Below are 66,321 nucleotides of genomic sequence, written 5' to 3' on the forward strand. Positions count from 1 at the left end.
AGATTAAAAAGGCAGATATTATAGAAGTCTATAAAATCACAGTGGGTTTGGAGACAGTAAATAAGTGTTATTTACTCCCTCTCATAACAGGAACTAAGGGTCACCCAGTGAAATTAATAGGCAGCGGGTTTAAAACACACAAAAGGAAGTATTTCTTCACCCAATGCAGTGTCAACCTGTGGAACTCCTTGCCCCAGGATGTTGCAAAGGCCAAGACTATAACAGGGTTCAAAGAAGAACTAGGTAAGTTCCTGGAGGACAGGTCCACGAACAGCTATTAGCCAGGATGGCCATGGCTGCAACCTCCTGTTTTGCATGTCCCCAGCCTCTGACTGCAGGAAGCTGGGAGTGGACAACAGGGATCACTTGGTACCTGCCTGCTCTGTTCATGCCCCAAGGCTCTGGCATTGACCACGCTCAGTGGACCTGACCCTGTTCGGCTGTAGAAGTCATCCAGGGGGAGGTAGGACCAAGCAAACCTGGACCAGCCCTGACAGGTGGTGTTTGGCCAACCTGCCCCTACCAACCTCCCTTGGAAGCCTGTTCTGCAGCTGAACTCCCCTTAGAGATGGAGAGTGGCTGCCAACACAGTGCGCGTGTGTGTCTCCACCCTATTTGTACCCCCTTGTGTACTTATCCTCACCCCACCGGCCCATGCCATTCCCCCCACGGTAGAGCAGAGCATGGAGAAGTGAGGTGCCTACGCTCACCCCCAGCTCTCAGTCCCAGGCGAACATCCTACACCCAGGCCCATCCTTCCGCTCCTTGGTTCTAGCCCCCAGTCTAGGGCTTTCACCCAGTGGGGCTGGGAGCCAGGGTGCCTGGGGTCTAGGACCTGAGGGGGGATGCAGGGAGCTACAGCCAATTCCCTCAGTGTAAACAGAGCCGCCACCGGGCCCCTTCAGACCAGAACCCAGCAGTATTGGGTCTGGCCCAGGGGTTCAGGCCTGCAGGCGGGGCAGAGCTCCTTTGCCCCACAGAGCAGAGAGGCTGGGCTCAGCCCTGCCCTTCAGGGAGATGGGGGGAGGTGCTCGCCCGCCAGCCTGGACAGGAGCTGCCTGGTGAGATGGGCCCCCATCTCTGCCCCCAGTTTCACAGCCCCTGCTGGGAGGCCATGCTCACACCACCCCCTGCTGCCCCCCAACCCTGCTAGCAGCTCCTCACCCGCCGTCCAGCTGCAGCGCTGTAACATACAAACACTAGTTTATTGGTAAGAGAAAAAGCTGAACAAATCGCCTTTGCAATGACAGGGAGCCCCGGGCAGGAGTCCCCACGACACAGGCCTGGCCTCCCCCACCCCTTCGGCACAGAACAGGGGTCCATGGGGCACTGCCCAGCTCCGTGGGGGGCTCTGGGACCAACTGTACCCCAGGACCTGGCATGGGATGTGCACCCCACGGAGGCTATGCATCTCCCCCCCACTGCAGGGGGCTGAAGCCAGCTACCACATGAAGGGGGCCTCCCCGCTCGGGTACAGCCCAGCCCCCGGGGATGCAGAGCGAGCTGGGCTCAGCCGGGGACAGGGATCTCCCCTCCTGTGCCCCACAGGCTCAGATGAAGGTGATGCGGGTCCGGGCCTGGTTCACCTGCCACACATTCAGCTCCTCGTACTCGTCCAGCGCAGCCTGGAACTGGGCGGGGGTGAAGCCCTTGGAGATGCAGCGCTGCTCGGCCTCGGCATAGCGCACTGAGCGCCCGCCCGCCCCGCCCGCCAGCTCCCGCACAGCTGCAAAGATCACATCAGCCGCCCGCTGCGTCCTGGGGAAAGGGGGAAATTGTCAGCGCTGCCCCAGTCCCGGCGCCAGCCTCCGGGCGCACCCCCCCTCCACTGCCAGCCTCCATGAACCCCTTCCTGCACTGCCCCCAGTCCCAGCCTCGGGGAACGCCCCCCAAAAGATCCCATCTGCTGCTTCCTTCGGACTAGGGGGGTGGGGGGAAGGGAGAGAAAAATGGAGCCATGGGAACACCCCACTCCCTGAGCAGGAACGCACCCCTATTCCAGAGCACCCTGCCCCTAGCAGGACCCCTGGATGTGTGTGTGTGGGGAGGAGTCTTCGGGGACGGGAGCCCTGCCTCAGCGGGTCAGCATTAGGGGGCATGAACCCCGTGTCTCACCTGGTTTGCTGACCCTTGTCCCCCAGTAGCGAGTCCTTGGACATCTCCATGAGCCGCATGGCCTCATTCACATCCTCCTTCTCCACCACATCCACCAGCCGCAGCCGGGCCTGGAGGGGAGGCGGCACGGGGAGGGCGTCAGCGTGGGGCGCCGGCTCTGCCCCAGCACCCAGGAAATGCTTGACTGCCAGCGCCCGTCCATCCCCAGCGCACTGCGCCCGCCCCGGCAGACTGAGATGAGGGGCAATGCCCCGGGCTGTTTCCAGCTACTGACCAAACCCCTGCCAATCCCGAGCCGCTCAGCCTGGCGGGGGCTCCACCCCCCCGGGGGAGGGGGGCCTGGCCGCTGCAGGACCCGAAGCGCAGCCCCAGGGCCTCTGGGTCCCTCCCTGCAGCCGAGAGGGGTCCCCCCGATGGGGCATCCGGGGGGGGCTCACGAAGCGCTGACTCGGCAGTAGACGGCTGCCCACGGTACCTGCACGAACAGCACTTTGGAGCCTCTGGGACTGTCTGGGGGGCGGGACGAGCGGTTCCTGCTCCAGGTGGCCAAGCCCCAGCGCCGGGCACCTCCCCCTCTGCCCTGCCCCTGGCTGCAGGCCGGCCGGGGGGGGAGCCTGCTGACGCCAGTGGCCCCCAGAGCTGCAAGCCCCCACACTGCAGTAGCACACAGACGCCAGCCACCTGCATGTCAGCACTTTAGCCCTGTGAAGCCGGGAACGACACTGCCCCCCTCCCCGCCCCACTCCCTGCCCCGAGCTGGGGCTCACCAGGGCGCTGGCCAGGCGCAGGATGCCCAGCAGGGTGCGGGCCGAGGTGAAAGTCGTGTCCTTGCTGGCCCAGGCCTCCTTGCGCATCTCCACATAGGCGGCTGTGATGTAATCGGCCAGCGCCTCCGGCACGGCCGGCTGCTTCCGCTTACACAGGTTGATGTAGCGCCTGGGGGAGGGGGAAGACGGGTTATATGCGGGGGGAGAATCTGCCCTCCCCAGCAGGATGCACGGGGCAGACCTGGGCATAGAACCCTGGCTCCCAGCCCCCCCTTTCCCTGATATAACCCACTCCCCTCCCAGAGCTGGCGAACTTAAGAACGGCCCGACTGGGTCAGAGCAAAGGTCCATCCAGCCTAGTGCCCCGTGGCAGAGGCCCCAAAGGTAAGAACAGAACAGGGAATCAAGTGACCCATCCCCTGTCGCCCATTCCCAACTCCTGGCAAACAGGGGCTAGGGACACCATCCCTGCCCATCCTGGCTAATAGCCAATTGCTGGACTGTCCTCCAGGAACGTATCTAGTTCTTCTTTGAACCCTGTTATAGTCTTGGCCTTCACAATATCCTCTGGCAAGGAGTTCCACAGGTGAAAAAATACTTCCTTTTGTTAGTTTTAAACTTGCTTCCTATTAATTTCATTGAGTGTCCCTAGTTCTTTTGTTATGAGTAAACAACACTTCCTTATTTACTTTCTTCACACCCATCATGATCATACCCCCCTTAATCGTCTCTTCCAAGCTGAAAAGTCCCAGTCTTATTAACCTCTCCTCATACGGCAGCCGTTCTACACCCCTAATCATTTCGGTTGCCCTTTTCTGAACCTTTTCCAGTCCCACTAGATGATTTTTGCGATGGGGCGACCACATCAGCACAGTATTCAAGCCCTGGGCGTACCATAGATTTATAGAGAGGCAACATGATATTTTCTGTCTGATTATCTCTCCCCTTCTTAATGATTCCCCACATTCTGTTCGCTTTTTTGACGGCTGCTGCACACTGAGTGGATGTTTGCAGAGAACTATCCACAGTGACTCCAAGATCTCTTCCTTGAGTGTTAACAGGCAATTTAGACCCCATCCTTTTATAGATATAGCTAGGATTATATTTTACAGTGTGCACTACTTTCAATTCATCAACATCCCCTCCCAGAGCGGGGGAATATCTCAGGTGTCCTGGCTCCCAGCCCCCCCCCCCCCCCGCTCCTCTCCCAGAGCGGAGGAGAGAACCCAGGAGTCCTGGCTCCCAGCCCCCACTCCCCTCCCAGGCCAGGCCAAGCTCTCACCTCATGAGCTTCATGTCAAGCTGCTGGAAGGTGCAGGGTGGCTGCCGGCTGTGCTGATGGACGTAGGTGATGTGCTGGGCCAACCTGCGGGGGCGACACACGTTAGCACTGCTGCCCGGACGCCCCACCCCGGCCCTGAGTGGAGAGGGGGCCCCCCGGGCTCTCACCGCAGGTCGTTGTCCCGGTCAGGCCGGTCCTGGATCAGCCAGAGCAGGTCGAAGCGGGAGAGCAGGGCCGCCGGCAGCTGCACGTTCTGCTCCAGGCTGCGCGTGGGGTTGTAACGCCCGAAGGCGGGGTTGGCGGCCGCCAGGATGGCGCAGCGGGCGTTGAGGGTGGCCAGCACGCCCGCCTTGGCGATGGAGATGGTCTGCTGCTCCATCACCTCATGGATGGCCGTGCGGTCGCTCTCCAGCATCTTGTCGAACTCGTCGATGCAGCAGATACCCTGGTCGGCCAGGACCAGCGCCCCACCCTCCAGGGCCAGTTCCCCCGTCACCGGGTCCCGCAGCACAGCGGCTGTCAGCCCCACGCCCGACGAGCCGCGCCCCGTCGTGTACTGACCTGGGGAAGGGGGGAGAGATGGGAGTCGGAGGGACACAGCCTTAGGGTCCCCATCCCCACCACTGCTGGGAAGCGCCTGGAGGATGCACCTGTGGGGTCCTGAATGCCCCACCCAGCTGGGCCCCAGTGCCCCCTAACCCCTGGGGTGGGGTGTTACTCACTGCGAGGGGCCAGGCGGTCGATGTACGAAAGCAGCTGGGACTTGGCCACGCCCGGGTCACCCATCAAGCAGATGTTGATGTTCCCTGGAGGAAGACCGCGAGGAGCTGGGTTAGCATCAGAGCAGGCCCCCCCACACCCACCCCAGACACCCCCCCCTCCCTGCAGCGCTCCTCCCCTGCAGCCTCCCTGAATTTCCTCACCCCAGGGATCCATCCCCGCCACCTCAGACTCACCCCGAATCTTCATGCCCCGGGGATTGCGGTCCACACCCCCAACCAGCAGCAGGAGCAGGGCCTTCTTCACGTCCTCGTGCCCATAGATCTCAGGGGCGATGGAGGCTGCCAGCTTGTCGTAGAAATCCTCCTCTGCACACAGCGGGGGTGGGGGAGTCATCAGGGCTGGGGTCCTTGATCCATGATTCCCCCCTGCCCCCCAACCAGGCCAGGGTGTGGGGGCTGCTAGCAGGAGGGGCAAACAGCGCTATACAGGGGAGATCTCACCCACGAGCAGGCCCTGCTCCTCCTCCATAAGCTGCCCCGCACTCAGTACGCCCAGTGGCTGGCAGGAGGTGCCGCAGGGCTGTGGAGTTGGCGTGGCTCCCCGGGGGCAGGCGGAGGGAGAGGGCAGGGGATGAACAGGGCTATGGGCGGGGAGAGGGGTCACCTGTGATCTGGCGCAGCTCGTCCTCCGTTAGCTCCCCTGACCCCAGCTCGTCCTCCTCGCTCTTGTTCATCTTCACAATGCGATGCGCCTCTAGGTAGGTCTCGGAGATCAGCCCCTGGGGGGAGCAGGGGGTGCGTCACTCCAGGCGACTCGCCCAGCCAGGCCCAACCCAGGCGACCCGCCCAGCACCCACCCATGGGGTGAAAGGTTCCCCTCCCCTCCATCCCCCCAGAACTACCCTCAGCAACTGGCAGGGACACCTGGCCCAACCACCTCCCTTCCACTCAAGCCCAGCCCCCTGCTCCAGCCCCTCTGATCTGGCCCTGCCCCCCACCCTCCTCTCCCGCTCTCACCTGGGCCATCTGCCGGAAGCCAGCTCTCAGCAGGGGCAGGAAGACGCCGGTGATGCTGACGTGGTCCCCAGGCTGGGCCAGCCTCGTGTTCTCGCCGTGCACAGCCACGCTGATGGAGCGCGGGAGGTGCCCCACCGGCACCTGGTCGCTCTGCATGGGGGAAAGAGTAGAAAAAAGCCCCGATCCAGCTGCACCCCCCATCAGGGGACCAGCCCCCCAACTCTGGCAAAAACCCCATAACCAAATGGGGGGGCACATCGGGGAGCCCATATCAATCTTTGGGGCCCCCAGTCACATGCCCCAACTCCCCTCCCCAGCCTGGAAACCCCCCTCACCCCCGACTCACATGCTCCTGCATCTTCAGCTCCTGAAACTTGATGAACTTGGAGCCGCGGCTCTGCAAGTAGAGACGCCCCCCAGAGCGGTTGGTCTGGCACTCCTGGCTTGGGCACATGATCAGCGGCATGAAAGTCGGGGACTGGATCTGGGGGTGGGAGGGGGGAAGAGGAAGAGGGTCAGCCACACACACCCCCACCCGGTGTCTGAACAGGGGACTCGGATGCTCCCCCACGCCCAGGTGGGGGGACACGACAAACTGGGAATGTTTGTAGTTATTTAATGAGGCCTATACGTGCCTCAGTTTCCCCTGGGGGTTACCTGGCTACCCACTGAGGGAAAGGGGGTTAAGTTTACTCTGAGGGCAGACTGAAAGACACAGGTGTGCGTGTCACCTCCTGGTCTTGGGAGAGGAAACAGCCTTGTTAAGGAACCGGATGAAACAGACCCAAACCCACAAGAGGGCCAGAGACACAGTGACTGAGCAGAGACCCCAGCTGAAGAACAAAGGCCGGGAAGGTGGGAGGTGAGGGAGAAGTGCTGGCGTCTGGCCAGGAAGGAAGTCAGAGAGACTCTGAAAACGGGGATCTCCTAAAGCCTGGCTTGGGGAATTGTCCTGGGCTGAGCAGATCGCACGACGCTTCACCCTTCCATTCTCTGTGCTAAACCCTGGACCTCCCGTGCTGGGTCCGTTGCCTTAAGCGTCGCTGTCAGCACTGGCTGGGGTGCGCTGGTCCCTGCGGAACAGGCATCTCTCCCAAGGCTCAGTCTCCGTCTGACTCACTGACCAGAGCTCATGGAGGCGGTGAGGCCGGGTGGCTTTCCCTGGAGGCCCCTGAGGGGTCTGGCACATCAAAGAGGTTCCCCCAAGAGACCGCACTGGTCCCGTAGCTCCGTGACAGGACGCTCGGCCCCATCAGCTTCCCCCAAGCTGACAGACAGGCGGCAGCTCCACTCCCCGCCCGCTCACCGGCTGGTAGGTCTCTGCTCCGCACTGGTCACAGCTGTAAGTGGCCACCACCATCATGGGCTTGACCTCGGTGACCCGGGTGACGATGCCACGGACGGTGACCAGCTTCCCGATGCAGTCGGCCTTCACGTCCCGGATCACGCGGGCCTTGGAGCCCGACGGGGCCTTGAAGTACAGCTCGCTGGGGCAGGAGGGAGAGGCAGGGAGTTAGGGACAGGGTATTTAAGGGACCCAGAGCCCAGCTCCCTGCGTGGGGAGGGCTGGGAGATCCAGGGGCCTAGAGGTGGGGGGAGGGAGCCAGAGATGTCAGAGCCCCCCTGGCTCCAGGCACTCACAAGCGGCGCAGCAGCTCCTGGGGGTACTGGTTCTGGGGCCTGTGCGTCTCCCCTGTGTCCCGGCCACGCTGCTCCAGCATCAGCCGGTGCTCGATGTACACATCTAGGACGTCCTTGTTTACCACCTGGGGGGCGGACAAGGGCTCTGTGAAGCGGGGGCATGGCCCCGGCCTCCCACTCCCGCCCCGGCCTCTCTCCCTAGTGCCCCTCACCTCCCGCTCCTTGTGCTGGGGCAGCAGCTCGTGCACAGCGTCGGCGAAGAGGCGGCCATAGCGCTTGGCGTTCTCACACACGGCGTCCACCAGCTCGGGGTCCTCCTCGGCCACCTCGTCCAGGTCAACGTACAGGGCCACCTGCTCCCGGTGAGCCAGAGACACCTGGGGGTGGGGGGCAGGAGGGGTGCTGGGCTGAGCTGCGGGAGACCCACAGCTGCCTGCAGCACCCCCTGCTGGGAGGGACGATGGGGAAGCCGGGAGCTTTGGGGCAGGTGGGGGGTGTTGTGGGGTGGAGGGAGGAAGGGGGGTTTCCTCACCAGCTGGTCCCGATACGGGAACACTTTCTTGGCGAGCTCGCCATCCCGGAAGAATTCCTGCAAAAAGCGCTTCACCTTCTCTGAGGGGGGAGAGAGAGAGAGAAAGTCAAGCCGGGAAACCCCCCCCATGCACCGATTTGCCCCCCCACTTCCTCCCACCAACCCCCACGATGGCACCAACCCCCCCAAACCTCCCAGCAACAACCTACTCCACACCCAGCCCCCCAACGCCCCTCCCTACACCAGCCTCCCCCCACGGCACCCGCCCACCCTCCCCGTACCAACCCAATGTGCCACCCATCCCCCCTCCTGCTGCAGCCCCCACCCCCCAACACCCCTCCCTACACCAGCCTCCCCCCACGGCACCCCCCACCCTCCCCGTACCAACCCCAATGTGCCACCCATCCCCCCTCCAGCCCCCCAACCCCGCCTCCTGCTGCAGCCCCCAGCCCCCCAACACCCCTCCCTACACCAGCCTCCCCCCACGGCACCCCCCACCCTCCCCGTACCGACCCAATGTGCCACCCATCCCCCCTCCAGCCCCCCAACCCCGCCTCCTGCTGCAGCCCCCGCCCCCCAACACCCCTCCCTACACCAGCCTCCCCCCACGGCACCCCCCACCCTCCCCGTACCGACCCCAATGTGCCACCCATCCCCCCTCCAGCCCCCCAACCCCCCCTCCTGCTGCAGCCCCCACCCCCCCAACACCCCTCCCTACACCAGCCTCCCCCCACGGCACCCCCCACCCTCCCCGTACCGACCCCAATGTGCCACCCATCCCCCCTCCAGCCCCCCAACCCCCCCTCCTGCTGCAGCCCCCGCCCCCCAACACCCCTCCCTACACCAGCCTCCCCCCACGGCACCCCCCACCCTCCCCGTACCGACCCCAATGTGCCACCCATCCCCCCTCCAGCCCCCCAACCCCGCCTCCTGCTGCAGCCCCCGCCCCCCAACATCCCTCCCTACACCAGCCTCCCCCCACGGCACCCCCCACCCTCCCCGTACCGACCCCAATGTGCCACCCATCCCCCCTCCAGCCCCCCAACCCCGCCTCCTGCTGCAGCCCCCGCCCCCCAACATCCCTCCCTACACCAGCCTCCCCCCACGGCACCCCCCACCCTCCCCGTACCGACCCCAATGTGCCACCCATCCCCCCTCCAGCCCCCCAACCCCGCCTCCTGCTGCAGCCCCCAGCCCCCCAACACCCCTCCCTACACCAGCCTCCCCCCACGGCACCCCCCACCCTCCCCGTACCGACCCCAATGTGCCACCCATCCCCCCTCCAGCCCCCCAAACCCCCTCCTGCTGCAGCCCCCGCCCCCCAACACCCCTCCCTACACCAGCCTCCCCCCACGGCACCCCCCACCCTCCCCGTACCGACCCCAATGTGCCACCCATCCCCCCTCCAGCCCCCCAACCCCGCCTCCTGCTGCAGCCCCCGCCCCCCAACATCCCTCCCTACACCAGCCTCCCCCCACGGCACCCCCCACCCTCCCCGTACCGACCCCAATGTGCCACCCATCCCCCCTCCAGCCCCCCAACCCCGCCTCCTGCTGCAGCCCCCAGCCCCCCAACACCCCTCCCTACACCAGCCTCCCCCCACGGCACCCCCCACCCTCCCCGTACCGACCCCAATGTGCCACCCATCCCCCCTCCAGCCCCCCAACCCCGCCTCCTGCTGCAGCCCCCGCCCCCCAACATCCCTCCCTACACCAGCCTCCCCCCACGGCACCCCCCACCCTCCCCGTACCGACCCCAATGTGCCACCCATCCCCCCTCCAGCCCCCTCCCCCGTAACCTCCCTGGCCCAGCCTCTCCCATGGGTACCCCCGCCCCCCCGTGTAAACACAGCGTCACGGCGGAGCCGGCGCGCTCCCGGATCCCTCCGCGGACGGACACAGTTAAGCCGGCCGCGGAGGCTCCGCCGTGACGTCACTTCCGGGGCGATGCCGCGTCCCGCCGCGCGGGAACCGGATCCCCCGGCCGCCAATGGCAGCCCGAGGCCCGCCCCCTCCTCCGGCTCGCGGCCAATGGGATCTTGCCGGGGCCCCGGGCCGGCCGCGTGGGCACCACCCACCTTTCTCCGCGGCGTAGTCTCTGGGCGCCATAGCGCGGGGGGAGGGTCCCTCAGGCCTAGGCACTGTCGGCCCGTCGGCTACGGGTCCCCGCTAGGGTCCGTCCTGGCCGTTCGCGGCGCGCTAGCTACGGGTCCCCGTCGGGGTCCGTCCCGGCCGTTCGCGGCGCGCTAGCTACGGGTCCCCGTCGGGGTCCGTCCCGGCCGTTCGCGGCCCGTCGGCTACGGGTCCCCGTCGGGGTCCGTCCCGGCCGCTGCCGCCCAGCACCGCTCCGGACTTTCGCCGCTGCCGCCGCCGCAACCAAAAGTGGCGCGAAACTAGAGACCCGCCTCCTGCCACGTGCCCGCCCCGGGCCAACCAGTGCCCGGCACGTGACCCGCCCAGCCCGCCAATCGCAGCTCGGGCAGAGCGTCGTGCGGAGGCCCCGCCCACGCGTCGCCGTCACGTGACTGCGCAGCGGCCCGCGCCGGACCCAGGTTCGAGCGGACCCAGCGGGACCCCCCCGCAAGCCCCGCCCCCACTTAAAGGGGCCGCGACCCCGGGGCGGGCCTGGGGGGCCCCTGCAGCAGGGGGCGGGGCCCAGGGAGGGTTCCTGCGGGCGGGAGCTCGGGGGGCAGGGGCGGAGCCGGGGCAGGTTGGAGCAGGGGGCGGGGCCCCGGGGCAGGGGGCGGGGTCTAGGGGTGGGGGCGGGTCGCCCGGGGAAGGGGCGGGGTCAAGGGGTGCGGTTCCGGGGTTGGGGGAAAGGGGCGGGGTCCCAGACGTTGGGGGCGGGGCTACAGGTTGTGGGCGGGGTCTTGGGGCAGGGGCGGGGCCCCAGGGGTGGGGGGCAGGGTTGCAGGGGCGGGGCTACAGGTTGGGGGCGGGGTCTTGGGGCAGGGGCGGGGCCCCAGAGGTGGGGGCAGGGTTGCAGGGGCGGGGCTACAGGTTGGGGGCGGGGTCTTGGGGCAGGGGCGGGGCCCCAGCGGTGGGGGGCAGGGCTGCAGGGGCGGGGCTACAGGTTGGGGGCGGGGTCTTGGGGCAGGGGCGGGGCCCCAGAGGTGGGGGCAGGGTTGCAGGGGCGGGGCTACAGGTTGGGGGCGGGGTCTTGGGGCAGGGGCGGGGCCCCAGCGGTGGGGGGCAGGGCTGCAGGGGCGGGGCTACAGGTTGGGGGCTGGGTATCAGGGAAAGGGGGGCCCAGAGGTTGGGGCAGGGGCAGGGCTCCGGGGTTGGAGGCGGGTCCCGCTCACACTCTCTCCTTCCCCCCATCCCGGCAGGCTCTGTGATGTTGTCTCAGATTTTCATTCTCTCCTCCAAGGGAGACAGACTCGTCCACAAGGACTGTATCCTGCCCCCTAGGCCGCCCCACGTGTCCCCCCTGGAGCCCCCGACTGCCCCCCACATGGCTCCTGAAATAACCCCCCTCAGCGCCCCCAAGATCAGCTCCTCCCCAAGGGCTGTATCGTGCCCCCCTCCAAGTTCCACCTAAACCACCCCCACAGGCCCCATGCCAGGGGTCATATCCCCCCTCTCCTCACCACGGGTCCCCTTCTTCCGGATACTGTCCCCCCCACCCCCCGGGAACCTCCTCCCCCAGAGACGTCCCGCAGATCACCCTGCCCTGGGAAGGCCACTGCTGGGGGGCCGCCCAGACTCAGGGGCTCCAGCTGGGCACTGCTGGGGGGAAGCTCACAGCCACCTGCACCCTGATGGGGTCATTTCTCCTTAACCCACTCCTCGAGTCCGCGGCGAGGCCAGCGGGGGCAGCACGGATCTGGTGGACACTTTCTATAGGAAGATCACAGCCCTGCCCAGGGACCAGGCCCCCGTCTTCATGGTACTGGGGCGGGGCGGGGCGGGGGGTGGCCAGTGAATGGCACCACAATGGGGCAGGTTAAGTGTCTCTGTGGTAACAGGGGAGGGGGTACCGCTATGGGGATGAAGTAAGCGTCTCTATGGTAACAGAAGCGGGGAACATCTCTAGTATCGCTATGGGAACAGGGGACATGTCCGAGGGGTAACGGGGGGCGAGGCATTGCCCTGGTGGGGGAGGGGGTCTGTCTAACTCTGCTTGTGTTTCCCCCGCCTGCTCCCCTCCCTGCAGGCGCACGAGGGGCTGCACTTCGTCCACGTGCGTCACGCCGGCCTCTACTTCGTGGCCACGACGGGGCACGACGTTTCCCCTTTCACCATCATCGAGTTCCTGAACCGGTGAGGCGGGCATGTCGGGGGGGTGGGTGGGAGTGACCCCGGGTTGGGGAGGGGGCAGACGGGGGGACAAGCCACAGCCCCAGGTGTGGGTGCCGGCAGGGGGACCTGGGGCAGTGACTGGGGGCAGCAGCCGTCCGCGTCCTCACCCCCGTCTCCCTCCCTTCCCGCAGGCTGGTGACGCTGGTCCGCGATTACTGTGGCTCCCTCAGCGAGAAAACCGTCAGCCTCAACTTCGCTCTCATCTACGAGCTGCTGGACGAGATGCTGGTGTGTGTGGGGGGGTGGGGGGGCGCTGCCGCCGCAGGGAAGGTCCCTGGGTCAGACCCCCGAGCTGGGGCACTGCTGCGGGGAAGCACGCAGCACTGGCCTCCCTTGCCGGGGGCGGGGGCGTAGCCAGCCCCTCCGCTTCACGCTGTGCCCCCCCTCCCCCCCAGGACTACGGCTACGTGCAGACCACGGCGCCGGATGTGCTGTGCAACTTCATCCAGACAGAGCCTGTGCACAGCAAGGGCTTCAGCCTGCTGGCCCTGGGCAGCGTCGGCCTGGTGAGAACAGCCCCCCCAAATTCCCCCCCCGTGTCTCCGACCCCCCAGCACCCCCTGGGCTTGGGGAGCCCAGTCCTTGAGTCCTCCCCCCGTCCCCTCTCCCTCCTCAGCACCCCTCTTGGCTTGGTGAGCACAGCCTCCGAACCCCCTGGGCAGCGTCGGCTTGGTGAGAACAGCCCCCGAATTCCCCCCCCCAGACCCCCTGGGCTTGGGGAACCCAGTCCCCGAGTCCTCCCCCCTGTCCCCTCTCCCCCCTTAGCACCCCCTGGGCAGTGTTGCCTTGTGAGCCCGGGCCCCAAATCCCCCCAGACAGTGACTGCCTGATCCCACCCCCCCTCCCCAGACTGGGGGTCTCTCCCCCGCATGGCTGAGCTCAGGGCAGTGGCTCCTCTAGGGAAAATGTTACCCTGAGAGGGGTCAGGCCATGGGGTACCTGGTGCCCCTGAGCACTCCCCAGGGCCCCTCCTGCCCCAGGGCTCCATCCTGGGGCCCTGCTCTGACCCTGGCCCCTTTGGTTTCAGTTTGGAGCAGAGACGCAGCAAAGCAAAGTGGCTCCGAGCTCGGCCGCCAGCCGCCCTGTGCTGCCCCCCCACGGGGACCAGGTGAGACACCCCCCAAACCCCCCAACAGTGAGCACTACCCCTTCCTCCGGCACGGAACAGGCCAGTTGTCGTGGGGTCCCCGGGCGATGCTCTGGAGCTGCTCCCTACGAAGCCAGGCAGGACTCTGGGGGAGTCTCCCCTCGGGGAGCAGCCTGTCTGCAGGACACACAGCTCCCCCGGCCTCCCCCTTCCTGGGTCTGACCTCGGAGCCTCCAGCCTCCTCTGCCCCTCCGTGCGCCTCCCCCAGCGAGTCTACCCAGGCAGGGTCCTGGGGAAGCCAGAGGGTCCTGCCCCCCAACTCCGCAGTCAGACGGGACTCTCAGCCAGCCAGTAACACAGAAGGTTTATTAGACGACAGGGACACAGCGTAGGGCAGAGCTCGTTAGCACAGAAATCGGGGACTTTCAGCCAAGTCCGCCTTGGGGTGAAGGGAGCCCAAAGCCAGGCCTCTGCCCTCCCGCCGCGCCCCAAGCCAGCCGAGACCGACTCCTTCCAGCTGCCTGGCCCCTGCCCGGCCCGCTGCTCCTCCTCCGGCCTTTGTCTCCCTTTCCTGGGCCAAGAGTCACCTGGTTGCATCCCCCTCCTGGGTCTCAGGTGACGAAGAGGCAGCCACAGCATCCCTCCCTGCAGGCAGCTGGAGGAGCCCCCACAGAAGTCACACCCCCTTATTCCCACTCTCTAGACATTGGTGCAATACACAGGGAAACCGAGGCGCACACAGCATTCATGCGAAACAGTAAGATTCACATAGGCTCACATACAACATAAGGGAAAATCCCCCCTACGTCACACCAGCCCCTCCGTGGGGGGCAGGGGAAGGGTGCACGGATCCACCTTCCCCATGGTGGGGGGGCAGGGCCCCACCCACAGCGGTCGCTCAATGCCCAGCCATCTCTCCCCCCAGGGCGCGAGGAACGAGGTGTTTCTGGACGTGGTGGAGAGGCTGACGGTCATCATCGCGGCCAACGTGAGTCAGGGGCAGGAGGGGGAGGTGTCCAGCGGAGTCCTGGGCCCCAGTCCGCAGCCCCACATCATGGATCCACAGGGTCTTAGTAATGCCCCAGCCCCCCACCCCCCAGCTGGGGCCTTGTCCCCACCACGCTGGTTCACTGTCTGGGACTCACCCCCGTCCCCTGCTTCCTGCCCAGGGCACCCCCATGAAGGCTGACATCCAGGGAGAAATCCGCCTCAAGAGCTACTTGCCCAGCTGCTCCGGTGAGTAACGCCTGCCGCCCCGTGAGCCTGCGTTGGCGGACGCGGGCCAGCCGTGGGGGTTTAACGTCAGTGTAGACATACCCCCTGCGCGGCGGGAGCAGGGCGTGGGGCAGCTCTCCCCTGACGCTCGCCCCTCTCCCCGCAGAGCTGCGCATCGGGCTGACGGAGGAGTTCTGTGTGGGGAAGTCGGAGCTGCGAGGTGAGTGGCCGGACGCAGGTCTCTGCTCCGCCTGGTGTGGGGGCCCTGGCTCTGACACCCCCCCCGCCGGCTCTGACCCCCCCTCCCCCCGCAGGCTACGGCACCGCCGTCCGCGCCGACCAATGCGCCTTCCACAGCTCCGTGAAGCTGGACGAGTTTGAGAGCAGCCGCATCCTGAAGGTCAATCCCAGCCAGGGGGAGGTGAGCCCCAGAGCCTGGCCTGACCCCTCCCTGCAGCCCCACGGCCTGCAGCTGGGGGCCCGGCCCCCGGTGTGGCCCTGGGGGGCCCGGCCTGACCCTGCTCTGCTCTCCCCAGCTCCCACTGATGCAGTACCAGCTGTCAGACGACATCCCCTCGGCCCTACCCTTCCAGCTCTTCCCCACCCTGGAGCGGGACCCCACGGGCAGGTGAGTGAGGCTGCAGCCGGGAGCACAATGCCCCTCGGCCTAGCCCCTCGGCACTCACCGTTCCCATCTCCCCACAGGCTCCGTGTTTACCTCAAGCTCCGCTGTGATCTGGCGCCCAGAAGGTAAGAGCCCGGTGAGCTGGGGGGCTCCCTGGGGTGGGGATGGCCCCTGCCATCCATGCCCCCAGCCTCTGAGCTGGCTCCCAGGCTGCGGGGAGCCGCTGCCCTCCTGGCCCCAGTTCACCGCTTTCCCTTCCCTCCAGCCAGGCCCTGAACGTGCGAGTCCAGCTGCCGGTGCCGAAGGGGGTCGTCAGGTGGGTGACATGGGCTCCCGGTGGGTCTCCCCTCTAGTATGGGGAGCTGCATGCGGGGCGGGGCGGGGCGGGGGGTGGGTGGGCAGCCCTTCTCCAGCGGCTGGCGGGCCTGGGCCCAGAGACACCTCACTGGGGCCTGGCTCCGGCAGGGTCAGTCCCCACCCCTGGCTCTGTCCTCTCCCCCAGCCTGTCCCAGGAGCTGAGCAGCCCCGAGCAGACCGTGGAGCTGCAGCCCACCCTCAAGGCCATTCGCTGGGTGATCCCGCGCGTCCAGGGGGGCTCCCAGCTCTCCGCCCTCTTCAAGGTAAAGCCTGGCCTGGGGCGGGGAGGGGGGACGGCCCCTGGCCAGAATGGGGAGGGGTGGGGCAGGGGGGCACACCCCGGTGCTGGGGAGAGAGTGGATAGCCCCTGCCCTCTGCAAAGAGGATGAGGGGCAGGGGCAAGGGGGTGAAGGAGCAGGCTGGGGCTCCCCGTCGATGATGGGGTTTGAGGGGTCCCAACCCCACCCTTCAGAAGGGGGGGGGCGGGCCCTGCTCTGCCCTGGGCAATAACGCCCCGACTCTCTCTGCAGCTGGAGGTCCCAGGACTGAGCAGCTCCTCGCTGCTGGAAGTGGGGCCGGCGAACATGTCCTTCGAGCTGCCCATGCACACCTGCTCTGGCTTGCAGATCCGCTTCCTGCGTTTCACGGCCCCCCCAGCTGGGCTGCCCCACCGCTGGGTGCGCTACGTGACCCACAGCGACTCCTACGTCATCCGCCTCTGAGCCCAGCCTACCGCTGGCTGCGCTACGTGACCCACAGCGACTCCTCCGTCATCCGCCTCTGAGCGCAGCCCCACCGCTGAGTGTGCTAGGTCATCCTCAGCAACGGCTCTCTCATCCACCTCCCTGGCCTGCATCCCCTGCCCCACGGCATTGTGCAGTAACTCCTAGGGCGTCCCCTCGGCGCTGCGCTCTTCCAGGCTAGTCACCTCCCCGCACGCAGGACTCTGGCAATAAACAACTTTATTTATGAGTAGAACCAACCCCCTAACATCTGGAACAGCAGCCCGGTCAGGGCACCGACAGAGCCTGGCCTAGACCCGTCGACCCAGACTCCCCAGGGTGCTCACCCCCACTGGGAGGCCGGTCCTGGAGCCGGGCCACAGAGAAAGGACCTGGTGTGTAATTCCCTGAGAGAGGCCCCGTTCCCGGACGGGTGGTCTCCCGCCTGCTCCAGCCACATCAGGGATCCTGCGGGGGAAGAGATTCCCAGTAAGACTTGGCTCCCCCCACTGCAACACGGCAGGTGCCCCCACTCCCCCGGCTCTCACACTTCCGTGCGCTCACCTCGATGCCGAGGATGGTGGAGTCGAAGAGGTCCCGGAGCTGCTCGCCCTGGGAGCTGTGCGAGCGGATCAGCGGCTGGAGAGGCAAACGCCAGTACCTTAGTGCCCTCTGTGCCCCCCAGCCCAGCCCCTCCTGCCACCAGCAAGCCAGCCAGAGTCCTGGCTGCAAGGTAGAGAGCGCCCCAGGGGAAGGGGCTGTGGGGAGCCAGGCCCCGGACGCCCCGCTGGACGCAGCTCATGTTAGGGTCATCCCCAGCCAGGCTGTGTGGAAGGGGCCTGCCCCAGTCAGGCCGGGGCTCACAGGCCCTCAACACATCACCAATAGCCCTTCCCGCCAGGGCTCCCCTCACCATGTCCAGTCCCTGGGGATCCTCCTCATCACTGCTCTCCTCCTGGATCACCATCTCCTCCTCCTCCTCCATCAGGCTGAGCCTAGGGGACACAGGGCAGGGTCAAGGGGGCTCTGGTCCAGAGAGGGAGAGCCGCCCCCCAGGACAGCGACTACTCCTCACCGGTCCATCCTGCTGCCCAGCCCAGGTCTCGAGGCACTCCGGGGGACCAGGAGCTGCTGCCGGCCGGGCGATTCTCGGGAGCGCTGGGAGCTGAACCAGGGCTGGCTGCAAGGGACAGGAGGGCAGCAGGGTCAGAGCAGGTTAATCCGTCCCCCATCCCCGCTGGCTCTGCCCTGCCCCCCATGGGTCTCACCTCTGCACGAAGTCCGACTCGGACCCCTCCTCCTCCTGCAGCTGCGCCGGGCTGCCCGGCTGGCGCCCCCTTTTCAGCACCGTTGATGTGAGCATCGGGGTCTCCAGGCGGCTGCTCAGCTGGAGGCTGGAATGCCCTCGCTGAGACGAGTCTGGAACAGGAGAGAGACATATGCCAGGTGATCCAGTCCTGGCCCCGGAGTCACCCCACTGTCCCCCCCGCTCTGCTGGTGCCCCCCAATCCTGACCCACATCCCCTGCTATCCCAGCCTTGGGCTCTCCACCCCCCACTCGGTCTGCCAGTGCACCTCAATCCTGACCCGCAGCCCCCCACTGTGGTGCCAGCAGACCAACGTGCCCATGTCTCAGTCAAACACTGACAGCTACACAGCTGGAAGCTGTCCGGCTCACCTGTGCGTTAGTACTGGTGAAACTGGTATTAGAATGGTAAGAATATGTTTAGACTATGCTTGTGAGCGGCTGCCTGTATTAATCTCACATGTACCATCCATGTCCCACGTTGCATGGTAGCATTTGGGCCTGTGACTGTAAACCACCAGACAGGAGAGACACATTAACTAGCGCTAGGGGCTGGGACGGTGCAACTGGAACTTCCCTAGGGACTGTCAGCAAGAGGACACGAGACTTCTACTGTTCTGCACTCTTCCCCAGGAAGGAGAGTCATGCAAGCGGACTCCCAGCAGGTGAGCTTGCAGCTCAGAACATGGCCCGAGGGGAATAAAGCCCCTGACAAGAAGGAACTGATTACGCTGGAGGCGAAGAGTGTGTTTGTAGGCATGACTGGCTTACAGAGCTTGCAGACTATAGCAGCTTTCATTACCTTTTGAAATTTAAGATTGTAACTCATCTGTGTGGCTCTCTGTGGACTTGCTTTAGCCTTGTAAATAACTCCCTGGTTTCCTTTCCCAGTTTCACACACAGTTTATCATGGCTACAGGCCTTATCCTTGGTGCAAGCCCTCAGGTGGAACTGACCTGGGGTAAGGGACTGGCCCTTCAGGAGTGGCAGTAACCTGAACATTGCTGTGATTCTGTGACATAGCTAAGCCCACCTGTCCCTGAGGGGCCTTTCTGTGACTGTTACCCTGCCTGAGGAGCTGCCCTGAGACTGGAGCTTACGCTTCGGACTAGTCACTGCAAGCAGTGTTACACCTGCCATTTCCTAGCAGGGACAGCAGCGTGTGGCATTTGCCCCTCACCATCCAGATGCCTCCTCTTGGCTGCGGTGCTGGGTCTCCTCCGGGATCGGGGAGCTGCAATCCGGCTGGCATCAGAGCCCATGTCATCCAGGGATCTCAGGGAGCGGCGATATGTCAGGAGTGGATTCCAGGCCTTCCCTCTCTGCTGTGGGGAGAGCCTGGCCTGGCAGGTCTGCTCCAGGTAGGACAGGCTGTGCGAGGGAAGGCATAAGAGCGGCCATACTGAGTCAGACCAAAAGTCCATCTAGCCCAGTATCCTGTCTTCCAACAGTGGCCAATGCCAGGTGCCCCACAGGGAATGAACAGAACAGGGAATCATCAAGTGATCCATCCCCTATCGCTCATTCCCAGCTTCTGGCAAACAGAGGTTAGGGACACCATCCCTGCCCATCCTGGCTCATAGCCATTGCTGGACCATCCTCCAGGAACGTATCTAGTTCTTCTTTGAATGCTGTTATAGTCTTGGCCTTCACAACGTCCTCTGGCAAGGAGTTCCATAGACTGACTGTGCGTTGTGTGAAGAAATACTTCCTTTGGTTTGTTTAAACCCTCTGCCTGTTCGTTTCATTGGGTGGCCCCTAGTTCGTGTGCTATGAGAAGGAGTCAGTAACACTTCCTTCTTTGCTTTCTCCACACCCGTCATGATTTTATAGACCTCAATCATACCCCCCCTTAGTTGTCTCTTTTCCAAGCTGAAAAGTTCCTCTCCTCATACGGCAGCCATTCTGTACCCCTAATAATTTTTGTTGCCCTTTTCTGAACCTTTTCCAATTCCAATATGTCTTTTTTGAGATGGGGCGACCACATCTGCACATTCAAGAGGTGGGGGTACCACCGATTTATATAGAGGCAATATGATATTTTCTGTCTTATTATCTCTCCCTTTCTCCATGATTCCCAACATTCTGTTTGCTTTTTTGACTGCCACTGCATGCTGAGTGGATGTTGGCAGAGAACTATCCCTAGTGACTCCAGGATCTCTTTCTTTAGTGGTCACAGCTAATTTAGACTCCTTCATTTTATACATGTAGTTGGGATTATGTTTTCCAATGTGCATCACTTTGCATTTATCAACACTGAATTTCATCTGCCATTTTGTTGCCCATACACCCAGTTTTGAGAGATCGCTTTGTAACTCTTCCCAGTCTGCCTGGGACTTAACTATCCTGAGTAGTTTTGTATCATCTGCAAATTTTGCCACCTCACTGTTTACCCCTTTTTCCAGATAATTTATGAATATGTTGAATAGGACTGGGCCCAGTACAGACCCCTGGGGGACACCACTATTCACCACTCTCCACTCTGAAAACTGACCATTTATACCTCCCCTTTGTTTCCTGTCTTTTACCCAGTCACTGATCGAGGAGGGGACCTTCCCTCTTATCCCATAACAGCTGAGTCTGCGTAAGAGCCTTTGGTGCGGGACCTTGTCAAAGGCTTTCTGAAAATCTAAGTATGCTATATCCACTGGATCCCCTTGTCCACGTGGTTGTTGACCCCCTCAAAGGCAGGTTAACCCTTACAGCATGGGGGCCACTGCAATCACCCCCCCCAAGCACTCCTGAAAGCCCAGTTGTCCCCCCTCCCCAAGGAACTCCCACCCCCACTGGCCCACCACCCTGGGCACTCACAGCAGTTTCTTGTCCGGGCGCAGCAGGCGGGGAGAGAATTCGCTCAACACCTCCAGGAAGGGCAAGTTGAGGGGCCCCAACTCTGAGCCTGAGGGTGCTGGCTCCTGGAAGGCAAACTTGATCCCAGCCCTGGGCAAGAGAGAGAAAGAGAGACGGGGAGCAGGATGGTGGGGAGACACACATCAAACCCTGCAAGTCCAAGTGCCAGCCATCCCACCCCCACGTGAAGTGCGGACCCCAGCATGCCCCTCCCCAATTCCTAGAGGCTCCCGGATCCCAGCATGCCCCACAGCTCTGCTCTGCTCCCCGCCCAGCCCCCGTCTCACTTGTGCAGGGCGACCAGCGCCCGGCGATTGTGCAGCTGGTGCAGGCTGAAGAACAGGGAGAAGCGCCGTGCCAGGTCCCGGATCTCCAGGAAGGCCTTGCTGTAAACTGCGTCTGGGCCCTGCTGCAGCAGCAGCTCTGTCAGCAGCTGCGCAGGGGACAGAGAGTCAGACATGGGGCCGCATGGCAGCCCGAACCCCATCCCCCAGCCACCTCCCTACACAGACACACAGGGATGGGCCAACCTAAGGGCCTCCCCAGCCTCCCCACAGCATACACACGGATATGGATCAGTGACAGGGGCTCCCCTCTTCCCCAGGCAGCACTGGGCACAACCCCCTCCCTGGTACCTGCTGCAGGCTGAGGAGAAGGGTGCGGGCCCACTCATCCCGGTCAATCTGCCGCGCCCGGCTCAGCGTCTCCTTGATGATGTCCCCGTAATCCTTGTAGAACTGGAAGGGAGAGCAGGGTGGTGGGGGCCCCGACTGCCCAGCCCCGCCGGTGGCTGCGGGCTTGTCACGGCTGCTGTGACTTTCCTTTGGGGCCAGGATTTTAAGAAAAACTCGCCTGCAGTAGCGGCGCCTGCCTGCAGGGCTGGGTTCAGCTTCCCACTCTGGGCACTGCAACCTGGCACAAGGGGTCGGGCGCAGGCCAGGCCAAACCTCAGCAATGCTGCGGCCCCGTGTGCCGGGTGAGTCACAACACCTGCAGCAGGGAGCCGGGCGCAGTCCCAGACATTTGAGAGTCCACCCCCCGATCCGTACCCCAAGCTCTAGCTGCCCACCCCTTAGTATGGTAGGAGCACCCCCGCCCTGTGCCGTGGGGTCCCTCCCGTGTCTCCCCCACCTTGGCGTAGTGCTTGAAGACGTCGGAGGCAGCGCTCAGCTCCAGCACGTTGTAGAGGATGAGTTTGCAGAACCCGGCCAGCAGGTTGCGCTGTTGGTGTAGCCTCTCGATCCTCCCCTCACTGTCCTCCTCATCTGCAGAGGAGGGGTGGGGGGTGAGGCTTTTGCCCCACAGATCCCTCTCCCCATTTCTCTGTTCCTCCCTCCCTACTCAGCCCCCTTCCCCCAGCCTGCCTGTCCACTCTCCCGCCACTGCCCCCCGGCCCCATGGAGCGAGTGCGCACCACTGCCCACGAGCTCGGCGTGGTTGAAGACGTGATCCATGAGGAATCCGGCCAGCTGGGACTGCAGGGCCACCTCGGGCCGGTACACCAGCAACTCCAGCGCCTCCCGCTCGCCTCGAGCCAGCTGCGGGCTGAATACCAGCAGCAGGTCACTCAGCAGCACAAAGGCCTGGACAGACAAGAGGCAGAATGATCACCCACAAACAGCACTGCTGGCGGGGGCTCCCAGCCCCCCTCCCCCAGCATGCCTGAGCTGCAGCCTGTCCAGCCCTCGGCTCCCAGCCCTTGTCCACCTCTCACCTGCTCTTGGACACTGGAGTCCATGTCGGTCAGGCAGCTCTGGCAGAGGGAGCAGAAGGAGGCGACTTTGCGCTTCAGGGCCAGCAGCTCCTTCTGGGGTAAGAGCAGAGGAGGCTGTGAGGGGCAGGAACCCGCAGGCCCCAGAGGCAGGGCCAGGGCTGCCCCCCACGCTGCCCTTCTTGGCAGGGACCTCCCCATCGGCCTCACCTGTGCAGGGACGGTGCCGGAGACATGAGCCAGGTCCCAGAGGATGCTGAAGTGGAGACAGGTCATGGTGGGGATGACCACCTGCAATGGAAGCCCAGAGTGAGCATGTGGGGTAGCAGTCCCCCTCAGTCCCAAGCTGCCCCACTGCATCGCTGCTTCCTCTGCCTCCCCTCCCCTGGGTCCAGACAAGGGCATCCTCCGCCCACAGTCCCCCACACTGCCCGACAGGGCAAGGCCCCACCTGGGTTCCCGGCTGTGAGGAGGTGGCCAGGCTCCTGGCTCCCCGAGAGGCCCCCCAGTACCTGCTTGGGGACCTCGCCTGTGTCCACAGCTCGCTGGAGGAGGAGGCTGCAGGGCTCATAGAGCTGCCATGGGGTCAGGTCGTGAGCACTGCAGAGAGAGAGAGAGAGAGAGAGAGCGCGCCTCGCTCACAGGAGTGTCCTGGCCCCCGACCCCCTCCCACCGCAGGGCAAGGACGAAGGGACCCATGTGAACAGGGAGCAGGGGAGGCTGCTCCCCACTCTGCGCTCCCTGGGCAGGCAGGGACACCCTCCAGGAGATGGGACGGGAAGGGCAGAGCTGTGTGACCGGGCCCTGCTGTCCGGACGGAGCTTGGGGGGGGGACGGGGAGACGCAGTCTGGCACTCACTTGTGGAGGACGGAAATGCGCTTCAGAGTGGCAGCCATGCTGTAAACCTCGTCTTCGTCCAGGTATGAGGCCTGAGGGGGGACCGAGACATCTCAGCAGGGCAGGCCCCTAGGTACCAGTCTTACAGCACCCCCAGCACTGTCCCTGAGTGCCTGGCGCCCCCCATGCTCCCAGTTACACACTATGTACACCCCACTCCCTGAGCACCTGGTGCCCCCACTGCCCCCAGTCACACGCCCCACTCCCTGAGCACCTGGTGTCCCCAATGTCTGCAGTAACATGCCCCATACACCCCAATCCCTGAGTGCCTGGTACCCGCTCCCACACCCCCAGTAACACGCCCCATTCCCTGACGGCCTGGCACCCCCGGCTCCCAGTTACACACTACATACACCATACTCCCTGAGAACCTGGTGCCCCCAAACCCCAGTAACATGCTATATACACCCCACTCCCTGAATGCCTGGCCCCCCTAACCCCCAGTGCCTGCAGTAACATGCCCATATACCCCACTCCCTGAACGCCCGGCTGTGATAAAGTGGGAATATTTTGTAATATTTTTGTAGTCCTGTTTGGACTTGTTTCCCCATATGCGGCAGTGTTACCCCGTGGGTGGAAAAGGAGTGTTTGTTCTCAGAGACAGAAAGGTGGGTGTCCATATCTGCCTGGGCCTTAGTCTCCATGTCAATGGAGCATCTGAGAACACAATGGCAGATCACAGAATCATAGAATAGCAGGGTTAGAAGGGACCTCGGGAGGTATCTAGTCCAACCCCCTGCTCAAAGCAGGACCAATCCCCAATTAAATCAGATCCAATCGCCAGGACCTAGCCAGCCAGGATCCAGAGGGAGATGGACTTCCCCTCTCAGCAGGCAGGCTAAAAACGGTTAATTACCTTCTCGTAATTGTTGTTCTTCGAGATGTGTTGCTCATATCCATTCCAATTAGGTGTGTGTCTGCTGTGTGCAGTCGTTGGAAAGTTTTTCCTCCAGCAGCACCCATCAGGTGCTCAGGGGGTTCTCACAGCAGAGCAGGGTCAGGCTGGCTCCCAGAGTCAAGGATTGGAGTGGCCTAGCAGATCACCAGTCCAGATACCACCAGCAGGGAACGTCACACTGTCTCTGTGGACCTTGAGCAGGACCTTGTGCACGAGAGGGCTCAGGGGAAAGGCGCAGAGCAGGCGGCCTCCCCAGGGTAGCGGGAATGTGGCCGCAATTGAGCCCAGGCTGCTTTTCTGGAAGGAGCAAAACGCTGGGCACTTCCTGTTGCTCTGAGCGGTGAACAGGTCGACCTGGGGAAACCCCACCTCTGGAAAATGGAGTGAACGATGTCTGGCTGGCTGGACCATGCGTGGTTGTGGAAGGACCTGCTGAGGCAGTCCACCAGTATATTCTGGACTCCTGGCAGATATGATGCTTCCAGGTGGAGTGGGCTATACAGAATTCCCAGAGCCCGAGGGCCTCCTGGCAGAGGGGTGGGGACCGGGTTCCACCCTGCTTTTTGATGTAAAACATTGCAGCGGTGTCCATCATGACTGCCACGTATTGGCCTTGCAGTTGAGACTGAAAAGCCTGGCATGCGAGTCGCACCGCTCTGAGCTCCTTGATATTGACATGGAGAGAGAGCTCGTCCTGTGCCCAGAGGCCCTGCATTTGGAGATCTCCCAGATGTGCGCCCCACCCTAGAGCTGACGTGTCCGCAACTAGAGAAAGAGAGTTGAGGGCTGCTGAAGGGGACTCTCTCGCAGACTATCTGAGCATTGAGCCACCACTGGAGTGACTCATACCTTCTGTGGCACCATGACCACTAAATTCAGGCTGCTGCACCCCAGGGCGTATGTCAAGGTGAGCCACGTCTGTTGAGGCCTGAGCCGCAGCCTGGCATGCCGGACCATGTACATGCAGGTGGCCTTCTGACTGAGGCAATTCCTTGCTGTAGCGGTTGGGTACTCTCTCACACATCAAATGATGTATGACATGGCTTGGAATCAGGACTCTGGCAAACGTGCTCTTGCCTGGACTGAGTCCAACACTGCCCCCAATAAATTCTATTCTCTGGGTCGGTAACAAGGTTGACTTGTTCACACTGAAGAGGAGACAGTCTCTCAAACGTGGATGTGACCAGACTGATCTGCAACTCCACCTGCTCTCTGGTGTGCCCCCTGAGTAGCCAGTTGTTGAGGTAGGGGTATACCTACACCTGCCTCCTTCGGAGGAAAGCTGCTACCACCGACATGCACTTTGTTACCGCAGTTTCACTAGAAACCAACTCAGGGTTACACTTATATTGGTTTTATTAAATGCCGCTATTGGATCAAACAGAAAAGGGATAGAGCTTATTCATGCATGCACACATTCAACGCATTCATACCCTCATGCACCCCCACATTCATGCAGGTAGAGAGTTACGGGAAACAGCTGAGGAAGCCGAGAAGCCAAAGCATAGCAGATCTGGTGTGTCTGCCTGTGGTCATGGATCCGGGCCGGCAAGCAGGCCAAGAAGAAGAGACAGCTGTGAGCGTGCGGTCTTCCTTTTATTGGAACTGGACGGCTTCTGTCACGTACACTGAGTTTTCCTTCTGTGTCCATCACAGCATTTGCAGACATTCTTTTCATGCATAGCAGGTTATTATTTTCTTTACAGCACCCTGTGATTGCCTTCTCAGGGCAGATTACATCAGACACACCTGTCTCCTGGCTCTTTTCCCCTTGCAATTCCTCTCCACCCAGTCCCAACATCAACTCCCTTGTTCACACTCCCTTCTCTCCCACACACATTCCCTTGTTCACACTCTCCCTGATGGAATATTGCAAAGCTTGGAGGTTATACAAGGTTACAAAAGCTTGCAAAAATTACAAAATTTAAAAGGCTATGCTAACAATGACTACATGTTACAAAGTTTGCAAAAGGTTACAGAACTTAATGATCATACTAGCAATGACTGAAAGACTACAAATCTTACAATCACATTCTACTGGATTGAGCGGAGGCTTTACACAACACGCTTGGTGAACACTCGTGGAGCTGTCGACAGGCCGAAGGGAAGGACCGTGAACTGATGTTTTTGGTCGATCACACACCTTAAAAAGCGTCTGTGAGCAGGGCAAATCACTATGTGAAAGTATGCATCTTTCATGTCAAGAGCAGCGAACCAGTCTCCTGGATCCCAGGAAGGGATGATTGTATTGAGAAAGACTGTGCAGAACTTCAACTTTACCAGGAACTTCTTGAGTCCTCGCAGGTCTAGAATGGGCCTGAGACCCCCTCGCCCCCTTTGGCTTGGGGATTAGGAAATAACGGGAGTAGAATCCCTTGCCCCTTAGCTGCTGAGGAACCTCCTCCATCGCTCCTATGGCGAGGAGCGCCTGCACCTCCTGGATAAGGAGTTGCTCATGAGAAGGGTCCCTGAAGAGGGACGGGAAGAGGGTAGGAGCAGAATTGGAGAAAATATCCCACTCCCACCATGTGAAGAACCCAGTGGTCCGGTGTTATTTGAGACCATGCATGGTAGAAGTGGGATAGACAGTTCAAAAAACACGGGGAAGGATCCGGCGTTGAGACAGGTGCTCCGTCCTTGGGCACACCTTCAAAATGTTTGTTTTGAGCCTGACGAAGGCTTAGTCGGGCCCTGGCCCTGCCCGGATGGGGAATGGGAAGGCTTACGCCTGCCGTTCCTACCCCTGCACCTGTAAAAATCCTGCCTTGGCTGAGGAGGACACTAGTGGGGAAACTGGGTCCTTCTGACCCTCTCGGTCCTCGGGGACCTCCTGTCCCGCCTCTATCTCCGTGCCAGCCACTCCAGGGTCTGGCTCAGGAACTGGGGTGGGTTCCGGAGGAGGTGGTGCGCCCGCCGGCTCCTCTGCTCCCCTAGGGGTGGGGTGAGTGGCCGCTGCCTCTGGCCCCCTAGGCTCAGACGCCACTGAGCATGAGGCCTTGGACTGGGCACCCTGGGCCTGGTGGTACGCCCATGGGGTCCAAAATGCTCACTGCTCTGGCCCATGCTCCTGTGGTAGCATGTCCAAAATGCTCACTGCCATTGCCCTGCACCGATGTCAGGTCTGTCCCGTGCCAACTTCTGCCGGGGCTGCTGCCAATATTTGGACCCCATCTCCGAGTCCGAAAATGGGGACCGGGACCACGATGGCCGTGGCGGTGCCAAACGCAGCTGAGCCAGGGAGCAGTGCCGCAAGGCTGGGGAGTGGTGCCATGAGTGGGGTCTGCGCAGAGTCGGACTGGTGCCGATACAAACGGTGCCAAGATCAGGACCTACTGCACAAAGGTGATCTGCGCCTGAGCGGGAGTGCTGGCGGGACCTGGATCGGTGCCGCGAGTCAGACCTGGCCACAAGTGCAACTGGTGCCATGAGACTGATCAGCACCGGGACTCCGAGTGGTACCTCCCCTCTGCAGGCCGAGTCGAAGGGCCGATCATCACCGGCTTTCCCCGGGACTGCGCTGCCCATGGCGGAATCGAAGGCTTAATGCGAAGGGCCAGGGACCTTGGTGCCGTCTTCGCTGCTAGGGGAAAAGCCTTCCGATGACGGTGCATGTGGCACGCGCACACCTAACTGGAATCGATAGGAGCAACCACTCCAAGAAGAGCCGAATTTCCCCAGCTGGAGAACAAAGGACTGGAGGCATATGAGGTGGGGGGACAAGTGTTGGCTGCTGGAAGGCGTTTGGGCTCAGACCTGCAGTCTGACCCAGGAGGTCGGATGGACAGACTGACGGGGTTCCCCACAGAGTGGCTGGGCTCTGGGCTACCCACAATGGACGATGCTTTAACCATTTCTCTAGACTCCCCTAAGCTTCCTGTGCTGTGCGCCACTCAATGAACAAACCCGGCTGTTCTGACAGTGCTGTGCGGGTGTCACTGCAAGCATTAGGCGAGGGGTGTGAATCCCTGTAGAGCGGGCAAGTCTCCCCGGGACTTGTTAAACGGAGCTCACGGTGGGGGGGGGGAGAACAGGGGGGCTGCAGGCCCAGAAGTCCAGCCTCAGGAGGCGGTGAAGCCACATAGCTTCCCCTGGAGGAAGAGGGAGACCCTTTGGGGGTGTGGCCCACTGAAGGATCCCTCCTAGAGACCATTCTGCAGCTGTGAATCCATGATACTGGTGGCCCCCCACCCTCACAGAGAGATGCTCTCTCCACTCCCCTGCCTGGCTGCCATTCCAGACCCTAGCAATCCCCCCTCTCCCTGCAGTGACATCCCCTTCCCACAGGGTCCCAACCCTAGCCCCCGGCCGCAGCCCCGGGAGGTACCTGGAGGAGCTCCGCCACCTCCTGCTGGAACTTGTCAGTCAGTGTGTCCACAAGGCGGCTGCGGGCCAAGTCCACGCGGCTGTAGAAAGTGAACTCTGGGTTGCAGAGCACGTACAGCGCCTGGGAGGCAGCCTCCAGCACCTCCTGGCAAGTGTGCTTCTCCACCACCTCCCGCAGCTGGGCCAGCAGCTGCTCTAGGTACTGTGGGGAGAGAGGGTATGGTGGGGCTGGGCAGAGGGGGGAGAGCTCCTGGGAAGGTGGTGGAGGGGAACAGGCAGACTCTGGAGAAGGAAAAGGGGGATCCCCAGCTCCTGCAGAGGGAGGAGAAGGGCTCACAGGCTGTGACTCACTGTACCCCTGTCCAAGGGGACCCCCAGCACTAGTTGCATCACTTGGATGGGAGGGGTCCCCAGACAGCACAGTGCAACTCAGCCAGCACCTCAAAGGAAGCAGCTAATGGGGTCCCCTCCTCCCCACCCCAGATGCTCCTGTTCCCATGGCACTACAGGCCCCAGAGCACCTGGGTCTCCCCTGCTCCTGGACTGGCAGCTCTGGAGCCAGGACTCCTGGGTTCTCTCCCTGGCTCTGGGAGGGACGTGGGGGGCTGGGAGCCAGGATTGCTAAGACCCACCCTCAGTACCTTCTCCAGCCGCCCACTGCTGTAGAGGCTGAGGTTGAAGCAGCGCGGCGCCGTCAGCAGGAGCGCCACCTTCTCCGCATCAGCTGAGAACTGCGGGAACAGAGCAGGTGTCACTCAAGCAGGGAGGCAGCAGGATGGGGCAGACACTCCCCCCTTGTACCCCCCACTACGTATGACCTAGCTGGGAACGGCCTCACAGCAAGATCATCCAGATTATGGCACGTGAGGCCCTGGGGTGCCCAGGGAAGGGCAAAGGCCAGACCCAGGGTTCCTGCTTCATCATGGCCCCCTCCCTCCCCAGCTGCAGGTGAAGAGCAGAGGCAGGAAGGGGCATTTTACTTCCCCCCGGGACCCACCTCTGGGAGGTCCCCCCCCTGCACCTCCCCTCCATTTACCTTGGCCAGCAGCTGGGGCAGCAGCGGGATGAGGTACTGAGTGAGTTTCTCCCTGTCGTCCTCCAGGGCCTTCCGCTCCCGCGCTGAGAGCACCTGGCGCAGGGGATGGTGCTGTGAGAGCTGGCTCCCCTGCCCGGTGGCTGCAGATGGTGCAGCGTGCACACCTCCGGCCAGCAGCACAGGGACCCAGCTTGCCTACCCCCTTGGGGGAGTGCGGAGGGTGAGTGTTGAAGTCTCCGGGCCCATGGGGACATGTCACCCAGAGCCACTGAACCCCCCGGGGGAGCTGATGGACAGCGCTCCCCTCCCTTCTCTCGGGCACTTTTACCTTCTTGCCAGGGCCCCTGCCGACGGGCGACTTCCCCTCCGTGGCCTGGCGCATGCTGGACACCAGGATCTCAATCAGGGCGTTTTCCTGCTGGTCGCCCCAGCCTGCTGGGGGGAGAGGGAATAGGACCAGGACCAGGACCAGGACCAGCCCCAAAGGCTGCCAGGCAGCTGTGACTCTCACCCCGTGCATCACAGCCTCCCCTCCCTCACTCACCCTCCTCTGGGGACTCCTCCAGCAGCAGGTGGGTCAGCCCATCCCAGTCCTTCAGCAGGGGGGCAGCACAGTCCCACAAGCTGTCCACCAGGTACGCCGCATGCTCATGGAGCTGGGGGAGGAGAGGGGAGACTTGGTGAAACTAGCCCTCACACAGACCCCCCACGCTGCTCCCGACCCCACTGCGCCCCTCACCTCGCTCTCGATGAAGAAAGCCAGCAGCAGCCTAAAGAAGTCCCTGCTCCCCCCACGGCGCCCCTTCTCCTTCACGGCTTCCCAATCCAAGTCAAACTGCCTGCAAACCACACACACATTAGAGAGGGGAGAGCCAGGATGCCTGGGTTCTCTCCCCGACTCCGTGAGGGGAGTGGGGGCTGGTGGGTTAGAACAGTTGGGGCTGGGAGCCAGGATGCCTGGGTTCTCTCCCCAGCTCGGGGAAAAGAGTGGGGGCTGGTGGGTTGGAGCAGAGGAGAGGGAATGTTGTATCTCAGCCACCTGTGAAAAGCACAGGCTGAGACTGCAGGTTAAGGCCTGAAGGGAAGAGGGAGGTGAAACTCCTCTGTGTGGAGTGGCTGTTGGGGGAGCCCTATACCCCAGGGGGAGGAAGGTGTATATTTGTTGGCAGTCCCATGCCCCCTGCTGGCGGTGCTGTGACCGCGCTCGCTCACTCACTTCCTGTAAAGAAACTCCCCGGCCGCAGCAGCCAGCGCCCGGTTGGAAGCATACACCACGGGGTAAACGGCCTCGCAGTCCTCATCTGTCAGCATCTCCTCCATGTTCCTGCCCACAGAGCAGGAGAGGTTCAGCCTGAGCAGGGAGAGGGGTCTCCAGCTGCCCCACACCATGGGGCTCACTACGTGCCCCTCCCAGCTTCCTGAAATGCCCTGCATGTGCCTGGCCTCCCCTATGTCCCTGCTTGGCTCCTAGCGCCATACTCACTGCAGGATCAGGGTCAGCAGCTTGACCGCCTCCACACCCACGTCGGGCTCTTTGTCCAGGACCATGGACACCATGCGACCCTGAGAGCCACAGAACGGAGAGTCAATCACGGGAGGGGGTGTCGCAGGACGGGTAAGTGGGCAACAGGGCCCCACAGGAGGGAGGCCTCCCAGGGTGGGCTGCAGGGGGACAGGCGGGCGGCAGCGCAGGCTCCCCAGGAGGGGGGCATCCCAGGGGCAGGCGGGCGGCAGGGCGGGGCTCCCCGGGGGGGGGTCCCAGCAGCAGAGCGGGCGGCAGGGCAGGCTCCCCAGGAGTGGGGGCGTCCCAGGGACAGGCGGGCAGCAGGGTGGGGCATTCACCTTGAAGCGGCTGGTGAAGAGCTCCATGCGGGCAGCCATCTCCCGGCTGCGGTACAGCCCCTGCAGGGCCTTCAGGCACTTGAGCCGCACCTCCCGCTGCTGTGGGGATGGAGAAGCTGAGAGCCAGGCCAGCACCAGCCTCCGTCCCTTCCCTGTGTCACAGGTCAGAGCCCCGCCTCTGGATCTCCCTGCTCCCCTCCAACACCAAGGCCCCAGCCCTCGCCGAGCCCCTGCTCCCCACCTTGTCATGCAGGGTCCAGCCGATGTATTTGAGGTAGCTGTCTGTCAGGAAGGAGGCGCTGTAGCTCTGCATCCAGTTCCCCATCTCTTCTATGCAGATGGCCCGGATCTCAGACACCACGTCCCTGCCAGACAAGACACGCAGCATGCCCTTGCGACGCCTGCCCCTTGTCCCCCCAGCATGTGTGAGCCCTGGCCCGCCCCCAGCCTCAAGTGCAGGTCCCAGGGAAAGACAGGGACTCCCTGCAGAGCCACACCCAGCTGGCGGGGGCCCCTCCCAGCCTGACCTCCCCTCCCCGCACTCACCTGTAGCGATGCACAAAGACCCCTTTGAAGATGGCGTTCATCATGTTCTCGATCTCCTCCTGCTGTTCCTGGAGCTGAGACAGACACAGGTGCCACCCACAGCACTCCTGCAGGCCCTGCTCCTACCAGCCCAGCACCCGTCCCCACCAGCACCATCCCAACACTCCCATCCCATCCCCACCAGTCCAGCCCTCCCTGGCACCATGCCCCACCCCACCAACCCAGTGTCCCCTAGCACTGCCCCTGCCAGTCCAGGGTCTAGCCTTTGCTCACCTCCCTGCGCTTCTCCAGCAGTGCCTCTAGCTTGTCCGTGGCCCTGCGGCTTGGCCCCTTGTTCCTCTCAGCCTCATACTGCCGCTGGTTGTTGTCTTTGTGCAGGCTCACGCCCAGCGCCACCCTCACCAGCGCCGTCATCAGCTTCATGGCTGGCAAAGAGCATGGAGTGAGCAAAGTGGGGAGCTCTGCATGTAACCCGGTTATGGATCCCCAGGATCGGGGCTACGGCCCCTGCTTTGGAACAGTCTCTAGGAGGAACCCATCAGTGTGCCAGACCCCCGAGGGGTCTCCCTCTTCTTTCAGGGGAAGCCACACGGTTTCACCACCTCCTTAGACTGGGGTTCTAAGAGCTCTGTTCAGCGAGTCCCAGAGACAGACCCTGGGGGAGACTCGCCCGCTCTGCAGGGATTAACACACCCCTCGCCTGGCATTCGCTGTGACACTCACACAGCACTGTCAGAACAGCTGGGTTTATTCGTTAAGTGGCACATAGCACACAGGAAGCTCAGGGGAGTCTAGAGAAATGAAGGTTAAAGCATCCTCCATTCTGGGTAGCCCAGAGCCCAGCCACGTTGTAGGGAACTCCTTGGTTCAAGCTGTCTGCCCGTCTATCCGACCTCTTGGGCCAGACTCCAGCTGAGAGCCCTGACACCTTCCAGCAGCCAATATTTGTCCCCCCACCTCATCTAACTGTTCTGGAGCTGGTGAAATGCCATTTGTCACGGAGTGTGGGGGAGTCCAGGCCCTGCACCCCTCTTCCTGGGATCCACTGAGACTCTCAGCCAGCCAGTAACACAGAAGGTTTATTGGACAACAGGAACAGTCCCAAACAGAGCTTGTGGGTACAACCAGGACCCCTCAATCACGTCCTTCTGGGGGAGCAGGGAGCTTAGACCCCAGCCCTGGGGTTCCCTGTGTTCCTCCACCCAGCCCCAAACTGAAACTAAACCCACCCAGCAGGTTCCCTGCTGCAGCCTCTGTTCACATTCCTGGGCGGAGGTGTCACCTCCCCCTCCCCCTCCTGGCTCAGGTGACAGGCTCTCAGGTCTCCCCTCCCCAGGGCACATTCCCAGGTCAACACTCCCCCCTCCCTGCTGAGTCACATCGTCACATCTCTCCCCCCTTCGAGACTGAACTGAGCGGGGTCACGCTGACCAGTGACCTGGGGAAGTTCGGGGCCCCCTCTCCGGGACAGCGCATCCGCTATCAGGTTGGCACTTCCCTTCACGTGGACCACGTCCATGTCGTAATCCTGCAGGAGCAGGCTCCATCTCAGGAGCTTGGCGTTGGCTCCTTTCATCTGGTGCAGCCAGGTCAGGGGAGAGTGGTCGGTGTAGACAGTGAAGTGTCGCCCGAAGAGATAGGGCTCTAGTTTCTTGAGGGCCCACACCATGGCCAGGCACTCCTTCTCGATGGCCGCGTAGTGTTGCTCCCGGGGTAGCAACTTCTTGCTCAGGTACACGATGGGGTGTCTCTCCCCCTTTTCATCCTCCTGCATTAACACCGCCCCCAGTCCCGTGTCTGAGGCGTCGGTGAACACCACAAAGGGCTTGTCAAAGTCTGGGTTTGCCAGAACTGGGCCACTGACCAGAGCCTCCTTCAGCGCCCGGAAAGCCTCCTGGCACTGCTCGGTCCAGACCACCTTGTCTGGCTTTCCCTTCTTGCATAGCTCAGTGATGGGGGTGGCTATGGCGCTAAAGTGGGGCACAAATCTTCGGTAGTATCCTGCCATCCCAATAAAGGCTTGGACCTGCTTTTTGGTGTGGGGAGCGGGCCAGTCTCTGATCACCTCCACCTTGGCTGGTTCCGGCTTTAGGCGGCCGCTCCCCACCCGATGGCCCAGGTAAGATACTTCCGCCATCCCCACCTTGCACTTCTCCGCTTTTACAGTCAGCCCAGCCCCCTGGAGTCGGTCCAGCACTTGTCTAACCTGGGACACGTGGTCCTCCCAGGTCTGGCTAAAGACACAGATGTCATCAATATACGCCACGGCAAAACTCTCCATCCCCCTCAGGAGCTGGTCCACTAGGCGCTGGAAGGTGGCCGGCGCTCCCTTGAGGCCGAAAGGCAGGGTCAGGAACTCATAGAGCCCCAGAGGGGTGATAAAGGCCGATTTCAGTCGGGCATCTGCATCCAGCGGCACTTGCCAGTAGCCCTTTGTAAGGTCCATGGTGGTGAGGTACCGAGCTCCTCCCAGCTTGTCTAGGAGCTCGTCCGGCCTGGGCATGGGGTAGGCATCAGATACAGTGATGGCATTGAGCTTCCGATAGTCCACACAGAACCGGACCGACCCATCCTTTTTGGGGACCAGCACCACCGGCGAGGCCCAAGGGCTGGCAGATGGCTGGATCACCCCCAAAGCCAGCATGTCCCGGACCTCTCTTTCCAGGTCCTGAGCAGTTTTCCCTGTGACTCGGAAGGGGGAGCATCTTATCGGCGGGTGTGACCCTGTCTGCACCCGGTGGACAGTCAGATTAGTGCGTCCAGGCTGGTTGGAAAACAGCTGTCGGTACGGATGCAGCACCTCCCTGACCTCAGCTTGCTGGGCAGGGGTTAGCTGATCCGAGAGGGGAATTGTTTCCAGGGGGAAACCAGCTCTGGTCCCAGGGAATAGATCTACTAAAGGGTCATCTCCCTGCTCTTCCCACTGTCCACACACGGCCAACACCACATTCCCCCTGGCATAATATGGCTTCATCATATTCACATGGTACACCCGGCGGTGGTGCGCCCGGTTTGACAGCTCCACCACATAGTTTACCTCATTGAGCTGCTTGACGACCTTGAAAGGGCCCTCCCAGGCGGCCTGTAGTTTGTTCTTTCTCACTGGGATGAGAACCATCACCTGATCCCCGGTGGCGTAGGCACGGGCCCGTGCCGTGCGGTCATACCAGACCTTCTGCTTCCTCTGGGCTCTGGCCAGATTCTCCCTGGCCAGGCCCATGAGTTCAGCCAGTCTCTCTCGGAAGATCAGGACATACTCCACCACTGACTCTCCATCGGGAGTGGCCTTCCCCTCCCATTCGTCTCTCATCAGGTCCAGGGGGCCCCTCACCCTCCTGCCATATAACAGTTCGAAAGGCGAAAATCCGGTAGACTCCTGGGGCACCTCCCTATACGCGAACAGCAGGTGAGGTAAGTACTTGTCCCAGTCCTGCGGGTGCTGGTTCATAAAGGTTTTCAGCATCATCTTTAGCGTCCCGTTAAACCTCTCCACCAGCCCATTGGACTGGGGGTGATACGCTGAGGCCCAGTCGTGCCGGACCCCACATTTCTCCCACAAGCACCGGAGCAGGGCCGACATGAAGTTGGAGCCTTGGTCTGTCAAGACTTCCTTGGGGAACCCCACTCGGCTGAAAATGGTCAGGAGCGCATCGGCCACGGTGTCGGCTTCAATGGAAGCTAGGGGCACTGCCTCGGGGTAGCGGGTGGCAAAATCTACCACCACCAGAATGTATTTCTTCCCCGACCGGGTCGTCTTGCTGAGAGGCCCCACGATGTCCATGGCCACCTTCTGGAAAGGCTCCTCTATGATGGGCAAAGGTCTCAAAGCCGCTTTCCCCTTGTCCCGGGCCTTCCCCACCCTCTGACAGGGGTCACAGGATCGGCAATACTGCCGGACCGTGGTAAAGACCCCGGGCCAGTAAAAGTTCTGTAGCAACCTCTGCCGGGTGCGCCGGATTCCCTGGTGCCCTGCGAGGGGGATGTCATAGGCCAGGTGCAGGAGCCTGCGGCGATACTTCTGGGGGACCACCAGCTGCCTCCTGATCCCACAGGACTCTACTTCCCTTGTGGGAGCCCATTCTCGGTACAGGAACCCCTTCTCCCACAGGAACCTCTCCTGGCAGCCTCTCCTCATGGTCCGTCCCACCCTGAGGTCGGCCAGGTCCCTGAGCTTCCGCAAGGAGGGATCTTTCCTCAACTCGGCCTGGAACTCAGCAGCTGGGGCAGGGACGGGGCCCGGTTCCCTCTCGCTGGCCAGGTCTGAGGCCTCCGCCTCTCTAAGCCGTGCCCCTCGGCCCTCCCTCCCCACCAGGGTAGGGTCCTGCGCCTCCGGTGTGATACCCTCCCCGAGGTCAGGGAGCAGTGCCCCTCGCCGGCTCTGGCTACGCGTCACAACCAGGGCGGCCTGGGGCTTGCTTGGCCAGTCCTCTAGGTCTCCCCCCATCAAAACTTCAGTGGGCAAATGGTGGTGTACCCCCACATCCTTGGGGCCCTCCTTGGCCCCCCATTTCAGGTGTACCCTTGCCACGGGCACCTTAAATGGGGTCCCGCCCACCCCTGTCAGGGTCAGATAGGTGTTGGGCACCACCCGATCTGGGGCCACCACCTCGGGCCGGGCCAGCGTCACCTCCGCGCCCGTATCCCAGTATCCATTGACCTTCCTCCCATCCACCTCCAGGGGAACAAGGCACTCTCTCCGGAGGGACAGCCCCGCGCCCACCCTGTAAACTGAGCACCCTGAGTCCAGAGCCTCCAGCCCTCTGGTGGAGCTGGCCTGGGGTACTCTTCCCTCCGGGGCAGGTGGTAAACTGGTAGCCCCCCTTGCCTGGGCCGTCTGCCCCTCGTCCAGCTGGGTCCCTACCCAGTTAACCCTGGGTAGGTTGGGTCTGCTCAGTCTGTCCCTGAGCCCGGGGCACTGGGACCGTACGTGGCCTCTCTGGCCACAGTGATAGCAGCTCAGGTCACGTTGGTCCCCTCGAGCAGGTCGGAGGGGCCCGACGCCAGGCGTTCCCCTTGGGAGGGGGTTCTCCCTATTTCCCCGCTGGGAGGCCCCCTGGTGACTCTCTCTCTGCATCGGGGGGGGCCTGTTCTTTTGGGGCTCCTCCCGGCTACCCCCTGACCGACTGTTCACAAACTCGTCGGCCAGCTGCCCTGCGCGCTGGGGGTTCTCTAGCTTTTTGTCCACCAACCACAGCCTCAGGTCGGACGGGCACTGATCATACAGCTGCTCCAGTACGATTAGGTCCAGCAGGTCCTCTTTAGCTCGGGCCCCAGCTGTCCACTTGCGGGCATACCCCTGCATCCGGTTGGCCTGGTGTAGGTAGGTGACCTCAGGCGTTTTACGCTGACTCCGGAACCTTCTCCGGTACATCTCGGGGGTCAGCCCAAACTCACGGAGCAGGGCCTGCTTGAACAGTTCATAGTCCCCTGCCTCCGGCCCTGTCATCCGGCTGTACACCTCCACGGCTTTGGGGTCCAGTAAGGGGGTGAGGAACTGGAGCCTGTCTGCAGGGTCAACCCTGTGCAGCTCACAGGCATTCTCAAAGGCCGTCAGGAAGCTATCTATGTCCTCCCCCTCCTTCCGCTGGGCCAGGAAGCACTTATCAAAGTTCCTTGCAGTCTTGGGTCCCCCCGCACTCACCGCAGCCGGGGCCCCACTGCTCCTCAGCCTGGCCAGCTCCAGTTCATGCTGCCTTTGTTTCTCCTTCTCCTGACGTTCCCTCTCCTTCTCCTCCTGCTCATGTTGACGTTGTTTCTCCTTCTCCTCCTGCTCATGTTGACGTTGTTTCTCCTTCTCCTCCTGCTCATGTTGACGTTGTTTCTCCTCATGTTGACGTTGTTTTTCATGATCCTCCAGCTCCCTCATTTTCATCTCCCTCTCCCATTCCAGCCGCCTCCGCTCCAGGGATGGGGAGCTCCGCTGGGAGGATCCCCTGCTGGGTGCCGGGGTCAGGGTGCCCTCGGTATTCGCTGGGCTTCCCCCAACCCCTCCCCCGGACATAGGTAGGAAGGGTCTCGGGATGTCCTCAGCAGCAGTCTGACCCCTCCCAGCCCGGTCAGGCCCCAGGGCCCACGCTGCGTCCCCCGGGCAGCTTCCCTCAGGGACAGGGATCGGGTCATCCAAGCGATCCCTCTCCTCCAGCTGGGCAATCAGCTGTTCCTTGGTGGACCTCCCGATGCGCAGCCCCCTCTGCCTGCACAGCTCCACCAGGTCGCTCTTCAGGCGTTTAGCGTACATCTCCCTGCTGGCCACTCGCAGGCCGGGCAGCTTCCCACGGTTTCCAGGAAAAGCCCCTCGTGTGCCCGTCCTTCTTGAGGTCACCGACTCTTTGCCAGGGTCGAGCTGCAGACTCCTCCGCCCCTGGGACCGCTCGCTGCAATCCCCTGGGGGACCCTGTTACTGCAAAAGTCTTTCTCTCTGGTCACACATTCCCAGGGGTTAACCGCCCCCCGAAACCGTCTCTCTCTGAATCTTCAGCACGCCTGGTCCCCGTCAATTCCCCTTCGTTTTACTGCTCCCCAGTCACTTACTGCAGGAAGCGCCGTTCACGGGGTGCAGTACATCCCACCGCTGCCACCAGTTGTCACGGAGTGTGGGGGAGTCCAGGCCCTGCACCCCTCTTCCTGGGATCCACTGAGACTCTCAGCCAGCCAGTAACACAGAAGGTTTATTGGACAACAGGAACAGTCCCAAACAGAGCTTGTGGGTACAACCAGGACCCCTCAATCACGTCCTTCTGGGGGAGCAGGGAGCTTAGACCCCAGCCCTGGGGTTCCCTGTGTTCCTCCACCCAGCCCCAAACTGAAACTAAACCCACCCAGCAGGTTCCCTGCTGCAGCCTCTGTTCACATTCCTGGGCGGAGGTGTCACCTCCCCCTCCCCCTCCTGGCTCAGGTGACAGGCTCTCAGGTCTCCCCTCCCCAGGGCACATTCCCAGGTCAACACTCCCCCCTCCCTGCTGAGTCACATCGTCACACCATTCCCCACCTCTCAGCAGGGAGGCTAAGTCCATCTCCCTCTGGGTCCTGGCTTGCTAGGTCTTGGTGACTGGATCTGCCATTGTGTTCTCAAGACCGCCACTGATATGGGACCTAAGGCCCAGACAGCGAGCACCTACCCCTCTGTCTCCTCGCCTGCCCCGAGAGCAAACAGCCACCACCAATGTTTCCTCTAATTTTTGACAGGCCAGGTGCGCAAAAAATTTCTTCTGTGCAAATTGTTGTGCTTCTGTGCAAATTTTTCTATGCGCGGTGTTGCACTGTGTGCGCAGGGTTTAGGACTCGCACAGCTTAGAGGGAACAGTGGTCACCACCCCCCTACCAGCCTGGGTAACAATGCAGCAATAGGGGAAACTGAGATACAAACAGGACAACAATATTACAAGTTACCCTCCCACTCTCCCCTACAGAGAGGCCATCCGTGGGCTCCCAGCCCTCTGAGCCCATACAGGAAAGCACTGCAGCCCAGCAGAAAGCCAGGATTCCCCAGATACCCCTGACCCAGGCACACTGCTCTAACTGCTACCTTGCGGTTGCAATGCTAAGGCAGATGCCATTCGCGTCCCTGAGGCGGGACTCACCTGCGAGGGTGCTGGTGTGGCGGAAGGCGCGCACCTGGGAGTCGGAGAGGCCAGTGAGCAGGGAGATGAGTGTGTCCATGAGGTACTCGTCGTAGATGATGCTGTACTGACAGCGTCGCACCAGCACTGTCACCAGCTCACAGAATCCCGCCTGGAACTTTCGCCAGGGCTGGGTGGTCAGGACCAGCGGGTACTCAGCAGAGTCCTGCAGAGGGGAGGAGAGGGAAGGCACGAGGGGTGAGACAGGCGTGACGTAGACGTGCCCAGTTACACCTATGTCTGACCATTTTCTCGATACTCCACCAAAGGCTGGGGGTCATGTGTGGTCTCCACTGAAAGCTAAGGATTAGTGGATGGCCATGGTTACTGAGAGATGTTTGGTTTCAGAGTAGCAGCCGTATTAGTCTGTATTCACAAAAAGAAAAGATGTTTGTACAGGAACTATTTTAAGTGAGATGTATAATATAGACTCATTCTGTTCCAAAACCGTTGGAGCTGAAGCACATCATCTTGAGCAGGGTGCGCCTCAGAGCTAACTCAGCTAAGAGAGAGAATAATTAACCACTTTCAACACAGCCCCACCCTGTGTTTACTGTCTGAGCAATATGCAGGCCCGAGCATTTAGACAGAAGAACCCCAAGAAAACCCTCTGAGTAGGGAACCCTCAGGGCTAAGCTGAGGTTAATGAAATGCCCTCATTATGAAAAGAGACAGAAAGTCTGGGAGAAGGATGGGCACAAGAGGTGATCCACTCTGCAGGCAACACTCCATCAGCATGAGTGTCTGATGAAAAGCTTTCAGAGTAGCAGCCGTGTTAGTCTGTATTCGCAAAAAGAAAAGGAGTACTTGTGGCACCTTAGAGACTAACAAATTTATTTGAACATAAGCTTTCCTGAGCTACAGCTCACTTCATCGGATGCATTCAGTGAAAAGCAGATCCCAGCTTTCTGGACTGGACAAATGCTGTAGGGACGGATCATTGGGTTAGAAACACTTTATGAGACGGTCAGTAAATACAGGCTACAGATTGCATCCGATGAAGTGAGCTGTAGCTCACGAAAGCTCATGCTCAAATAAATTGGTTAGTCTCTAAGGTGCCACAAGTACTCCTTTTCTTTTTGTGAATACAGACTAACACGGCTGCTACTCTAAAGGCTACAGATTGCAAGTCAAGCGTTTCTTTTCCCTGTACCCTGATGTGACGCAGTAGGGAGGGGGGAGTGTTGACCTGGGAATGTGGCAGGGGAGTTGCGAATACAGACTAACATGGCTGCTACTCTGAAACCTGTCACTGGGGATGGGATACCTGAGAGCCTGTAACCTGAGCCAGGAGGGGGGTGGGGTGGGGGGAAGGTAACACCTCCGCCCAGGGAAACTAGACAAAGGCTGCAGGAGAGAGCCTACTGGAGGGGCTTTGGTTTCAGTTTTGAGCTGGGTGGTGGAACGCTGGGAACCCCAGGGCTGGGGTCTAAGCTCCCTGCCCCCCAGAATGACTTGACTGAGGGGTCCTGGTTGTACCCACAAGCTCTGTTTTAGACTGTGTTCCTATTGTCCAATAAATCTTCTGTTTTACTGGCTGGCTGAGAGTCACAGTGAATCCCAGGAAGAGGGGTGCAGGGCCTGGACTCCCCCACACTCCGTGACACCATATGTTTCCAAATCCATTTCCTGGCTTTTGTTTGAATCTTTAGCTTGAGCTTTGTTAAATCAACTTCACTCCGGTTTTACTAGACACCTGCCTAAGAGCCTTGTGCTCAGGAGTGCTGAACAGAGGAGAGGCTGGTGGAGTGGGGCGTGGTGCTCCATGGGGCAGCAGACCCGTGTGCATTGCAGGTGTCCAGAAGATAAGGGGCTGGGCACTCGAGTGTAATGAAGTGGGGCATGTGGATTGCTAGCCCGCACTGGGAAAGAGGGGACTTGTGACAGCCCAGAGTGGAACCCTTGTGCTACCAGCAGTTTTGTGAGAGTGTACCCCCACTGGGCACAGACGAGGCTCTCTCATACACCATAAGCAGGGGGTAGCGATTTACCAACAGGTATGGGGGGGCACCGCCCACTGCCCCCTATGCCAGACCCCATGCTCCTCTGTCTCCTCCCAGCCACCCTTACAGGGGATGAGCTGGGCCTATATGCACTACCCCTACCCTCCTGGGAGCCCTGCCTGGACAGCTCCTCCCTCCCCTGCCCCACACACTGGGCACCTCATCAAACTGCTCCGTCAGCAGCTGGATGATCTCCGAGTTTTGCTGCTTCCTGAACATCTCCGGGGTCACGACACCTGCCATGGGGAGAGAGGTGAGAACGGGTGGCAAGGGGACAACCAGCCAGGACTCCTGCCCTGGGCTCCCCACAGACTACCCAGGGATCTCTCAGTGGTTCCTCCCCCGGAAAAGGCAGGAAATGGGGCTTGGAGCTCACCCTAAAAAGAGGTGTTGGGGACAAATCCAGAGGTGGGGACCAGCGCCTGGAGCTGAGCTGTGCCACACAGACACAGATGGGTACAGAGCTGGGCCAGGGATCTCAGGATGCAGGCCCAGGGCCTCTCACCTTTGCAGCCACAGGAGTGGATGAAGAAGTTGACGAGCTCCAGGAACCCAGCTTCCTTGTTCTGCTTGTAGCTCTCCAGCCAGTCGTCCACCACAGACTTAAGGTACAGGAGACGTGAGGAAAGAGACAGAAGGAGAAGTAGGGGTTACGCAGGGCATGGGATACAGAGATAGGGCCTGAGCACCCAAAGTCAAGCAGTGAGTCAGCAGAGCCGGGGACAGAACCCAGGAGTCCTGACTCCCTGCACCCTCTGACCACTAGATCCCACTCCCCTCCCAGAGCCAGGGACAGAACCTAGGAGTCCTGGCTCCCAGCCCCCTCGCTCTCACCCACCAGCCCCCACTCCCCTCCCAGAGCTGGGGAGAGAACCCAGGAGTCCCAGTGATACTCCCGTGCAGTGACATGGGGAGGGTGGAAACAGGGGGATGAAGAGGGTGTGATTACCTCCATGGCACTCTTAGCCAGCCTCACTACCTCAAAGAGGTTGCTGGGCTCCTGGTTTCTCTCAGCCAGGCTACCCCCATCTCTGCTGGCATCTTTCCGGGGTCGCTTGGCTGTCTGGGGGAGGAGTGGGAGGAGAAAAGACACAGCCTGAGCCCTGTGTTCGAGTATATCACAGCTTCATGAGAAGTGTGCCTGAGAGACAACACTGAACCCATGCTGCAGGGACCCGAAAGCCAGGTGAGGCTGGGGTTCCTGCCCTGGCTGGCCACAACAGGGGGAAGGGGGAGGCTGGGACCAGAGTCAGAAGTTCCTGGGCTCTGCTGCACCTGCATCCCATCAGCTCCATGGCACAAAGCTGGCTGAAGCAGAAGAGCTGGGATCAGACTGAGTGGGGGCAAAGAGAGGCTAGGGGGGCACAGAGGACCAGGCTGAAGCTCAAGGGGGGTTGAGGGTGTCCACATGAGGGGACGCTGGGGAGCCTGGAGGTGTACCAGTGTGCGGCTCAGGGGGCTGGGAGACTGGAGAGGAGACAGGCAAGGGCCATGCATACCAGGGTGTGGCTAAGAGGGGTCCTAGTGCCCCGCTTGCCGCCCTTCCAGAGCGTGTCCTCAAAGTCACTGCCTGAGTCGGAGCCACCTCCATCCTCACTGCTGCTCAGGTCCCTGTGGGCAGAGCACACGTCCTGAGCAGACAGCCCCCATGGCCTCACTGCCCTCCCCCAGCTGCCCTCCTCACAGCCCCAGGGCTCCCACCATGCCATCTGGCACGCCCACACCACCCCAGCAACCTCTGTGGTCTGAGGACTCCCCGGTGACAGACATGTAGGACTGGAAGGGACCTCGAGACTAGTCCAGACCCCTGCAGTGAGGCAGAACTAAGTATTATCTAAACCAGTGGTTTTCAAACTGGGGTACACGAGCTCTCGTCAGGGGGTACATGAGAAAAATCCTGTGGTGGCAGACAATGCACCGTGTTATTCCTTACCAACCTTTGTTTCTGCTTTCACAGGTATATTATAACCCTCTCTCAGATGGGGGTACGCGGTACACTCGATTATTTGGAAAGGGGTATGCAGCCTAAAAAGTTTGAAAACCACTCAACTAAACGATCCCTGACAAGTGTCTGTCTAACCTGACCTTAAAAACCTCCCGTGCCGGAGATACCACAGCCTCCCTGGGCAATTTGTTCCAAGGCTTAACCACCTGGACAGCTAGGAAGGGTTTCCTCATGTTTTACCTAACCCTCCCTTGCTGCAGTTTAAGCCCTTTGCTTGTTGTCCCGTCCTCAGGACTGAAGGAGAACAATTCATAACCCTCCTCTTTATAACCCCCTTTTATGCATTTGAAAACTGTTTTCACATCCCCCCCTCAGTCTTCCCTTCTCCAGACTAAACAAACCCCATATTTTCAATCTTTCCTTATAGCTTGTGCTTTCTAGATCATTCATCGTTTTTGTTGCCCTCCTCGGGACTTTCTCCAATCTGTCCACCTCTTTCCTGAAGCGTGGCGCCCAGACCTGGACACAGTACTCCAGTTTAGGCCTCATCAGTGCTGAGTGGAGCGTGTCATGCTTAGATCACTCCTGCTAACACAACCCAGAATGATGTTCACTTTTTGGGCACATTTTTGCTCATTTATTTTGGGATCCACCTCAACCCCCAGACGCCTGCCTCAAGTGCTCCTCTCTCGGCACTCACACTTCCATTTTGTATTTGTGCATTGTGTATTTGTCCCTCGGGGTAGAAATTTGCATTTGTCCTGAGTGAATTTCACCCTGTTTGTTTCAGACCATTTCTCCTGTTTGTTCATTTGGAATTCTAACCCTTGCAACCTGCTTGGTACCATCCGCAAGCTGTGTAAGTGTGCAGTCTATGTCATTACCCAGTGCTAACGCCTGACCCATCACCCTCCAGCCTTCCCCAACTCTGTCCCCACACCAGCAGTCCTCCAGTGCTGCCCCCCCGCCTGCTCCCAGACAGCCTGCACCGTGCTCTGCACCCCACTCACGGGACATCTGGCACCCCGGAGGCTGGCAGGGAGCCCATCTCCGCATCCCCCTGTGCCACGGAGGAGCTGGAGCTGGCCCACATGCCCTGCGGCTGCACCAGGGAGGAACTGGAGCTGCCTGGGGAGTCAAGAACGCGGGAGGATTTCCGCAGTAACATGGCGGGAGGGAGCGAGGCCTGGATCCGGGAGCAGCCTGTGGGAAGAGCACAGCACATGTGACGGGATAACGGGGATGGAGAGCGTGGCCCCCCCAAAGCCCAACAAGGGGAAACCACCTGCAGAGTCACCTACCCCTGCTCTACAGACACCCCCCGGAGACTGGCCCTGAGCCAGGCCAGCCACCCCCACAGGGACCCGCCATGGGGCAGTCACCCTCCCCCCCGGGACACACTGAGGGGACCCGCCCCGCACAGGGACCCGCCATGGGGCAGTCACCCTCCCACCCCGGACACACTGAGGGGACCCGCCCCCCACAGGGACCCACCAGGGGGCAGTCACCCCCCCCAGGACACACTGAGGGGAGTCACCCCCTCCCCCCACAGGGTCCCGCCAGGGGGCAGTCACCCCCCCCCAGGACACACTGAGGGGAGTCACCCCCTCCCCCCACAGGGTCCCGCCAGGGGGCAGTCACCCCCCCCAGGACACACTGAGGGGAGTCACCCCCTCCCCCCACAGGGACCCGCCAGGGGGCAGTCACCCTCCCCCCCCCAGGACACACTGAGGGGAGTCACCCCCTCCCCCCACAGGGCCCCGCCAGGGGGCAGTCACCCTCCCCCCCGGGACACACTGAGGGGAGTCACCCCCTCCCCCCAAAGGGACCCGCCAGGGGGCAGTCACCCTCCCCCCCCCAGGACACACTGAGGGGAGTCACCCCCTCCCCCCACAGGGCCCCGCCAGGGGGCAGTCACCCTCCCCCCCGGGACACACTGAGGGGACCCACCCCCCACAGGGACCCACCAGGGGGCAGTCACCCCCCCCAGGACACACTGAGGGGAGTCACCCCCTCCCCCCACAGGGTTCCGCCAGGGGGCAGTCACCCCCCCCCAGACACACTGAGGGGAGTCACCCCCTCCCCCCACAGGGTCCCGCCAGGGGGCAGTCACCCCCCCCCAGACACACTGAGGGGAGTCACCCCCTCCCCCCACAGGGTCCCGCCAGGGGGCAGTCACCCCCCCCCAGGACACACTGAGGGGAGTCACCCCCTCCCCCCACAGGGCCCCGCCAGGGGGCAGTCACCCTCCCCCCCGGGACACACTGAGGGGACCCACCCCCCACAGGGACCCACCAGGGGGCAGTCACCCCCCCCCAGGACACACTGAGGGGAGTCACCCCCTCCCCCCACAGGGTCCCGCCAGGGGGCAGTCACCCCCCCCCAGGACACACTGAGGGGAGTCACCCCCTCCCCCCACAGGGTCCCGCCAGGGGGCAGTCACCCCCCCCAGGACACACTGAGGGGAGTCACCCCCTCCCCCCACAGGGACCCGCCAGGGGGCAGTCACCCTCCCCCCCCCAGGACACACTGAGGGGAGTCACCCCCTCCCCCCACAGGGCCCCGCCAGGGGGCAGTCACCCTCCCCCCCGGGACACACTGAGGGGACCCACCCCCCACAGGGACCCACCAGGGGGCAGTCACCCCCCCCCAGGACACACTGAGGGGAGTCACCCCCCCCCGGACACACTGAGGGGAGTCACCCCCTCCCCCCACAGGGTCCCGCCAGGGGGCAGTCACCCCCCCCAGGACACACTGAGGGGAGTCACCCCCTCCCCCCACAGGGCCCCGCCAGGGGGCAGTCACCCTCCCCCCCGGGACACACTGAGGGGACCCACCCCCCACAGGGACCCACCAGGGGGCAGTCACCCCCCCCCAGGACACACTGAGGGGAGTCACCCCCTCCCCCCACAGGGTCCCGCCAGGGGGCAGTCACCCCCCCCAGGATACACTGAGGGGAGTCACCCCCCACAGAACACAGGGTCCCGCCAGGGGGCAGTCACCCCCCCCAGGACACACTGAGGGGACCCACCCCCCACAGGGACCCACCAGGGGGCAGTCACCCCCCCCCAGGACACACTGAGGGGAGTCACCCCCTCCCCCCACAGGGTCCCGCCAGGGGGCAGTCACCCCCCCCAGGACACACTGAGGGGAGTCACCCCCTCCCCCCACAGGGTCCCGCCAGGGGGCAGTCACCCCCCCCAGGACACACTGAGGGGAGTCACCCCCTCCCCCCACAGGGCCCCGCCAGGGGGCAGTCACCCTCCCCCCCAGGACACACTGAGGGGAGTCACCCCCTCCCCCCACAGGGTCCCGCCAGGGGGCAGTCACCCCCCCCAGGACACACTGAGGGGAGTCACCCCCTCCCCCCACAGGGCCCCGCCAGGGGGCAGTCACCCTCCCCCCCGGGACACACTGAGGGGACCCACCCCCCACAGGGTCCCGCCAGGGGGCAGTCACCCTCCCCACCCAGGACACACTGAGGGGAGTCACCCCCTCCCCCCACAGGGTCCCGCCAGGGGGCAGTCACCCCCCCCAGGACACACTGAGGGGAGTCACCCCCCACAGAACACAGGGTCCCGCCAGGGGGCAGTCACCCCCCTCCAGGACACACTGAGGGGAGTCACCCCCTCCCCCCACAGGGTCCCGCCAGGGGGCAGTCACCCTCCCCCCCGGGACACACTGAGGGGACCCACCCCCCACAGGGACCCACCAGGGGGCAGTCACCCCCCCCCAGGACACACTGAGGGGAGTCACCCCCTCCCCCCACAGGGTCCCGCCAGGGGGCAGTCACCCCCCCCAGGACACACTGAGGGGAGTCACCCCCCACAGAACACAGGGTCCCGCCAGGGGGCAGTCACCCCCCCCCCGGGACACACTGAGGGGACCCGCCCCCCACAGAACACAGGGGCGGGGCTGCTCCTCACTGAGACCCCCGCCCTGCACCTCACGGCCGTTGGGGGGGCGTCACGCGAGGGGAAGGGTCTCGAGCCCCCAACGGCAGCTGGGTGGGCGGGGCTCGCGCCCTTCTATCGCCCACTTAGAATAAGGGGAGGGGAGTCACGTGGGGTGGAGTCTCGCGCTCCCTTCACCCGCCTGGCCGCTGTCGCGCGCGCCGCTCTACCGGCCGCGTTCTCCTCAGCCTCGGCCCAGCGCGGGAAACGCTCAGGCCACGCCCAGCACGAGGAGCCCGCGCGCCAACACTGCGCAGGCGCGGAACCGCTCTCCCTCCGCCCCCTCCTTCCCTGTGGCCTAGCCCCGCCTCCTCCCGCCGCTCCCGCCCATCGCGCCCCGCCCCCTGAGCGGAGACCACGCCCCCGCCGGCCTCTGAGACGCCCCCCACCCTCGGGGGAGAAGCTCCCCCTCTCCAGCCAGCCCTGCCCCCAGAAGCCCCACCCTCTCCCCTGGTTCCACCCCTTGCAGATTAGACCCCGCCCCTGCCGGGGTTCTGTGTCAGCTAAGCCCCGCCCCCTCCCCTGGCTCCACCCCTTGCAGATTAGACCCCGCCCCTGCCGGGGTTCTGTGTCAGGTAAGCCCCGCCCCCTCCCCTGGCCCCACCCCTTGCAGATTAGACCCGCCCCTGCCAGGGCTCTAAATCAGAAGCCACGCCCCTTCCCTGACTGCTATCCTCCCCCCCATCTCCCAGGAGCTTCCCCCACCCCAGAGATGGCTGCATCTCAGTGTTGGGCAAGGGGTGCCCCTGTACCCCATCCCCACACCCCACCCCAGAGGGGCCACGTCCCAGCAGTGGGCGAGGGGCTCCCCCGTACCCTGCCTCCGCACCCCACCCCAGAGGGGCCACGTCCCAGCGCTGCGGCCCCATGAAAACAGCCCCCTGCGCCCCACCCCTGCATAAGATCCTACCAGAATGAGAGTCAATAAATTAAATGTTTTATTGTGTGATTAAAAAAAAAGACAAAACCAACACGGAGAAGTCGTCCAAACTCGTTAAAAAAAGGTTCGTTCCCTTAAAAAGCCAGATCGGCATCTACTGTACATTGTGCTACAAAACCCCTTGTGCCAGGCCCGGGAAAGTCGCCCCACGCCCAGCAGCCCTGGGGACGCTGCCCCCCTGCTGGAGGGGAGTGCCCGGCTTCTCCAGACCCGGCCTCCCCCAGCAGGGGCACTGCGGGGAGTGGGGCAGGACCACTCCTTGCTGCGGGAAGCCAGGAGCTCCCGCCCCATTCCCTGCCCTGCTGTAGGGTGGATACTGGGGCGGGGGGAGAGAGACCGAGACTCGCTGGGGCTGCTCAGAGCTGGGCCACCGGGGCAGGGCGAGCTGGGGGGGGGAAATGTGTGTTCTGGAAAGAGACTAGGAAATAAATCAGTCCTGCCCCCACCACCCACCCTATAAAAAATTAACCTGGCCGTTGCCTCATTAAAAAACAACCCCCCAAATAAATACACCCTGTAAAAAAAACCAAAGTAAAAAAATAAAAGCTCTGTGTGGGGCCCACACCCTGCCCCCCCAGTACATTCGTCCATGCTCAGCCCCGGCTCAGGGCCTAACTAACCTAGCCCCCCTTCCCTCCCCTTGGCAATTCCCCCTGGGGGGCTAGATAAACCTCACCTGCTACCCCCCACCATCCCTCCTCCCCTAATGCTACTTCCCATCTCGCTCTCCACCCCCAACGCCCCCCCCCCAGTTCCCCCGGCTGGCGGGGGAGCCCCTGGAAGATGCAAGTCCCCCCCAGCTGCACCCCAAGTGAGGGATCCCCCCTACATTCAAGGCGCCTGGGGAGTTACCGCCCCAGCAGAGGCAGCATCAGGACGGGGAGCAGCAGGAGGGGGAGGGCAGGGCCCCCCCAGGAGGCGGCACGGCTGCTGCTGCCCCCCACGCGGTGGTTCTGCCTGGAGCCCTTGCCAGGCCGGTCCTTGCGGGGCGAACGGGAGTCCGGGGGGCGGGACCCCGAATTGCTGACGCTGCCCCCTCCAGCCGGCCAGTCCTCGCTGTACCGCTCGCCCCCTCCTGAGCCACTGCCGTCCTCGTCTGCATCCAGAGCAAAGGGGGGGGGTGTCAGAGACATGGGGGGCCCCTCCAGCCACGCCTCCCTGGGGGGGCTGCAAGGGCCTGGAGAGGGTGTTTGTGGGGGACACATGGGGATCAACCCCCCCAGCCCTGGACCCCAGGAGAACAGGTGACGAGGCACTCGCCGCCCGGGTCCCATCCCCATCACCCACATGGGCAGGGGGCCAGAGCCCCTCCAAGGAACGCACAGCCTTGTAGTAGGGGAGCGGTCCCCCCCACCCCCTCCAGCCCACAGGGGGCCCCCACCCACCCCCCAGACTCACAGGTGTCCTGGAAGTCGAGGTCCTGGCCCCCGTAGGCCCCCTGCAGGCGGCTGGTGGCCACCCGCAGCTGCAGGACATGCTGGCGGGTGAGCAGGTCGGGCCGCCCGATGTCCACTTCCACCTCCGGGTTATTGATCTGATTCACGAGCCCATCCCCCGTCACATCCGGGAGGTACCTAGGGAGAGGGGGTCAGAGACAGCGCCGCTCCCCACGGCGGGTGGGGGATGGGTGGAGCACCAGCTGGAGGGAGCGCCCGGGTACCCCAGCCCAGCCTCTCCCAATGTGTGTATGTACGTGTGTGCGTGGGGGGGTGTCCTCCTGGCATCCCAAGCCCTGGCCTCTCCGAGAAGGGGGCGCCATGGGGCAGGAGCGCTGGCTATTGGGGAAGCTCCCCCTGTCCCCCATCCCCCCCATTTTGCCCAGCTGAGCCTGTCCCCCTCACCTGCCCCGGGCCTGCCCGTTCCAGCACTTGTCCTCGTCTGTCACATCAGCCGCCACCTTCCCGTCGCTGCAGAGCGTGTGGGGCAGGGTGACCCAGAACCCCCGCATCAGCCGCAGCTTCTCCTTCACGTCCGTCACCTGGGGGCAGGGGGCGGCAGATGGGATCAGCGCCCACGGGCCAGCTCCTCAGGGCTGGCTGGGGGACGTGAGCCGCTATACCCCACCCCAGGGGGTCCACACCAGTCTTTCCAGGGAGCAGGGCTGGGGCCAAGGTGTGATGGGGGGAAGTTTTCTGAAACATGCCTGCAAAGCCTGTGCATCCCTCAGTTTCCCTCTGCGCTTGGCACTGCTCCACGCGGGTGTAAAAGGGTTAAGTCTGCTCTTGGGGTGAGTGCTGGTGACCCCGTCTCGACGGAGAACCCCACAGAGAGGAGGGGAACGTCCCATCTGCCCCCTCAGTGCCCCAGAGGACGGAGACCGTCCCCCGCCTCTCGGCAGGCAGGCCCGGCCCCAGCCCCAGCGCCCAGGGAAGAGTGTCGGGGTGAAGTGCTGCCTTCCGAGGGGCACCTCCTCGCCTCCGTGCCACCCTGCCGGCTGCCCATGCAGGTGCAGGCGACCAACGGCCCCCACTGTGCTGGGCGCCAGGCTCCCTGCAGAGGGGGAGAGGCTCTTCCAGGCGGCTGGCTCAGTGGGGAAGAGTTCGTGGGGGGGGGCAGGAGCCCCCAGGCTCCTTCACAGAGGCCAGGTGGCTGCTCTGGGGAGGATATGGCACGCTGCTGGGCTCCCCCACAGGCCTGCTCCGAAGCTTGGGTGTCGTCAGACCCTGGAGATTGGGGCAGGGGCAACAGGGGACTCGGGGGGCAGCAGCGGGGGGGGAGGCCTCGGGGGGTCCGTACCAGTCGATCCAGGTTGGTCCCTGCAGCTGTGGTGGGTTTCTCCTCGGGCAGGTAGGTGCGAAAGCGACGCTTGGTGTCATCCCGGGCGGCACGGCGGGATCGGGCGGGGGCCGGGCGGGGGGTCCCGCAGCCCTGAAACACCTGGGGGTAGGGGCAAAGGGGGGGAGATGGGGATGGGCGGGGCCAGCTCAGAGCCAGCCAGACCCTCCCCACCTGGTTCTGCGAGCTTCCCCCTTAGCAGCGCCCCTGCCCCCACGCTAGTAGCTTCCCCTCGCAGAGCCCCCACCCGCAGTGTTGTGAGATCCCTCCAGCAGCACCCCCGCCCCCCCTGGCAGCGCGAGCCCCTAACCTTGGCAGAGGTCTGCACCCCGTTCTCCTGCAGGTACATGATCCCCTCCGAGATCTTCACCCCGATGGAGTCGGCAGCCAGCTCCATGTTGAAGGGCCCCTCCAGCCGCTCGGCCACCTGGATCAGAGCATCTGGGGAGGCGGGGGGAGAGGGGCAGGAGGCTGAGTTACACCATGGGGAAGGGGGAGCCCCTCCCAGAGATCCCCCGTGGGGCTCACAGCCCCCAACCAGTGCCAGCCCCATGGGGGACCCACATAAGCTGGTAGGGGGGCAAAGCCCAGGTGGGGAGAGTCCCCTGCGGAGACACCCTCCTCCACACTCTCCCCCCCAGCACCCTTGCCCTCTAGCCCCATGCCGCCCACCCAGCATCCTGTGCCACCCCCCAGCGCCCCGGGGTCTCACCAAGGAAGCGGTTCCACTCGGGGTCCAGCTCGGCCGGGCGGGCCAGGCAGCCCTTCATGACGTTGAGGCAGAAGGCATTGCAGGGTTTGAGGGCCGGGGTCCCACGGCACAGAGGGCAGGAAGACATGCGCATGGCGGCCCGCAGGCACTCGCCGCTGGGGGGCAGCTGGGGGGGACACGGGGGTCAGAGAGGGGACCCCCCCATACACTGCACTGGGGAGACACGGGGAGCAGAGAGGGAACCCGCCCCCTCCAGACACTGCACTGGGGGGACATGAGGGAAGAGAGGGGACCCACTCCCCAGCTGGCATTCTCTGCTGGGGACCCCAGCGGTGTCGACAGGGGAGCCCCAAGCAGCCCCTCAGGCTTTGTGGGGTGTGAGAGGAAAATCTAGGGGGGTCTCCAGGCTCTGGGTCGACTCCAAAGGGCAGCCAGAAGGACAGAGAGACGCCTCCCCCAGTATCCCCTCTGCATCCCCACTGCACAGTCCCTCTGCCCTCCCATGCCTCCTCCCGCAGCCCCTCCGCCCCCCCATGCAGCCCCCCACACCCCCTCTGCCCTCCCATGCCTCCCCCCCACTCACCTTGGAGGCCTTGGTGACCACATCACGCCCGGTGGCCAGTCCCTGCACAAAGGCCCGAGCTGCCACAAACGCCCGCGTCACCTGGGGGGGACAGGAGGGGTGAGGGAAGCCCCCCAGAGATCCCCCCAGCCCAGAGAGCCCAGCCCCCCGGGGACCCCAGCCACACCCCAGACCCCCAGCCTCCCAGGGACCCTGGCCGCGCCCCAGACCCCCGGCCTCCCAGGGACCCTGGCCAAGAGCCCCCCGCCCTGGCATGGGGAGCTGTGGGAGAGGACACCACGGTCTCCCCCCAGCTCAGCCCCCTTGGGGCCCAGGTACCGCACAGCCCCAGCTGGCAGCGCTGGGCAGGGCCGGAGTCTCACCTGCAGGCGCAGCTTGCGGGGCACGTCCCCAAAGGGCCGCAGCGCCTCCCCCTGGCGCGCCACGCACTCCAGGTACTCAGGGGGGAACTGGTACTGGGGGTTGAGCAGGGGCAGCATCCGCTCCAGCAGCCGGGCCCAGAACTCGCCCAGCGCCTCGTCCAGGCTGAGCCGGGCGCCCTGCTGGTGGCGCCGCAGCTCGGTGAAGAGCCCCTGGAAGAGCCGGGCGTTCTGGGCGTACAGGCGGCCGTAGGTCTGCGTGAACATGGCCTGCAGCCCCCGCTCAGCGGCCGCCAGCAGCTCCCGGAAAAACTCTGCACCAGAGAACGGGGAAAAGCTCCATGAGATGTCAAGGCAGATTGAAGGCACCCTCAGCCCCTGCCCCCCATACACGCCTCCCGCTCTCATCGCACTGTAAGGGCAGGGTGCCCGGTCCGACCCCAGCCCTGAATGAAACGGGTCAGACCCCGGCTCGGGACCGGGATGCCCAGCCAGGCCACTGACAGGCAGAGACTGCTCAGCACCCCACCAGGGGATGCATGGGCTCCAGACCTGGGGGGCTGGGCACCAGGACTCCTGGGTTCTCCCCCCGGCTCTGGGAAGGGAGGGAGGGAGGTCTGGGGAGTTAGAGCAGGGGTTGCTGGGCACCAGGATGCTTGGGTTCTCCCCCTGGCTCTGGGAAGGGACGGATGGAGGGAGGTCTGGGGGGTTAGAGCAGGGGAGCTGGGCACCAGGACTCCTGGGTTCTCCCCCCGGCTCTGGGAAGGGAGGGATGGAGGGAGGTCTGGGGGGGTTAGAGCAGGGGAGCTGGGCACCAGGACTCCTGGGTTCTCCTCCGGCTCTGGGAAGGGAGGCAGGTCCGGGGGGTTAGAGCAGGGGAGCTGGGCGCCAGGACTCCTGGGTTCTCCCCCGGCTCTGGGAAGGGAGGGATGGAGGGAGGTCCGGGGGTTAGAGCAGGGGAGCTGGGAGCCAGGACTCCTGGGTTCTCCCCCGGCTCTGGGAAGGGAGGGATGGAGGGAGGTCCGGGGGTTAGAGCAGGGGAGCTGGGCGCCAGGACTCCTGGGTTCTCCCCCGGCTCTGGGAAGGGAGGCAGGTCCGGGGGGTTAGAGCAGGGGAGCTGGGCGCCAGGACTCCTGGGTTCTCCCCCGGCTCTGGGAAGGGAGGCAGGTCCGGGGGGTTAGAGCAGGGGAGCTGGGCACCAGGACTCCTGGGTTCTCCCCCAGCTCTGGGAAGGGAGGCAGGTCCGGGGGGTTAGAGCAGGGGAGCTGGGCGCCAGGACTCCTGGGTTCTCCCCCGGCTCTGGGAAGGGAGGGATGGAGGGAGGTCCGGGGGTTAGAACAGGGGAGCTGGGCGCCAGGACTCCTGGGTTCTCTCCCCGGCTCTGGGAACGGAGGCAGGTCCGGGGGGTTAGAGCAGGGGAGCTGGGCGCCAGGACTCCTGGGTTCTCCCCCGGCTCTGGGAAGGGAGGGATGGAGGCAGGTCCGGGGGGTTAGAGCAGGGGAGCTGGGCGCCAGGACTCCTGGGTTCTCCCCCCGGCTCTGGGAAGGGAGGGATGGAGGGAGGTCCGGGGGTTAGAGCAGGGGAGCTGGGCGCCAGGACTCCTGGGTTCTCCCCCGGCTCTGGGAAGGGAGGGATGGAGGGAGGTCCGGGGGTTAGAGCAGGGGAGCTGGGCGCCCGGACTCCTGGGTTCTCCCCCGGCTCTGGGAAGGGAGGCAGGTCCGGGGGGTTAGAGCAGGGGAGCTGGGCGCCCGGACTCCTGGGTTCTCCCCCAGCTCTGGGAAGGGAGGGAAGGGAGGCAGGTCCGGGGGGTTAGAGCAGGGGAGCTGGGCGCCCGGACTCCTGGGTTCTCCCCCAGCTCTGGGAAGGGAGGGATGGAGGGAGGTCCGGGGGGTTAGAGCAGGGGAGCTGGGCGCCAGGACTCCTGGGTTCTCCCCCCGGCTCTGGGAAGGGAGGGATGGAGGGAGGTCCGGGGGTTAGAGCAGGGGAGCTGGGCGCCAGGACTCCTGGGTTCTCCCCCGGCTCTGGGAAGGGAGGGATGGAGGGAGGTCCGGGGGTTAGAGCAGGGGAGCTGGGCGCCCGGACTCCTGGGTTCTCCCCCGGCTCTGGGAAGGGAGGGATGGAGGGAGGTCCGGGGGTTAGAGCAGGGGAGCTGGGCGCCAGGACTCCTGGGTTCTCCCCCCGGCTCTGGGAAGGGAGGGATGGAGGGAGGTCCGGGGGTTAGAGCAGGGGAGCTGGGCGCCAGGACTCCTGGGTTCTCCCCCGGCTCTGGGAAGGGAGGCAGGTCCGGGGGGTTAGAGCAGGGGAGCTGGGCGCCAGGACTCCTGGGTTCTCCCCCGGCTCTGGGAAGGGAGGCAGGTCCGGGGGTTAGAACAGGGGAGCTGGGCGCCAGGACTCCTGGGTTCTCCCCCGGCTCTGGGAAGGGAGGGATGGAGGGAGGTCCGGGGGTTAGAGCAGGGGAGCTGGGCGCCAGGACTCCTGGGTTCTCCCCCCGGCTCTGGGAAGGGAGGGATGGAGGGAGGTCCGGGGGTTAGAGCAGGGGAGCTGGGCGCCAGGACTCCTGGGTTCTCCCCCGGCTCTGGGAAGGGAGGGATGGAGGGAGGTCCGGGGGTTAGAGCAGGGGAGCTGGGCGCCAGGACTCCTGGGTTCTCCCCCGGCTCTGGGAAGGGAGGGATGGAGGGAGGTCCGGGGGTTAGAGCAGGGGAGCTGGGCGCCCGGACTCCTGGGTTCTCCCCCGGCTCTGGGAAGGGAGGGATGGAGGGAGGTCCGGGGGTTAGAGCAGGGGAGCTGGGCGCCCGGACTCCTGGGTTCTCCCCCGGCTCTGGGAAGGGAGGGATGGAGGGAGGTCCGGGGGTTAGAGCAGGGGAGCTGGGCGCCAGGACTCCTGGGTTCTCCCCCGGCTCTGGGAAGGGAGGGATGGAGGGAGGTCCGGGGGTTAGAGCAGGGGAGCTGGGCGCCAGGACTCCTGGGTTCTCCCCCGGCTCTGGGAAGGGAGGGATGGAGGCAGGTCCGGGGGTTAGAGCAGGGGAGCTGGGCGCCCGGACTCCTGGGTTCTCCCCCAGCTCTGGGAAGGGAGGGATGGAGGGAGGTCCGGGGGGTTAGAGCAGGGGAGCTGGGCGCCAGGACTCCTGGGTTCTCTCCCCGGCTCTGGGAACGGAGGCAGGTCCGGGGGGTTAGAGCAGGGGAGCTGGGCGCCAGGACTCCTGGGTTCTCCCCCGGCTCTGGGAAGGGAGGGATGGAGGGAGGTCCGGGGGTTAGAGCAGGGGAGCTGGGCGCCAGGACTCCTGGGTTCTCCCCCGGCTCTGGGAAGGGAGGCAGGTCCGGGGGGTTAGAGCAGGGGAGCTGGGCGCCAGGACTCCTGGGTTCTCCCCCGGCTCTGGGAAGGGAGGGATGGAGGGAGGTCCGGGGGTTAGAGCAGGGGAGCTGGGCGCCAGGACTCCTGGGTTCTCCCCCGGCTCTGGGAAGGGAGGGATGGAGGGAGGTCCGGGGGGTTAGAGCAGGGGAGCTGGGCGCCAGGACTCCTGGGTTCTCCCCCGGCTCTGGGAAGGGAGGGATGGAGGGAGGTCCGGGGGTTAGAGCAGGGGAGCTGGGCGCCCGGACTCCTGGGTTCTCCCCCGGCTCTGGGAAGGGAGGGATGGAGGGAGGTCCGGGGGTTAGAGCAGGGGAGCTGGGCGCCAGGACTCCTGGGTTCTCCCCCGGCTCTGGGAAGGGAGGGATGGAGGGAGGTCCGGGGGTTAGAGCAGGGGAGCTGGGCGCCAGGACTCCTGGGTTCTCCCCCGGCTCTGGGAAGGGAGGGATGGAGGGAGGTCCGGGGGTTAGAGCAGGGGAGCTGGGCGCCAGGACTCCTGGGTTCTCCCCCGGCTCTGGGAAGGGAGGGATGGAGGGAGGTCCGGGGGTTAGAGCAGGGGAGCTGGGCGCCAGGACTCCTGGGCTCTCCCCCCGGCTCTGGGAAGGGAGGCAGGTCCGGGGGGTTAGAGCAGGGGAGCTGGGCGCCAGGACTCCTGGGTTCTCACCCTCGAAGCGGCGGTGGCGCGAGGCCAGGGTGCTGGACAGGAAGCTGGCGCCGTCCTCCACCAGGGCACGGAAGTCCCTGTCGCTTCGCAGGCTGAGCTGCTCCTCCATCTCACTGGAGCAGCAGGTGTAGTCCTGGGGGCAGATCCGCAGGTGCTCCCCTGGGCGGGACAGAGAAAGGCACCACCACTCAGTGCCTGGCCATGGGGGGCCCGAGGATCCCCCCCCACACACAGTCCGACCCCCGCCTGCCACACCCAGAGAGCCACCGCTGTCCCCAGCCCCACCACCTGGTTCCCACACCCAGGGAGCGGACGTCGCGCGTGTCTAAGGATCGGGGGGGAACCAGTGTCAGATGCTTGGAGGTGCAGGGGGCCACTGGGTGAGGATTTAGCTCATATGGGAGCTGCAGGCTCGTTCCCCACCACTGGACCTGCCCTATGGGGGCCGCTGCCCCTCCAGCAGGGGGTGTCGGAGGGGGATTGGGGCTGGGGCTCAAGCCCCAATGGGAGCAGGATGCAGCGTGCCCCCCCTTACCGGCATGAGCCCAGGGAGCACAGTGGGGGAGCAGAGAAGGGGGTGTGGGGGGGAGGGGCCGGCACAGGGGGGTGCGCTGGCTGCAGATGAGGGTGCAATGAAGAGAACACAGGGAGATTGCAGGGGGGGGGACCCCAGAAGGCGCCGGGGGCACACTGGCTGCAGAGGGGACACTGGGTGCTCTGGCTGCAGGGGACACATGGGGGTGCAGGGCGGGGGGTGCATTGGGTGCGCTAACTGCAGGGGACCTGGGAGCACCGGGGGGGGGGTTCAGAGAAGAGGCGGCAAGGGGATGCTTTGGGGGCGCTGGCTGCAGGGAGCTCCAGGGGGGCACATGGGGGTGCAGGGCAGGGGGTGCACTGGGGGCACTCGCTGCAGGGCAGCACATGGGGGTGCAGGGGGGCCACCGGCCACAGGGGGGGCACATGGGGGGTGCAGGGGGCACATGGGGGTGCAGGGCAGGGGTGCGCAGGGGGGTGTACCGGCTGCAGGGGGGCACATGGGGTGGAGGGAGGCACAAGGGAGGGTAGGGCAGGGGGGCCCACCGGCCGCAGGGGGGTCCCTGGGGGGGCAGGGCGGGGGGCCCACCGGCCGCAGGGGGGCCCCTGGGGGGGGCAGGGACGGGGGCGCGGGGGGCCCACCGGCCGCAGGGGGGCCCCTGGGGGGGCAGGGACGGGGGCACGGGGGGGCGCTCCGGCCGCCGGGGGGCCCTCGGGGGGGGCAGGGCCGGGGGCGCCGCGGGGGGCGCTCCGGCCGCCGGGGGGCTCCTGGGGGGGGCGCCGCGGGGGGCGCTCCGGCCGCCGGGGGGCTCCTGGGGGGGGCGCCGCGGGGGGCGCTCCGGCCGCCGGGGGGCTCCTGGGGGGGGCGCCGCGGGGGGCGCTCCGGCCGCCGGGGGCTCCTGGGGGGGGCGCCGCGGGGGGCGCTCCGGCCGCCGGGGGGCTCCTGGGGGGGGCGCCGCGGGGGGCGCTCCGGCCGCCGGGGGGCTCCTGGGGGGGGCGCCGCGGGGGGCGCTCCGGCCGCCGGGGGGCTCCTGGGGGGGCGGGGCGGGGGGCGCGGGGGGGGCGGGGCAGGGGGCCTCCGGCCGCCGGGGGGCCCGTGGGGGCGGGGTGGGGGGCGCTCCGGCCGCAGAGGGGCACGTGGGGGGGCGGGGCGGGGGGCGCGGGAGGGGCGCTCCGGCCGCCGGGGGGCCCGTGGGGGGGCGGGGCGGGGGGCGCGGGAGGGGCGCTCCGGCCGCCGGGGGCCCGTGGGGGGGCGGGGCGGGGGGCGCGGGAGGGGCGCTCCGGCCGCCGGGGGGCCCGTGGGGGGGCGGGGCGGGGGGCGCGGGAGGGGCGCTCCGGCCGCCGGGGGGCCCGTGGGCGGGCAGGGCGGGGGGCGCGGGAGGGGCGCTCCGGCCGCCGGGGGGCCCGTGGGGGGGCGGGGCGGGGGGCGCGGGAGGGGCGCTCCGGCCGCCGGGGGGCCCGTGGGGGGGCGGGGCGGGGGGCGCGGGAGGGGCGCTCCGGCCGCCGGGGGGCCCGTGGGGGGGCGGGGCGGGGGGGCGCGGGGCAGGGGGGGCTCCGGCCGCCGGGAGGCCCGTGGGGGGGCAGGGCAGGGGGCCCGTGGGGGCGGGGCAGGGGGCGCTCCGGCCGCAGGGGGGCCCGTGGGGGGCCCGGGCAGGGGGCGCTCCGGCCGCAGGGGGGCCCGGGCAGGGGGCGCTCCGGCCGCAGGGGGGCCCGTGGGGGGCGCTCCGGCCGCAGGGGGGCCCGTGGGGGGCGCTCCGGCCGCAGGGGGGCCCGTGGGGGGCGCTCCGGCCGCAGGGGGGCCCGTGGGGGGCGCTCCGGCCGCAGGGGGGCCCGTGGGGGGCGCTCCGGCCGCAGGGGGGCCCGTGGGGGGGCAGGGCAGGGGGCGCGGGGCAGGGGGCGCTCCGGCCGCTGGGGGGCCAGTGGGGGGGCAGGGCGGGGGGGGCGCGAGGGGGGCGCTCCGGCTGCAGGGGGGCCCGTGGGGGGGCAGGGCAGGGGGCGCGAGGGGCGCGGGGCAGGGGGCGCTCCGGCCGCAGGGGGGTCCGTGGGGGGGCGGGGCGGGGGGCGCGAGGGGCGCCGGGGGGCCCGTGGGGGGGCGGGGCGGGGGGCGCGGAGGGGGGCGTGAGGGGGGCGCTCCGGCCGCCGGGGGCCCGTGGGGGGGCGGGTGTGGGGGGCGCTCCGGCCGCCGGGGGGCCCGTGGGGGGCGGGGCGGGGGGCGCGGAGGGGGGCGCGAGGGGGCTCTCCGGCCGCCGGGGGGCGCGGGGGGGCGGGGCAGGGGGGGCTCCGGCCGCAGGGGGGCCCGTGGGGCCGCCGGGGGGCCCGTGGGGGGGCAGGGCAGGGGGCCCGTGGGGGCGGGGCGGGGGGCGCTCCGGCCGCAGGGGGGCCCGTGGGGGGGCGGGGCGGGGGTCGCGGAGGGGGGCGCGAGGGGGGCGCTCCGGCCGCCGGGGGGCGCGGGGGGGGGGGGCAGGGGGGGCTCCGGCCGCAGGGGGGCCCGTGGGGCCGCCGGGGGGCCCGTGGGGGGGCAGGGCAGGGAGCCCGTGGGGGCGGGGCGGGGGGGCGCTCCGGCCGCAGGGGGGCCCGTGGGGGGGCGGGGCGGGGGTCGCGGACGGGGGCGCGAGGGGGGCGCTCCGGCCGCCGGGGGGCGCGGGGGGGGCGGGGCAGGGGGGGCTCCGGCCGCAGGGGGGCCCGTGGGGCCGCCGGGGGCCCGTGGGGTGGCAGGGCAGGGGGCGCTCCGGCCGCAGGGGGGCCCGTGGGGGGGCGGGGCGGGGGTCGCGGAGGGGGGCGCGAGGGGGGCGCTCCGGCCGCCGGGGGGCGCGTGGGGGGCGGGGCAGGGGCGCTCCGGCCGCAGGGGGGCCCGTGGGGCCGCCGGGGGGCCCGTGGGGGGGCAGGGCAGGGGGCCCGTGGGGGCGGGGCGGGGGGCGCTCCGGCCGCAGGGGGGCCCGTGGGGGGGCGGGGCGGGGGTCGCGAGGGGGGCGCTCCGGCCGCCGGGGGGCGCGGGGGGGGCGGGGCAGGGAGCCCGTTGGGGCGGGGCGGGGGGCGCTCCGGCCGCAGGGAGGTCCGTGGGGGGCGCTCCGGCCGCAGGGGGGCCCGTGGGGGGGCAGGGCAGGGGGCCCGTGGGGGCGGGGCGGGGCGCGCTCCGGCCGCAGGGGGGCCCGTGGGGGGGCGGGGCGGGGGTCGCGGAGGGGGGCGCGAGGGGGGCGCTCCGGCCGCCGGGGGGCGCGGGGGGGGGCGGGGCAGGGGGGGCTCCGGCCGCAGGGGGGCCCGTGGGGTGGCAGGGCAGGGGGCCCGTGGGGGCGGGGCGGGGGGCGCTCCGGCCGCAGGGAGGTCCGTGGGGGGCGCTCCGGCCGCAGGGGGGCCCGTGGGGGGGCAGGGCAGGGGGCCCGTGGGGGCGGGGCGGGGCGCGCTCCGGCCGCAGGGGGGCCCGTGGGGGGGGCGGGGCGGGGGTCGCGGAGGGGGGCGCGAGGGGGGCGCTCCGGCCGCCGGGGCAGGGGGGGCTCCGGCCGCAGGGGGGCCCGTGGGGTGGCAGGGCAGGGGGCCCGTGGGGGCGGGGCGGGGGGCGCTCCGGCCGCAGGGAGGTCCGTGGGGGGCGCTCCGGCCGCAGGGGGGCCCGTGGGGCCGCCGGGGGGCCCGTGGGGGGGCAGGGCAGGGGGCCCGTGGGGGCGGGGCGGGGGGCGCTCCGGCCGCAGGGGGGCCCGTGGGGGCGGGGCAGGGGGGGCTCCGGCCGCAGGGGGGCCCGTGGGGTGGCAGGGCAGGGGGCCCGTGGGGGCGGGGCGGGGGGCGCTCCGGCCGCAGGGGGCCCCGCTTACCCGAGATGAGCGCGGGGGGCACCGCGCCCGGCCCCAGCCCCCGCGCGCCCAGCGCCCGTCGCGCCTCGGCGCAGCCCCGCGCCCCCGCGGCCGCCCCCGGCCCGCCCGCCCCCAGCAGCAGGAGCAGGAGCAGCGGCGGCGCCATGGCGCGAGGTGCAGGGCCCCGCGGGCGGGGGAAGAGCGGCCCGGCCCGGGGAGGGCGGCGCGCGGCGGCGGCGAGGCGGCCCGGCCCGGAGAAGAACGGAGCCGCCGCGTCCCCCGCCGAGCCCGCACCCGGCGCCGGCAGCAGCCGAGACAATGGGAGCGGAGCGGCCGGCGGGGCGTCCGCGGGGCCCTAGCGCCGGCCGCCGCCGCCGGGAGACAATGGCGCCGGGGCCCGGGTCCTAGCGCCCGCCGGCGAGACCAGCCCCCCGCTAGCCCTGCCCCCCGCAGCCCCGCCGGTGCCCCGCAGCCCCTGCCCCCCGCACTCCCGCCCCGGAGCCCCTGCCCCCCGCAGCCCCGCCGGTGCCCCGCACTCCCGCCCCGCAGCCCCTGCCCCCCGCGGCCCCGCCGGTGCCCCGCACTCCCGCCCCGCAGCCCCTGCCAGCCCGGCCCTGCCGGTGCCCCGCACTCCCGCCCCGCAGCCCCTGCCCCCCGCGGCCCCGCCGGTGCCCCGCACTCCCGCCCCGCAGCCCCTGCCAGCCCGGCCCTGCCGGTGCCCCGCACTCCCGCCCCGCAGCCCCTGCCCCCCGCGGCCCCGCCGGTGCCCCGCACTCCCGCCCCGCAGCCCCTGCCAGCCCGGCCTGCACATGCAGGCATTAGGACCCAGAGCTGCCCATGTCCCCTTGGGGGTACAGCTGGTAGCTGCTTGTGCATCTGGTGCACAGGCTGGAGGGTCTGTCACTGATGGGAGGGGGTCGCGGGGGGGGGAAGGAGTCCAGGGCGGTGTCTCGTTCCCATCTATCCCCCTCCCCTTTATCTGCCTGTTCCTGTCGAGCCCCAGCCAGCCCTATACCCCCGTTTCGCCATACACCCCCCATCCCTCCATACACCCCCTCTCTACATACCTGTTCCCAGACACCCCCAGCCACTCACCCAAATATCCTGATAGATAGATTAGATAGAGGGGGTGTCTGGGGATAGAGAGATTAGATAGGGGGTGGATGGGGACAGATAAAGGGGATGGATAGGGATAGATAGATAGATAGATAGATAGATAGAGGGGGTGTCTGGGGATAGAGAGATTAGATAGAGGGGTGTCTGGGATGGATAGATAGAGGGGGTGTCTGGGGATAGATAGATTAGATAGAGGGGTGTCTGGGATGGATAGATTAGATAGAGGGGTGTCTGGGATGGTTAGATAGATAGATTAGATTAGTTGGGGTGTCTGGGGATAGATAAATAGATAGAGGGGGTGTCTGGGGATGGATAGATAGATAGAGGGGGTGGATGTGGATGGATAGATAGAGGGGGTTGGTGGGGATAGATAGATGGGGTGTCTGGGGATGGATAGATAGATAGAGGGGTGTCTGGGGATAGATAGATTAGATTAGTTGGGGTGTCTGGGGATAGGTAGATAGAGGAGGTGGATGGGAATAGATAGATTAGATAGGGGGGTGGATGGGGACAGATAAAGGGGGTGGATAGGGATAGATAAGATAGATTAGATAGAGGGGGTGTCTGGGATGGATAGATTAGATAGAGGGGTGTCTGGGGATGGTTAGATAGATAGATTAGATTAGTTAGGGTGTCTGGGGATAGATAAATAGATAGAGGGGGTGTCTGGGGATGGATAGATAGATAGAGGGGGTGGATGTGGATGGATAGATAGAGGGGGTGGGTGGGGATAGATAGATGGGGTGTCTGGGGATGGATAGATAGATAGATAGAGGGGTGTCTGGGGATAGATAGATTAGATTAGATTAGTTGGGGTGTCTGGGGATAGGTAGATAGATAGAGGAGGTGGATGGGAATAGATAGATTAGATAGGGGGGTGGATGGGGACAGATAAAGGGGGTGGATAGGGATAGATAAGATAGATTAGATAGAGGGGGTGTCTGGGATGGATAGATTAGATAGAGGGGTGTCTGGGGATGGTTAGATAGATAGATTAGATTAGTTGGGGTGTCTGGGGATAGATAGATAGATAGAGGGGGTGGATGGGGATGGATGGATAAATAGATAGATAGTGTGGGGTGGAAATAGGACGGGTTAGCACTGTGCTGGGGCACTGTGGGGCAAGGGGTGGGGGCTCAGCAGGGGACACTCTCCCCACCAATGCCCACGCTGCCCCCTGCCTTGTGGGGCACTCCCTTTCCCGCTCTCCCAGCTGTGTCCCGACCATGCCTGTGTAGCACCAGGGGGTTGGGGAATCCGAACCCGGGGCGGGGCTGGTACCTGGCTGGGCGCAGCCCCTCAACTCTGAGCCCCCCATAGCGGAAGCTAAAGGTCACCACCCAGTGAAAAGCCAGAGACCCCCCTCGCCGGAGTCTGGTGTCACCAAATCCCTGCAGCAGGACAAAGAACAAAGGGCCCTTGTCTGTGTGCTGGCGGCGTGGCACACTGGCTCTGGCTCTCCGGGTGCAGGGGGCCAAAAGCGGGGCGCAGCTAGGGGCAGAAAGGGCTGAAGGGCATGATCCAGCGCTCGGCGAGGGGGGCTTGTATGAACAGCCCCCGTGCCCCATCCCAGAGGGGGCTGCATCTCGGCGCCAGGTGAGGGGTCCCTGCTGGGGAGTAAGATTTGTGGGTACAGGGCCTGGTTCCCTCTGCCCCATTTGTGCAGGGACCGGGGCAGGGACAGGGGGAAGCTGGGGATCGGGGCAGGGGGTGCCAGGGTATGGGGCATGGCCCAGGGCTGGCTCTCTGGGCTGGCGTCAATGCACCCTACGCATCACCTGGGAATGGAGCCAGGCCCCTTCGAACTTCCCGAACCTGCAGCTGGTCAGGAAACAGCATCTCCCAGGATGGAGCCACGGACCCACAGGGAGAATTGTGTCATGCACAGGGCTTCTGCCCAGGGCCGAGACGTGGCCACCTCTGGGGCGGGGCGGCGGATGACACAGGGACCCCTCGCCCGGCGCTGAGATGCACCCACCTCTGGGGCGGGGCGGCCAGTGACACGGGGACCCCTCGCCCAGCACTGAGATGCGCCCACCTCTGGGGCGGGGCGGCCAGTGACACGGGGACCCCTCACCAGATGCCGAGACGCGGCCACCTCTGGGGCAGGGCAGCCAGTGACACAGGGACCCTGATGCCGAGACGCGGCCACCTCTGGGGCGGGGCGGCTGGTGACCCAGGGATCCCTCGCCCAGCACCTAGATGCGGCCACCTCTGGGATGAACTCGCAGCCTGATCACCGTGGCTGGGGCCTGTCCCTGGGTCTCCGCCAGGCTGGGCTCGGTGCTGGGGCGCCCTGCTGAGACTGGGGAGCTACACACAGGGGACTGGCCCGGACCTCTCTGCCGGTGGGCATCCCTGGGTGTGTGTGGTGTTGTGTGAGGATCCCGTGTGTGTCAGGTTGTGTGTGCCTCCCCTGTGTGTGACCATGTGTGTGTGTCCCCCGTGCGTGTGCATGTGACGTGCGTGTGCATGTGACGTGGTGTGTCCGTGAGGCGTGTGTGCATCCCCTGGGTGTGTCCGTGAGTCGTGTGCGTGTGTGTCACCCATGTGTGTCATGTGTGCATCCCCTGGGTGTGTCCATGTGCTGTGGGTGTGTCCGTGTATTATGTGTGTCTGTGTGTGTGCCGTGGCGTGTCCGTGTGGTGTGCGATGACCCAGCTCCCGGACCAGCGTCTCTGTGTGGGACTCTGTGATCTGGCTGCCAGCTTGCGCCCGGAGGCGTGTGCCGGGCTGGCCCATGTTGCGTGTGTCTGTGTATCTGCATGTCTTGGTTGCGTGTTGGGGCCTGTGTCTGTCCGCGGGTCTCTGTGGGGCTGGGAGGATGCAGGGGGCAGGACCCGGGGGCCACTTCTTGGGGGTCTCTGGCCTGTTCTGGGCTTTGTTCCCTTTGGTTTGGGGGGGACGGTCTAGGTGTTGAGCCCCCGGCGCCCAGATCTGCCCCCAGCTGCCGGCTGCTCTGAGGATTAAACCTGGAAAGGGGGGACAGCAGGGGGGGTTGGGGGGCAGACAGATGGGGCTGGTGGATTCTCACCTCCCAATCCCTGATTTCCGGTTGCCAACTCCTCCCCTCCCACCCCAGCCTGGTCTGTCGGGACAAGCTGGGGGGGCGGGGGGGGGAGAAAAGCAGCCTAGGTTGGGACTGGGGGAGTTTTTTTGGGGGGGGCAGCTGTTTCTCCCCCATGTCAGAGACTCCCCCCCATGCACCCCCCCCATCCCGGTGAATGGGACTTTTGTTGTGAAGGATCCTGGGAAGAGCTGGGAAAGGCATCGCTCCTGGGGAGGGGTGGAGACGTGGGGGGGGGGGTGGAGGGCTGGGGGTGGAGAAGGGGGAGGGGTGGAGACGGGGGATGGGGGGGGCGAGACAAAGGGAGCAGAGAAGAAAAGTTAGAGAAGAGAGAAGAAGTTTGGAGGGAGTGAGGCAGACTGGGGGGGGCGCCCCGGGGACGGGGGGTTGTGTCTCGGGGCTCAGGGACAGACCGGGGGGGTCTCGGGGATAGTTTCCCCCCCCAGGAATGGGGGGTCCCGGCTGCTGGGAGTGGGACTGAAGAAAACTCCGCCGGTCGTCCCCCCCAACGCAGGGTGAGTACCTGGGGGGGAGCAGACAGACACGGGGGGGGGTGCACGGAACCCGGCCAGGGGGCGCAGTGGGGGGCTGGGGATTGGGGTGGGGCTGGGTTTTCGGGGAGATTCAGGGTCTGGGAGGGGGTTGGAGGTTCCGGGGGCACACACAGCCCAGGGCATCCGCTTTCAGAGTGAGGGGGACTCGGGGGGCTCCCCCTTGGGGCAGGGAGGGGCCTATGGGGGGCTGGGGGCCCCTAACTGTCCCCCATGACTCAAAAGGCAGGCACCCCTGGGTTACCCCGCCCTGAACACGGGTCCCCTCGCCCCCCCCGGCTGGGTGAAACACACCCCGAGGACCCCCCCCATGAACTTAGCCATGACTCACCGAGATAAACATCTGGGGGGTGGGGAAGGGCTAGACACTGCTGAGAGCGATGGGGGGCTGAGGGGCGGGGATGGAGAAGCAGTTCCCAGCCCCGTCCTGCCCGCCATTGCCCCACACTGCCCCCCCTTCCCATGCTACTTCCCAGCCCCACATCCTACCCCCTTCTCCCCATGGTGTCCCCCTCTCCCCACACTGCCCCCCAGCCCACCACACTGCCCCCATCTCCCCTCATGGCCTCCCATCTTCCC

General features: G+C 65.0%; 5 protein-coding genes across 5 annotated transcripts in view; 2 read left to right on the forward strand and 3 right to left on the reverse strand.

Annotated features, from left to right (window-relative positions):
* Window positions 1-1,186: 1,186 nt before the first annotated feature.
* Window positions 1,187-10,418, reverse strand: MCM7 (minichromosome maintenance complex component 7). The gene is made up of 15 exons (XM_084616634.1): window positions 10,154-10,418; window positions 8,077-8,156; window positions 7,757-7,921; window positions 7,545-7,669; window positions 7,210-7,390; window positions 6,250-6,387; window positions 5,904-6,053; window positions 5,551-5,665; window positions 5,121-5,252; window positions 4,887-4,970; window positions 4,332-4,725; window positions 4,165-4,248; window positions 2,883-3,051; window positions 2,116-2,225; window positions 1,187-1,758 (listed from the first exon to the last, which is right to left on the reverse strand). Exons 1-15 carry the CDS (start codon window positions 10,182-10,184, stop codon window positions 1,551-1,553), a joined length of 2,166 nt encoding a protein of 721 aa, XP_084472760.1. The 5' UTR covers window positions 10,185-10,418; the 3' UTR covers window positions 1,187-1,550.
* An 81-nt stretch (window positions 10,419-10,499) lies between these two features.
* AP4M1 (adaptor related protein complex 4 subunit mu 1) lies at window positions 10,500-16,639 on the forward strand. Its single transcript, XM_084616635.1, has 16 exons — window positions 10,500-10,627; window positions 11,405-11,470; window positions 11,870-11,964; window positions 12,232-12,338; window positions 12,509-12,605; window positions 12,773-12,883; window positions 13,405-13,485; window positions 14,390-14,452; window positions 14,634-14,700; window positions 14,846-14,899; window positions 14,994-15,100; window positions 15,216-15,307; window positions 15,385-15,429; window positions 15,570-15,620; window positions 15,807-15,924; window positions 16,192-16,639. The coding sequence occupies exons 2-16, from the start codon at window positions 11,413-11,415 to the stop codon at window positions 16,381-16,383; spliced, it is 1,338 nt and encodes a 445-aa protein (XP_084472761.1). The 5' UTR covers window positions 10,500-10,627; window positions 11,405-11,412; the 3' UTR covers window positions 16,384-16,639.
* Window positions 16,640-16,694: 55 nt separating this feature from the next.
* STAG3 (STAG3 cohesin complex component) lies at window positions 16,695-47,378 on the reverse strand (the record flags this gene model as incomplete). The annotated part of the gene is given in 34 exon segments (XM_084616633.1): window positions 16,695-16,859; window positions 16,861-17,022; window positions 17,297-17,378; window positions 17,459-17,563; window positions 17,652-17,802; window positions 18,870-19,060; window positions 20,501-20,629; window positions 20,827-20,972; window positions 21,175-21,276; window positions 21,671-21,804; window positions 21,954-22,122; window positions 22,254-22,346; window positions 22,461-22,541; window positions 22,763-22,850; window positions 23,110-23,180; window positions 28,371-28,571; window positions 29,011-29,100; window positions 29,406-29,498; window positions 29,734-29,840; window positions 29,950-30,061; window positions 30,145-30,244; window positions 30,622-30,729; window positions 30,889-30,968; window positions 31,248-31,346; window positions 31,489-31,612; window positions 31,794-31,867; window positions 32,067-32,218; window positions 39,374-39,578; window positions 41,575-41,651; window positions 41,921-42,017; window positions 42,365-42,478; window positions 42,915-43,026; window positions 44,371-44,563; window positions 47,306-47,378. Coding segments are annotated over 33 exon segments (3,972 nt in total). The 5' UTR covers window positions 44,529-44,563; window positions 47,306-47,378.
* An 850-nt stretch (window positions 47,379-48,228) lies between these two features.
* GPC2 (glypican 2) lies at window positions 48,229-61,324 on the reverse strand. The gene is made up of 10 exons (XM_084616113.1): window positions 61,030-61,324; window positions 56,693-56,851; window positions 52,686-52,996; window positions 52,324-52,404; window positions 51,741-51,906; window positions 51,339-51,469; window positions 50,990-51,130; window positions 50,095-50,231; window positions 49,652-49,827; window positions 48,229-49,349 (listed from the first exon to the last, which is right to left on the reverse strand). Exons 1-10 carry the CDS (start codon window positions 61,172-61,174, stop codon window positions 49,102-49,104), a joined length of 1,695 nt encoding a protein of 564 aa, XP_084472239.1. The 5' UTR covers window positions 61,175-61,324; the 3' UTR covers window positions 48,229-49,101.
* Window positions 61,325-65,549: 4,225 nt separating this feature from the next.
* GAL3ST4 (galactose-3-O-sulfotransferase 4) overlaps window positions 65,550-66,321 on the forward strand; it is a 10,624-nt gene continuing 9,852 nt past the window's right edge. The window contains exon 1 of the mRNA XM_084616413.1: window positions 65,550-65,706. The gene's annotated coding sequence lies outside the window, so the exon portion shown is untranslated. The remainder of the gene's footprint in view (window positions 65,707-66,321) is intronic.

This window comes from Lepidochelys olivacea (genome assembly GCF_965140295.1).
Source record: "Lepidochelys olivacea isolate rLepOli2 genome assembly, chromosome: 28".
Lineage (NCBI taxonomy): Eukaryota > Metazoa > Chordata > Testudines > Cheloniidae > Lepidochelys > Lepidochelys olivacea.

What these genes read in the sequence shown, in the direction of transcription:
- AP4M1 (XM_084616635.1), top strand. Translation starts at nt 11,413, where the DNA reads ATGTTGTCTCAGATTTTCATTCTCTCCTCCAAGGGAGACAGACTCGTC. An exon ending in ATCATCGAGTTCCTGAACCG is followed by an intron (nt 12,339 to 12,508) that starts GTGAGGCGGGCA and finishes CCCTTCCCGCAG; the next exon opens with GCTGGTGACGCTGGTCCGCG. An exon ending in GGGGAAGTCGGAGCTGCGAG is followed by an intron (nt 14,900 to 14,993) that starts GTGAGTGGCCGG and finishes CTCCCCCCGCAG; the next exon opens with GCTACGGCACCGCCGTCCGC.
- GPC2 (XM_084616113.1), bottom strand. Translation starts at nt 61,174, where the DNA reads ATGGCGCCGCCGCTGCTCCTGCTCCTGCTGCTGGGGGCGGGCGGGCCG. An exon ending in GCCCCCCGCGCTCATCTCGG is followed by an intron (nt 56,852 to 61,029) that starts GTAAGCGGGGCC and finishes TGTCCCGCCCAG; the next exon opens with GGGAGCACCTGCGGATCTGC. An exon ending in GGGTGCAGACCTCTGCCAAG is followed by an intron (nt 51,131 to 51,338) that starts GTTAGGGGCTCG and finishes CCCTACCCCCAG; the next exon opens with GTGTTTCAGGGCTGCGGGAC.
- MCM7 (XM_084616634.1), bottom strand. Translation starts at nt 10,184, where the DNA reads ATGGCGCCCAGAGACTACGCCGCGGAGAAAG. An exon ending in AGCTGAAGATGCAGGAGCAT is followed by an intron (nt 6,054 to 6,249) that starts GTGAGTCGGGGG and finishes TCCCCCATGCAG; the next exon opens with AGCGACCAGGTGCCGGTGGG. An exon ending in CGAGCTGCGCCAGATCACAG is followed by an intron (nt 5,253 to 5,550) that starts GTGACCCCTCTC and finishes CGCTGTGTGCAG; the next exon opens with AGGAGGATTTCTACGACAAG.